Source organism: Gopherus flavomarginatus, chromosome 2 (genome assembly GCF_025201925.1).
Source record: "Gopherus flavomarginatus isolate rGopFla2 chromosome 2, rGopFla2.mat.asm, whole genome shotgun sequence".
Lineage (NCBI taxonomy): Eukaryota > Metazoa > Chordata > Testudines > Testudinidae > Gopherus > Gopherus flavomarginatus.
The window spans coordinates 202,186,391-202,258,479 of record NC_066618.1 but is presented as its reverse complement, the minus strand read 5'-3'; the positions used below and the strand labels follow the sequence as shown (position 1 = coordinate 202,258,479).

The 72,089-nt window shown below is 41.4% G+C and overlaps 1 protein-coding gene across 1 annotated transcript; it reads right to left on the bottom strand.

Annotated features, from left to right (window-relative positions):
- Positions 1–63,380: 63,380 nt before the first annotated feature.
- LOC127044702 (protein-glutamine gamma-glutamyltransferase 5-like) lies at positions 63,381–70,565 on the bottom strand. Its single transcript, XM_050939773.1, has 9 exons — positions 70,472–70,565; positions 69,158–69,276; positions 67,961–68,089; positions 67,526–67,703; positions 66,412–66,544; positions 65,722–65,825; positions 65,367–65,609; positions 64,075–64,401; positions 63,381–63,487 (listed from the first exon to the last, which is right to left on the bottom strand). The coding sequence occupies exons 1-9, from the start codon at positions 70,548–70,550 to the stop codon at positions 63,381–63,383; spliced, it is 1,419 nt and encodes a 472-aa protein (XP_050795730.1). The 5' UTR covers positions 70,551–70,565.
- Between the last annotated feature and the right edge of the window lie 1,524 nt (positions 70,566–72,089).

Genomic DNA, 72,089 nt, shown 5'->3' with positions numbered 1-72,089 from the left:
TACTACTCAGATGAGAGGCTGGTTCCTTGATCTTTTTCACTCTGGCTGAAACTGAAAACTAAACAAAGGAAACTTCCCTCCTTCCTTTTGAAACATCTTGTTCCCCCATTGGTTCCTCTGATCAGGTGTCAGCTAAGCTAAGTGAACTTCTTAACCCTTTACAGGTAAAAGAGGCATTAACTCTAAACTATCTGTTTATGACAGTTGTAACCAGAGATCTAAAGTTGAACAGCATCTGCTTCATGTGTAACAATCCACTGTAAACAGAGAACTGCAGGATAGGTTTGATGAAGGTGTGGTTTCGGTTTAACATTGTACATTGTGGAATTTATGAAACAGTGAAATAATATTACATTTTTGTTTCCATGGCTGTACTGTTATGGTCTGCATATTAGTTTCTCTGCAAACAAGCTTAATAAGAATATCTTTATCAGCATACATTTCAGTTCAATTCCATCCTTTATCATCTGTGGTCTTTTGTACTCACTTGAAAAAATCAGGATTTCAAAGGAGTCAGATGCTGTATGATGTCACAGGTCTAGCATGATCTCTTGGGAATGATGGGCAGCAGTTTAATAACCATCTCTATTTTTCCCTCTTTTCAAGAAAATAAAGTTTTATTTTAACTCACCTTTAAAAAAAAAAGTTTGACTTTTTAAATGCTCCAAGAACATACTGAGTTTTAATTGTCCCCACAATCTCTACACCAATGGAACAGTAGAGATCATCTGACACAGCTAATAACTTTTACTTTAATAATTGCTAGACATAAAGGGCCAGATTTTCAAAAGACCTCAATACCACAATGAGGGACAGATTTTCAAAAGCACCCAACTTTTAGGCACTAACTGGCCAGAAATTGCATTTTGAGGTCTTATGGAAATCTGAGCATACATATTAGAGTTATAGCTGCTAGGTGTTAAAAATTGGGCTTCAAGGGCCAAAATCTGCCAATATGAGGTAAACGTGAAACAATAAATAGCCTTGTATTATTCAAGCAGTACAAGATAAGGGAGTTTCAGAATTGTTGCTCTAGCCAAGCTGTGTGAAAGGCAATGTGAAAACACCTTCTGCTCTCCCAATCCCAGAGTCACTAAGCACCATAACAGAGAAACCTGCAGACTGCTCTGTTTAATGCTTGGCTGCCCACACATACCAGATACCAGTCAGATACAGGGGCACCTCTTTTCTTCTGTAAAAGCAATGAGGGTTCAGAGGGGAATGATGTAGGAGCCACTGCATAAACCCTATAACATCCGAGGATTCACACTGGGATAAGTGCAAAGCAGACAAGAGACATCAGACTCAGACTCTTTTACAAGTGGCATGGAATTATTTTCAGTACTTTATCAAACAGAGAATGTATGAAAATTGGACGGAGGGGAATATGGTAGAAATTAAAGAAAAGAGTTGATCAAACATGAGATAAACCAGCTTCTGTGATAATCTAGAGCAGGGATCGGCAACCTTTGGCATGCAGCTAACCAGGGTAAGCCCTCTGGTGGGCCGGGCTGGTTTGTTTACCTGCCACATCCACAGGTTCGACCGATCACGGCTCCCACTAGCAGCAGTTCACCGCTCCAGACCAATGTGGGCGGTGGGAAGCGGTGGCTACTTCCCGCCATGCTTACCCGGGTGAGCTGCGTGCAAAGTTTGCCAATCTCTGATCTAGAACTACATTCTAAAGACTCTTACACTAGTCTATGTTGTGTTGTAATCTCTAAATGACCTTCTAATAAAAGACGCCTTCCATTCCCTGGCCCATTCTGTAGATGAACACTTAAATAAGCACTATATTCATTCAGATTCAAAATGACATATTTGTACTTTAAGTGTGCCATTGGTAACATACATTCCCCCCATTTTTTCTTCCAAGATAAACTATTTCACAGCCGGATTTATTAAACTGAAAATAAAGGGACTAATTCTATATTGCTCACCTTGGTGTAAATTGAGAGTAATTCCACTAAAGCTAGTGAAGTTGCAGTAGTATAAAATTGGTGTGAGTGGGTGGAGAATCTGGCGTACTTCCCAGTTTCTCCTTCATACATACTGGTATTTAAAAAAAATTCCAACTTCATTTCATAAACAAAATACTTGATTTGGAATATAGTGTAATACAACTGTTTTGAAAATTATTTTAATAAATTTGATAAGAGCACATGTAACGTACTGCTAAGTCTGTGTTATAAATTGTAAGGGAACACTAAACTGTATTATACTCTTCAGCCACTAGCTGCCGCTGAATGTAAAATACCTTATTTAAGATAAACTCAGCTATACTTTGCAGAACATTAAAGGATTTTATGGTGAATAAATCTGGTGTGCATAAGCAAGCTCTGTAGCCAGTCCATATCTGGTACAGGAGTACATGAAATGGTGTCAGGAGTAAACTAAGAATAGAAACAGAAGAAACAGAAATAAAGGTTGCAGACAGAAGGAACAAAACAACAAAAGTTGCTGGATCTCATCAACATTCTACTCTTCAATGCTCCAGATAACGTCAGCTTTGACAAACCTTCCCAATAGACAGACTGGAAGAAGTATTTTGCAGGATTTTGAATTGCAAACAAAGTCCACGAAGAAACTGTAGTTATAAAGGTATCTTCTTTCATTTAACTATGAGGAAGCAGGCAGAGCATATGTTTAAATCCACTGACTTTTCTGAAGAGTAACAATGCTGACTCTGAAAGGTTTATATATCTCAGAGAAATATGGCTTATGAAAAGGCATGTTTTTACTGGAGAATTCAAGAGCCAGGGGAAATGCTGAATATTTTATAAGAACTCTGCATAATTTGGCTGAAAATTGTGATTTGGGGAATTCAAAACATGAAAATATCAGAGACAGGGTGGTTATTGGGATAACAGAGAAAAACCTTCCACAGCAGCTACGATTGAAATGAAAATTAACTCTACCCACAGCTACTCAAATAATAAAGCAGTCTGAAATGGTGAAACCGGAGAACATAGAAAACTAGAAAAACTTGAAACTAGCTTAGAAACTAAACAATACTTGAGCATTACTATTAACACCACCTGAGGCGAGGAGAGAGAATTCTCAAGCTAAGAGGGTCTAATTCCCGCCTACATGCACAAGGCGTGGAGCGAGCCATATCCCAAGGGATGATGCATGTGCTGCCCTGCACGCAGTATAGTAAATGCATGAAATATGGACATGTTTCAGCTATTTGCTGCACCAAAGCAGTCAGGGAGTTGACTTGTATTACAATCAAGAGCCATTGTGTCTGGGAACTAATCACTTGTGATGACACAAAACCTGCCTGTAGAGTGAAACTGAATATTCAAGGCGACTATTGACTTTAAAATTGATTCAGGACATGATATCACAGTCATCTCAAAAGGGGCTTACCATTACTTTCAACCCCTTCCAGAGCTGAAGTCACCTGACTAGAGTTCAACACAGAAAAAACTTTTAAAGACAGAAGCTATGCTTTCAGAGTGTATGTGATCAAAGGACCACAGACCAACTGCCTTCTCAGCCACAGCATGGCAGTAATGATTATGCTAATGGAAAGGGTGGAAGAACTCAATGGAATATTTGGTGATATCAGACTTTTGGAATGAGATCTAGTACAAATAACTTTCAGACAATGCTGAAACATATAATGTACATAGACCTTGCAGGATTTCTATCCCATTACTTCATAAAGTGGAAACTGACTTAAAGAGAATGGAATGGATTGACATAATCAAAAAAAAATCTGAGCCAACAGCATGGTGTGCCCCAATGGGACCAGTGATAAACAAATATGGAAAAATATGAATCTGTGTGGATCTTGAAAGACTTAATGAAAGAGCTGTGAGAGAAAAGTACATTCTCCCAACACTGAGTGACTTCCTCCCCAAAGTGCAAGGAGCTACAGTATTCTCCAAGCTGGATGCCTTGAGCAGATCCTTGAGCAAATCCCTTTAGCCAAATGAAGTGATAAAATGACTACAGTTCTCACTCCCTTTAGGAGATTTTTCTTTTGCAGATTACCTTTTGGGATTAACCAGTGCATCTGAAATTTTCCAAAGAGAGATGACAGAATTCTTAATGAACACAAATGGAGTTGTAGTTCTCCTGGCCGACATTCTGATATATGGATTTTTGATGGTAGAACGCATCAAAATCCTCAAAGCTCCTAAGCCTAATCAGTGAATCTGGACTGAAGCGAAACAAGGAAAAATGAATTTTCTGCCTCCCCCAAATTGAGTTTTGGGGACAGACAATACACAAAAATGGAATCAGTCCTAGCCCTGAGAAAATAAAAACATTTCAAGAATTGAATGCACCAGCTAATGTACTAGAACAGAGACATATACTAGAAATGGTATCCCTCGGTTGATACCTAGAAGACCTTTCTACAGTATCAAAACCACTGAGTGAATGCCAACACATCTTGGTTATGGGGACAAAAATCAATACATTGACTTCAAACAGGTAAAAGAAATGAGATCTCAGCCGCTTCAGTTCTCAAGTACTATGATGTGAACGAAACCACAACCATCAGTGCAGATTCAAGCAGCTATGGCCTAGGTGTATTGTTGCAACAACATGTCTCTGAGTAGAAGCTAGTTGCATTTTGCTCTTGCACACTAACAGAAGCAGAAAAATTACATGCACAGATGGAAAAGGAGTGCCTGGCAAGTGTGTGGACATGTGAGAACTTTTACAGATACGTTCATAGATTGGATTCATTTATACTGATAACAGGCCATAAACCACTTATTACCCCAGTGGAAAATGCCTGGATCAAGCACTACTGAGATGCCAACATCTGGGGCTACAGTTAATGTTATTTAATGCAATTGTTAAGTATATTCCTGGAAAGAATCTGGTAGTAGTAGACACTCTGTCACAGAGCCCTGCATTGCACTCAACTATTTATGAGATCAAAGATGACGTAAAGATGTACCTGAATGCTGTGCACACATTCAGACCAGTGTCAGAAAAGACACTACTCCAGCTGCAAAAAAGCAACCTCAACAGACACACAACTTCAGGAAGTTCTAAATTATATTAGGAGCAGCTGGCCAAAGTATCTAAAGGATACTAAGGAAGTGACAAGAAACTACTCTGTGGTGCACAGACAATAGAGTCAAATGGACTCATGATTAAAGGGAATTCCATCATAATTCCAAATGAAATGAGAGGAGACATCCTAAACCTCATCCATGAAAGATATCAAGGATTAACTAAATGCTGTGAAAGGGCATTTGTTTTGGGGATTAGATCTTGTGAATTCTTTGACATTTTGCTTGAGAAAATCATCTCAAGGATGCTCTCTCTAGCAGGAGGTGTAAGCCCATGAACTCTAGTAAGCAAGTATGAATAGGAGAAAGGAAATAGCTGGGAACTCAGATTATAATTCTGCTTTGTATTCTCATGCAGGCATAGTGGCAACTGAATAACATTACTGCCACATGACCACATTCCTGAGTATGTTTGGCTGAATGTATCTGGATTGAATACCAAAGACAATATGCTGGGGAGCCAAATACTGGGCCTCTAACTTGCAAGGTGAACCACAAATGTAACAGTTCACTCTCTCATTTCTATCTCCTGTTCAGATGGGCAACAGGAGAGGTTTTAAAAATTAAACCTATTCAATACCTGTTAATTTCGTATTTTCTGTTTAATTATCTATAAAAAACATAGCCCACTTAAAGCTGTAACTGTTACATAATTTTTAAAAAAAAAAATGCAATCCCTGTTTCATATGTTATTCCATGGCAGACTCCCTCTGCTGCCAACTTCTGATAGTTTGCATTTTAAATCTCATTGAGCTTCACTAGAAAGAAGTAGTTAGGTTTTTCATTAAAACTAGCATCTGTAGTGCAGTTAAATATTTAAATCTGCTGCTTGTCTGATCTCATTTATTAAAGATGCAAGAGACAATCTTTAACCTTTGAAAGGTATCTTATGTTGGATGAAACAAAGAATTCCAGAGAGCTCATTTAAACCTGTGATGCTCAGCCACTGCACGTTGCTAATAATTTCCAGCAGTTAGATCACATGAAAGCCATAGTGTATCCATACCAATTGTTTATCACCAACAAATTTCAGCCTCATTGAAAAGGGAAGGAATGTTTCAGTTTTTCATTTTGAAATGTATTTTACGTCATATTTATAAAATAATACTTAAAAAATCAAAATTGGAATGAAACATTTTGATTTTAACTAAACAAATGTTTTGATTGACCCAAAGAAGTGTTTTATTAAATTTGTTCAGTGGAAAAATTAAAAAAAATTTGGTTTTATTTCAGTTCATAATGAATATCAATTTTGAAATGTTGGAATTCCGAATTACCAGCAGCTCTGCTTATTACAGCTGTGGGCAGAGGGAGTAGGAACTTTAATGACTATGTGACAGGATATACCAGAGCTTCATGGATTTCTGCTGGAGGCCTCACTGCTCTTCTGTGCCCACTCCAGGAAACAGTTTTCTCTAAGGAAAAGAGCAGAGAGTATTAGACCTTCAGGCTTGCCTAGAGAGCCATCACAGGAGCAGCCATTTTTTTTGAAACCATTGATATCTGGTCAGGGGCGGCTCTAGACATTTTGCCACCCCAAGCATGGCAGCATGCCACGGGGGGCGCTCTGCCGGTCGCCGGTCCTGCAGCTCCAGTGGACCTCCCGCAGGCATGCCGGAGCCACGGGACCAGCGGACCCTCCGCAGGCATGCTGCCGAAGGCACCCTGCCTGCTGCCCTCCCAGCGACCGGCAGACCGCCCCCAGTGGCATGCTGCCCCAAGCATGTGCTTGGCGTGCTGGGGCCTGGAGCCACCCCTGTATCTGGTCCTCCAGCAGCTAGAAGGGCCGGGGACAAGCAACAGCCAATCAAGGCCCAGCAGGCCAAAATAAAAGGAGTTGCCTGCTGTTAGTGAAAGCAGTAAAGGCTGGAGCCAACAGAGTGAAGAGGGAAGCTCACTAGTTTACTGCCAGAGGAACCAGACCAGACCAGGCCAGGGCTCATTTCACACCACAATCAGTGGCAGGAGAATCTCTCTCAGAAATTTGAGATATTATTTTGTTTATAATTACCCCTGAAGGGTAAGGAACTACTTCTATTTTGAGTTTGTTATATCCCAGAATGAGTTTTGAAATGTCTGACTACAGGAAACCCACAGATGCAAACTAACAGCCTGCTGATAGCCAAAGAGAATAGCAGGATTGCATCTGGAGGGCAAGGGGGTCCTCAAGAGGGGAGTGCAACCCACCATATTCACACACACAGTGATCAAACTTATCTTGCAAGCAAGCAAAAACAAATGACAAAAAATTCCTGTTTCTCCAACTTTGCCACCTTCACTGTTTTCTAACAGAGGGGAAAATAACAATAAAAGCCATCAAAAGCAAGCCAGATAGTCATTGATGTTACTGAACTTTTAAGGCATTGTTCCCCAAGAGAATTAAGGACCCAGTTCTCTAAAGTGCCAAGCACTTTGTGAGAGGTCTTAAGCATATTCAGCTCTCATGGATTTGGGAACTGAGGACATCCACCAGAAGAGACTCAGCACCATGTAGGATTGGACCTTTTGTCATAGAACTTGCATGGATATTAATGTGAATCATCTGGCTAAATCCTTCTTGCAGAAAATTGAAGAATCTGATTAGATTTAAAGTAAAGTGTTATTCAGCTACTGTATCATAACCCTGGGTGAGTGGAAGGCACAGGGGATGAGAAAGGCGATACAGAAAAGTTCACGTCTAGTTCATAGGTTAAATCTAGTCCAAGTTGATATTGAGAATGGTATTACCATCTGACAGCTGTTCAGGGGCTAGCTGAAATTAATGTAATTTCCATCAAATAGGTGTCAATTAACAAATACCAGCACCACATTTGGGTTCTAATTCAGCAACGTATTTAACCATGGGCTAAATCCGATCCTTGTTCAGAGAAAAAACTTAAGCACATGATTCAAGATACCCATGAGCTTAAGTATTTTGCTGAATAGGGAAGGAATGCTGAATCAAGGCCTTATTGCTAATCAACAGCTGTCTCAGCGCAGAGGTCAAGGACTGAATGGCATCAGAACTGGATTCACCACTTGAAGTAGTTTCTCCAGGCCAATGACTATTTTTGAGAATGAACTACCATTTCACACAATGAGAGGTCCCTGCAGGGGTTGAGGCTGAACCACATTAGCAGCACACTGTGGAGAATATTGTACTGATAGAGTAGGCCAAGTTCCCAGATAAGCTGATACTAATGAAACAAAGTATTTCTAGGTAAAAATTGGTAAGCCTGTTTTCTTTCGTAATTTGAACAGGCTGACTCTGAAAATGATGTTTACCAAGCTGAATTTTGAACTTAGAATCATAGAAGGGACCTAGATAAGGCATCTTGTCCAACCCCCTGCATTCAGGCAGGACTAAAGTTATATAGGCCATCACTGATAAGTGTTTATAAATCTGTTTTTAAAAGCCTCCAGTGTCTGAGATTCCACAACCTTCTTAGGTAATTTATTCTAACTCTTAACTACCCTTATGATTAGGAAGTTTTTCCTAGTGTCAAACTTTGCAGCAATTTAAGCTTATTACTACGCTGTCCTCGGGTGCTTAAGGAAAAGAATTTATCATCCTCCTCTTTAAAACAACCTTTTACGTACTTGAAGACTAGTATCGTGTCCTGCCTCAGTCTCCGCTTAAATTTTTTTAACTTAAAGGCAAGTTTAAAAAAAGAAAAAAAAGAAAATGGCTACCATTTGTAACTTTAAAAAATAAATAGAAAGTAAAGGAGAGGTTCTAAGTATGGAAAATATTATTAATTTGGAATACTGTGCTATCAGCAAATGCAGGGAAAGACCTCTGTTGAAGATCAAAATCTCTGCTTCTTCTGGTCATGTGATGATATGCACTTGAATTTTGTTTTTTTTTGTTTTTTCAGTAAGGATAACATTTCAGATTAATTAAACAAATTACTTTGGGGGGAGAGGTTATATGTGAAGGATGCATTGCTACACATTACACAAAGTATCACACACAACATAGTACGATATAGTTTATTTCCATAAATTCCCCTCTTTCAAAAATATACATTAGCTAATTATTAGCCCTAACCTAAAGCTGACTTTTGCTTACAGCGTAAGTGAGTTGAGTATTGATTTGGATACTAATGCCACGGCATAAGCTACATACTGGTCAATATTTATTATCTATTCAGTATTCATGCAGAAGTTAGTTATATTTGTTGTTTGCGTCAGGTATTCTATAGACAAAACATGGAGGCAGTCTAGAACCTAAAAGCATTTCTCAACAATATCTTATAAACAACTCCTTATTTGCAAACAAGTGAAAAAATACACTGGTTTTGCTTCTAGTGAACAGGGATTAGGTATAACACAAGAAGTAACCAGTGCAAGACAGAAACTCAGGGATTTCCAAAATAAAGATGCAATTGATTGAAGAGGTCTTAGAATTCTATCACTACTTTGGCAGAAAAACTATTATGCCATGTGCATAGATAGAAGGTAAAATTAGCAGCCTTCATAAATTCATTGAAGCTACTTTTTCACCCAGTAAGGGTGATCTGGAAACTCAATATTGTCTTGTAATCACCAAAACCTTGACAGTGCTTTAGAGTAAGGTCCCCACAGTGAAGTGGAGTCTTTGCATTTTCTGCCAGGATGAAAGTTCCAAAGAAAAACTTTATTTTGTAACAACATTCAAAATGAACAAAGAAATACTTGAAGCAGGAGAGTATAAACATGAGTCATATATGTGTAGCTGGTGTACGTGACTCTGAAAAGGGAAATACCACCTAACTGCTAGAAACATTTCTTGAGAAAAAAACAAAAAAAACTAAGCATGAAACCACTCATAGTGGTACTGACTTGGCAATGGTCTGGCCTAGAAATGAGTTAAAACATTGTGCTGAAAAAGGCTGTGTTTTGGAACTTATATGGGTATTAATTTGTTACTGTTTTCTCTGAAATGAAGCTGGTGGAACGGTCCTGCACTCATTTGTAAGGCATATGGCAACCTTCAAAGAAAAATGTATTCTGCATCTTGATGGTACTTACAAGTTCATTGTCTTACATGATCAATCTGCATCAGAGAGACAAACATTATTAGTGCCTGTCAAATTCCATCACCCACCTTTCTCTAAATTATTAGACAGTGCAGAAGAAAATTTATCAATCATTCTAATTTACAAGACAGAGTTGGAAGATGTATTTCTGTCAGTGGTACATGTAGCACTGAAATTATGCTTTATCATCCTGGATATGATGGGCTAAATGTCAATGAGGAAGAGGCACTAGCCTGTGTGTCAAAGAGTATACATGTTTTTACAACTCCTCCTGGGTACCCAGTCTGTTCTTTAAGTAGGGGAACTTGAAGAAGGTGATGAGGAAGATGAAGAGGACACAGAAGATAATGCTGTAGAAGTATCTGAAGAGAAGAAAGAGTAATCAAATAAACAGTCCAGAGTGTTAAGTATTGCACAGATTTCATCTACAGTGTAGGTGGAAATAAGAAGTGGAGACCCAAACATGTTGAGCTTGGAAGCACCTTCACCAGCCCAGAAGATCAAAAACTTGTCCAGATGTTTGACAATGCTGGGCACAGTATCAGCTACAAGGACGTACTTCAAGTTGACACAGCACTGGCCAAAGTACACTGAAGACAATGAATGAGGATGGAACTGTGAACCCATCAAACTTGGTTAAAATTTACCCATTTCACTGCAGATAACATTGATATAAATTAGTGTACACTTGATGGGCAAAACACTTTTTATGCCACACACTATGCCTGGCAGAGTGAACCCATATGAGATCTGATACTGCAGGGCCTTGAACCACCAAGTCATGCTATACTGAATATTGAATACATGAATATTCCAGATGCAATTATCATCTTTCCTGCTAATACCACAGACCGTACAACAGAACCAAAATTCAGTGAACATGTCCTGGCAGAATGCTTTCATTCATGGTCTCTCAAACAGGGGTCACCGCTTGTGTAGAGAAAGCCCCTGGCAGGCCGGACTGGTGTGCTTACCTGCCCCATCTGCAGGTCCGGCCAATAGCGGCTCCCACTGGCTGCGGATCGCTGCTCCAGGCCATTGAGAGCTGCTGGAAGCAGCGCCTCTGGGTAAACACACCGGCCCGGTCCGCCAGGGGCTTTCCCTACACAAACGGTGACCCCTGTTTGAGAAACTCTGCTTTAATGGATAAATAAAATGATTGTCAGCTTTGAAAGCACAAGCACAGGACATGGCGTTTTTCCTCAAATGCCAACTGGAAAATCCAAAATCTGGTGGGACAAGTTTTAATGAAAAGCACAGTAACAATAATTCTACATTAACTCCATACAGCTACATGACAATCATTTAGTCCCCTGTTGGTGAAGTTGACACACCAAATGCTGTCGTGGAAAGATTTGCACAAGTCACTCACATCTTCAGCAGAAAAATGTAGTCTTGACTGCAGATCAAGCACTTTCCCCTGGTCTGATGAAGCTTAAATGGACTGTACTAGCATATAAAGATATCCTGATTGCATGCTTAAAAGGTCTGCACATAACAATGAACTTACTAAAAGTGCTGGGGCATCATAAACAGGATTCTGGATTGACATGTGTGTGCACTGAAAGAGGAATTTTAAGTAGACAAATGCTAGAGCATGTGATTGCTGGTAAAACTTACACAAAAGACACTAATGTCTACAAGATCACTCTACAGGTAATGTGGCAACTGCCATTACCAGAACTCCTGAGCTATCTACAGCAACATGACAAATTCAAAGAAAAGCTCTTGAATTTTTGCAAAATTTTATGCTGCAGACGATTACAATAGCCTAGTGTCTATTCTTTCATATCCAAACTTTCATGACCAGATTGCATCATTTTTGCTGAGCAACATGAACAGCCATCTAAATTTCCAGTACTGGTGGCAGTACAAGTTATGGTGTATAGTGTCCTACTCTTCACCAGAGGTCAACAGTTTGGAATTTGGGAGCTCATCTGTATCCCTTCAAAAGAATGCTTCCATTCTTTCACTGATCTGATTACAGAAATTATGCTTGATGGGAACCTGCTCTCTCTGGAGGTACTTGAAGAGTTCCATAGATGCAACTGGGTATTGAAGAGGTCCAACTAGAGATTCAGTCAGGTAGATCCAGACCACACCCAAAAGCAACTGAATGCCACTGGCGAAAGAGGAGGAGGAATCATAAGTATCACAAGAATGGCCTCAGCAGATGAGCTCTGTCATGCAACTGACGTGTCCAGTTTGCAGTTCAGACTAGAAAAATGTCTAATCTTGGGCCTGATGACCAAATGACTTGCAATGAATCCACATCAGAATGAAAGGAGTGTGATCATATTGATGAAAATGAAGTAATAATGACACTTCACAGATTCAAATTATTTACTTTTGAGCCAACCTCCAACACACGGCAAAACATTGCAATGAAGGATTTGGCAACAAAAGTGATTGAGGAAGATCTGCTGAATGTGGAAATATTTGGACAAGAGTAACTGAATACCTTTGTTAAGGAAAGGCTCATGTCACTTGAGGAATAAAGTGCCCATACCAAATTCCATGATCCATTAAAAAGGCAAGGGCTCTGACATTTTCCACCCTCTAGTTTTCTTTTCCTTTCCAGCAACATAAAGGAAAGATAGTCATAATAAAGGCTGATCATCTCATACTACAGCATATCATTACTACCTATAATTAAGGAAGGATTGTGGATCTGCACAAAATAATGCATCATGAGCTAATGCCAGTTCTATATGCTCTTGCTGAGCTAAACAGGTGTCTCAGAGTTGGAAATAAGTCTTATGATAGATGTTTTAACCAGAGACATGCCTTGTGTTCCTGAGATAATGCTTGATAGTACGTCCTCTCTGGTGACTGATGGCCAAGCACATGTAATAGCACTGGGAAAACTTCTTGCACATACAACCTTTGGTGACCTTGAAAACACTTTTGTTGAGTCAGTCCTTCATTCTGGCCAGCATTTCAGCTGGACTGATGTAACCTTTGGCCTGGTCTACACTACGCGTTTAAACCGAATTTAGCAGCGTTAAACTGATTTAACCCTGCACCTGTCCACACAACGAGGCCCTTTATATCGATATAAAGGGCTCTTTAAACCAGTTTCTGTACTCCTCCCCGATGAGAGGAGTAGCTCTGAAATCAGTATTGCCATGTTGGATTAGGGTTAGTATGGCTGCAAATCGACGGTATTGGCCTCTGGGCGGTATCCCACAGTGCACCATTGTGACCACTCTGGAAAGCAATCTGAACTTGGATGCACTGACCAAGTAGACAGGAAAAGCCCAACAAACTTTTGAATTTCATTTCCTGTTTGCCCAGCGTGGAGCTCTGATCAGCATGGGTGGCGATGCAGTCCCAAATCCAAAAAGAGCTCCAGCATGGACCATACAGGAGATACTGGACCTGATCGCTATATGGGGAGACAAATCTGTTCTATCAGAGCTCCATTACAGAAGACGAAATGACAAAGCATTTGAAAAAATCTCCAGACTATGATAGACAGAGGCCACAGCAGGGACTCAACATAGTGCTGCGTGACAAGTGTAACGGAAAGCCAAAGAATCAAATGGACGCTCATGGAGGGAGGGAGGACTCCAGCTATCCCACAGTCCCCGCAGTCTCCGAAAAGCATTTGCATTCTTGGCTGAGCTCTCAATGCCTGTAGGGTCAAACACATTGTCCGGGGTGGTTCAGGGTATATCTCGTCAATTTACCCTCCCGCCCCCGTCTCCCCCATGAAAGATAAGGGAAAAAATTGTTTCTTGACTTTTTTCAATGTCACCATATGTCTACTGCATGCTGCTGGTAGACACGGTGCCGCGGCACTGAACAGCAGCATCCTCTCCCCTCCCTTCCCCGGTGGCAGAAAGTACAGTACAAAATGACTGATAGCTATCCTCATCATCCTGTGAGTGCTCCTGGCTGGCCTTAGTGAGGTCGGCCAGGGGCGCCTGGGTAAAAATAGGAATGATTCCTGGTCATTCCCGGCAGATGGTACAGAATGGCTGGTAACCGTCTTCATCATAGCAACTGGGGGCTGAGCTCCATCAGCCCCGCCCCTTCATGTCTAAAGAAAAGATTCTCTACTGCCTGGACTAGCATAGCAGCGGGAGGCTGGGCTCCTTTCCCTCGCCACCGTTTAATGTCCTGCCTGGACTATCGTAGCAGCTGGAGGCTGCCTCCCACTCATTTAAACTACTAAAAAGGCAGTGTTTCTTATTCCTGCATTCTTTATTACTTTATCACACAAATGGGGGGACACTGCAATGGTAGCCCAAGAGGGTTGGGTGAGGAGGGAAGCAATGGGTGGGGTTGTTGCAGGGACACCCCCTAGAATGGCATGCAGCTCATCATTTCTGCGGGATCTGACATGGAGCCGCTGTGCTCTCTGGTACATTGGTTCTCTAGTACACTTGCCCCATATTCTAGGCAGGACTGACTCTATTTTTAGATAAAACATAAAGGAGAGAATGACCCGAGGAGTCATTCTCATTTTTGTCTTTGCTCCCCCGGCCGACCTCAGCGAAGGCCACCCAGGAGCACCCATGACAGCAGCAGACGGTACAGAACGATTGATAGCTGTCATCTCATCACCAATTACAATGGCATGGCAGATGGTGCAATTGGGATGGTAACCGTCTCTGCTACCTTGCAAAGGCAAATGAATGCTGCTGTGTAGCACTACAGTACCGCCTCTGTCAGCAGCGTCCAATACACATACGGTGACAGTGACAAAAGACAAAACGGGCTCCATGGTTGCCATGCTATGGCGTTTGCCAGGGCAATCCATGGAGAAAGGGCATGAAATGATTGTCTGCCGTTGCTTTCATGGAGGAAGGAATGAGTGATGACATTTACCCAGAATCACCCACGACACTGTTTTTGCATCATCATGCATTGGGATCTAAACCCAGAATTCCAATGGGTGGGGGAGACTGCAGGAACTATGGGATAGCTACGGGATAGCTACCCACAGTGCAACGCTCCAGAAATTGACGCTAGCCTCGGTACATGGACGCACACCGCTGAATTATTGTGCTTTGTGTGGCCATGTGCACTCGACTTTATACTATCTGTTTTACAAAACTGGTTTATGTAAAATCTGAATAATCCTGTAGTGTAGACGTACCCTTTGACAGGTGCAGACAGATTCCATTAAAGGAATGACATGGCAGGCACGCTACAAAGCTTCTAGGCCAATTTGGAAAATCATTGAGAACAGATCTGTTCCACTTCCCAAAATCTGGCCAGACTTCTTGGCCCAAATAAAAGACTGGCTTGCTTCTTCTCTGAAGAACTCCTAGCCAATGCTCTACAAAACAATGGTCATATCTGGAGAATTAAAGGAAGACACTATGGCTAGCTCTTCAAACTCAATTCTAGATACAAGCAAGTTGCAAGCTGACCGTGAAGAGGCAGACACCAGGACTGTAATGCACTGCATGCATACAGATGCTGAGTGTGTTGTCAACACAAGACACTGATTTTCTGTTTCTGTTTTTGGCGAGCTATGACAAAATGCCCTGCAGCAAGTTGTGGATGAAAGCTGGAACATCAAACACATCCCAAATATGTTCCTATATATACTATTTGAGAGAATTTTTGTTTGTATTTCTTCAAGCAGACATAGAAACAATACTCTCCTTCCATGCGCTGACAGGTTATGGTACTATTTCCTATATTGCTGGGAATAGCAAGAGAGCTGCTTGGACAATATTCATAGAGAAATGTGAACTCTTAAACTTGCGGAAGCATAATGTACAGAATGAAACCATCATTTCAGCAGAAAAGTTCATCTGCAATATGTATAATTTCCCTGAGGAGGAGAGCTGCCACAAGGCACAAGTGATATTGTTCTCCAAGGGTCTCTCATCGGAGGCACTGCTCCCAACAAGTAATGCATTGGGCTATCACAGCCAAAGAGATCACTTTCAAGCATGGTATTGAGATAAGCAAACTGCAACAATCCCGCACTACCCTCTAAAGAGAATATGGTTTAGACCAAACACAATGATGAACTGGTACCCAAATTGTTGTCATTGGAGCCAAGCCCCAACAGCTGTGTAGAGATTGACACATACACAGGTAACAAAGAAAGCATATCACAATGCTGTAGCTGCAGAAATGCCACATTGGTCGTGCACTGGAGCCTGTAAATGCAAGGAGTGTATCAGCACCTGTAGGAACCATTAAATTGTACTTGTCTGAACAATGTACAGCACATGTAATAACTGTTTTTTCTAGAACCAAAAAATGTAGACACGTACTAACTTTAAAATTTTAAACTCCAGTTTAGAAAGTTAAATATTCAAAATTCAGCTTGGTAAATTCCACCTCCCCCCCGCTCTCCTTCCCCCCATCCCCGATTCAGCACATTCAACTTGTGAAAGATAACTTGTTTGCCTACTTTTCCTCAAAAATGACTCTTACATCCTATTTTGTAGAAAATGTGCCCAGTTTACCTGCTCTGAGAGGAAATAGAAGACTTCAGTCTCCTGTTATGTCACTGTGTACTATATAGAGCTCAAAGGGCTTTCCCGCCCACTGTGCTGATGGCTTCAGAAATCTAAACCTGCCTTCTGACTGGCCCCCTCAATATGGAAAGTCCCATTTAGTCAACATGTCCAGTAATATTTTCCAATATAAGGGATTGTACCAAACGTTAGTGCTTGGTCACTTTCTGTGTGAAGCTTCTGTCACGAACTCCACAAATATTGCCTCTCCCTTAATGAGTGAAAAACATAAAACAGCCTGGTACATTTTTTGGATCTGTTTGACAATACATTAATTCCATGTCTGATACTATCAAGCAAAAATTATGCCAAGAATTCACTGACATCTGTTGCCACAACAGAACCAGTGGCATCATCTGCTCAATAACAGAAAGGACAGCAAATGAGCAGTAAAAAAAAGACTTTTAAAATCTGTTAGTCCAGCTATGGATTTTCCAGTATCTGTACATTCCTGATGTAAATAAGGCATCTATGTTAGATATTTACAATACTGTTGCCCAATATAAATACCATGTACCATGAGCTGGGGCAAGGAAATAAAGGTCAGGATCTTATACACATTTCTGTATTCTTAGGAATTCAGGAATAGTATGAATTAAAGAACATGCTTAACTTTTAAGTGTGTGCTTAGATGCTTTCCTGATTTGGGAAATTTCCTTAGAAGATAAAGTCTTCAGGGTAGGATCTGCCTTTTATTATGTGTTTGTACGTTGTCTAGCACAATGGGACCCAACATGTCGGGGGCCTTTGAGTGGAACTGGAATTTAAACAATGTGCCTGATGCAAATATAGAATGATGCAAATACGGAATGCCCTTTGCAAAACCCTTTATTTCACCTCTGTGTGCTTCAGTTTCCTATTCTGTAAAATAGGGGAGATGCTATACTTATCCTTCCACAGTTAGGGTGGAATTTGCTTAGGTAATGTTTGTCAAGATCTGAGAAAGAGTATAGTGCCATGCAGTGTGTAGTAAATGCTAAGTATCATATTCATGGAATGTTAAGTACTAAAAATGAACCCCTGTCCAGCCACAGAGGTGGCGTAGCTTTATAAATCACAATGACTTCAATGGAGAGATGTCAATTTGTAACAGCTGAGAAACTAGTTACATATGCTTTAACGTTTTGTGCTTCTACAAGCAAACTTGGCTTCTAGCTAAAGCAGTTAAACACTTCAGCATAACCAAAATTAATGACATGCTTTACATAATCCATGGCATGTGTATATTAGCAATGGAGATATTAAAATATAAGTAGATCAGAGCTAAAGTTTGTGAAATGTAAAATGTGAAATACTGTCCTTGCCTAAAAGGATTACATGTAAGTGTAACGGAATAATTATTTAACTTATCTTACCTCATCCCTTTCAGACTTTTTTCATGCTCCAGTTTTGTAATTGTAATATTTTGTTCTGTAATGTACATAAGGCTTATATTAATCAATGGAGTAAACTCTCCTTAATTTAAAGGAAAGTTTACTCCATTGACTACTATATGTGGGAATGCTACAGAACACTTCCTCACACAATTATAACTAAACTACATCTAACAAAGTACATTTTGAGAGGCAGTCTCCTTTGTTGTTGTTTTTTTTGGGGGGGGGTCTGTTCTCTTACAAGCTATTTTCCAAAATTCACAATGCACAATGGGTGTCTCACGCATTAGTGTGAATTAATGAGATTCTACTTGTATATAAAGTTTATCTGATTCTTAAATCATTCACAACCCACTCTATTCTCACAAAAGAATGTTTATACTCCCTCAGGACATGGGGGAAGCTTCAAAGGAAGCAGCAGCAGCAAATACAAGACAGACAGACAAACACACACAGAGGACATAGTAGCCGAGCTCTCTCCTAGTTATTATTGAATTTATTGCTGAAGTAATTATTTCTGTCCTGAAAAACTGCATAAATCTTAATTATAACAGCTGCTAAAATACTCAGGTTAATGAACATTTTACTGAGCCCTTTCGTATCGTTCACTTTACAAAACAAACAAACCCCAGTTAATAAGGCTCTTGTTGTACAGCAGTCTCTCTTCTAACTTCATACTGGGGTGAGAGTGTAAGAAAGATATTCAGAAACTGAGAAAGTCCCTTGAGTTGCCCTGTGTTATGTTATGTTTAAAAAAAAAACACGGAAGTGACTGTCTTTTAATAAATGGTTTACATTATAGGATTTTTGCACATTGTTGGGAGGGGAAAGCTAGTGTTGCAATTAAGGTGAAAACCAGGAGAAGAATGTTTTCAATTACAAAGATATTATTTAGAACCAGTTAAAAGCAAATACTCAAGAGTATTTCAAACTCATATGAACGGGAAGTTGTTTTGTCCATTTCATTTGGAAGTGATCCCTTCCTCACAGCAATCAAAATTGAAGGGAGTGCCTTATTTTGGCAGGCTGCTCCCTCTCCTAAAGGAAAACTCAGTATGAGATAAATAGAGGTGGACAGATTGCCTGTTGGCATAGAAACCCTTCAGGTGGGCTTAGAAGAAGGTAAATTCTGTAAACATTAGCTGTTCTCTATGCCCCCGTACAATGAATTGTAGGTCATGCCCCAAACCCCACAGATCCTCCTGGAAGAATAAGAGCATCCTCTGGACCAGCTCTGTGTCTCCAGAACTATGTACTCTCACTCCAGCCCACTTTCTGGCAGCACAGAATCTCTCTACTTGGAAAGATCTCTCAGATGACATTGGAGTTTCATTTTTATGAACTGATTAGCTGGATGCCAGGGAAGGGACTGAGATTCTTGCTGATGTTACAGCTGGGGACCCGCAAGAGCCAGACCAGAGAGTTCTACAAAAAAGAGCAGATGAAAAACAGAAATGGTTGGGAAACAAGCTGGAGAAAAATCTGGGTGGGGAGAGACTAATGAAATCACTTAGGATCTTTGCAGGTAAAAGAGACATTAGTGGTAAAGAGGAGATAAGAAAAGAATCAAGCAAGCAGGGGTAAAGTCATGGGGCTTTAAAGTGAAAAGAATGAACTATGTTTTAATTACTGTTCAAACCCAGGGCGAAAAGACCCATTTCACTTTGAATTTCTCTGCTGAGAGAAATTTAGGGTCTGATTCCATTTTATACCAGTTTTATTCCCATTGGTATCTCCTGTGTGGTGGTTATTCCATAAGTGTCCATTACAAAGTTTCTTGAACCTTCCTTTTTAACCTCTAACACCAGCCAGCTAGATGGATCACTGGTCTGATCCAGTACAGAAATTCCTATGTCCTTGATTGTAAACTCTTTAGGATAGAGCCCATGTCTTTGTGTGCACTTTGTTCAGCATTTGGCACACTAGGACTCTAATCCCAATTGAGGCTTCTTGGTATTAATGAAATATAAATATAACATGCAGAATAAGAACAGAATCAGGTCTTTACTGTTTATATGTCTTGTGAAGCTTTTTAACATCCTCAGTCCCAAAGTTATGCCAACAAATTCCATCCAATCAATTGTAAGTGAAGGGATGCCATCCAGGTGGATGGAGACATACTGTCAGCAAATGGAAATTTCTGTTAGACCCACTGGTATCAATGCTGTCAGCACTAAGCTGTAGTGGGGGCTCAGCCAAGCTAAGATGACAAGCTAATGCTTAGCTGGCTCAGGAATAAAATATAGTTTACAACTTAGCATGATTTTTTTTTCCTCAGAGTTGACAGGTAAGTGGTTCTTTTTAGATATATATATAAAAAAGCAATTGCTTTTCAGGCAAAACTTTGTATATAAACACATTTATGTGCTTAGGAAAACTAAAAGGAAGTATAAGTCTTATAGCAGTGATCCAGGGGATTTTAGGAGTCAAACATGAAAGAGCTTTGCTGAACTCTTATTTTCAGTAAGTCTCTATGTTTGCTTTAGCTTCTTAGAGGAAACTTCAGAGTTCTTTATTATTTCTTCTGTGATAGCATCTCAGAACTCCAGTCATGGCCCAGGGCCCTGTTGTGCTAGACACTGTACAACCACAAAACAAGAAGACATTCCCTCCCCCAAAGAACTTACAACTTAATTAAAAAGTGCCAAATCCCCAAGTCTTTTCTCAGAGAAAGCTCCCAGTGAACTCACTATCTAGTCAATGGGAGCTCAGTTCATATAAGGATTTACTCTGTTATTCAGCAGTCAGACCTTAGAAGGTTCAGCAATGCATTTTGTATGTATATGTATGTTTATCCAAACTTATTTATAAATCTCATCATATCAGACTCGCTTAGGAGATTTCCAACACCTCTCAGTTCTAGATAGCTGAGAGCTATCACAAGAATAGTTTCTCTTACTGTATTTCTGAACTTCCTCTCCCCTTGGCTAAAACCCTTTAAATGCAGAAGTGCACAGCTTAAAACGAAAAAGAAAAGCCAGCTAACAGTTGAGAATCTCTGCAGCCTTTTTCGTTCTGTCTGGTTCAAACAGTGGGAGATGGTTTGGGTCTCTGTATTTTTTAATCCAATTTTTTTCCCCAATCTCTCATGTATGGCTGCTATTTGTCTTATTTTTAAGCTATTTTCTTCATGTAAACTTGTAAAGTAGTCAGATTCATAAGTAATACAGACGGCCCCGAGGTTATGCAAACTCGATTTACGCAAATCCGAACTTATGGAAAAAGTTCTGTAAGCTAGAAATAGGAAGGAGTTTTTTGTTTGTTTGTTTTGGAGGTGTTGTGTGTGTGTAATGATTGGGAATACGTTTCTAACTTACGCAAAATTACACAAGGTATTCGGGAATCGAATGCTTACGTACGTCAGGGAGCGTCTGTATAGTTTAATAGTATTTGAGTTTCTGTCAAGCAGTCTGCATCCATTGTTGGCAGCTTCATCTGTTGCCAAACTGTTCAGTGAGATCTCCAGGTTGATTTTTAACTAACAGGTGTTTTTTTAATACAGAATTTATTTTAAAGGTTGTTCTACTGTCAATTGTTATGGTACCAGCAACGACAATTTCTATTCCTAAAACATCTTTATCCTGGCACTTAATGAGTTATATCTGTCCGTAATTGGAAAATGTATTACCAACGGGTGAAAATCTCCCCTAAGCAAATGTAGCACAACTGGAGAAGGAAGTTTTCCTACCAGAGTCACAACCACAAGAAAGTGAAAATTTCAGGATTAGCATGCTAATTACAGCATCCCTCTGCTTACAAAAACAACCTGCCCTAATAAGGGCATAAAAACTAAGTATGCGAGCAATTTGCATGTGGGGCGGGAATATGAATCCAGAATTACTGGAGGGACCTGAATCTTCTTCCAGTTTCACGTCTGTTTACTGTTCCTTTTAAGACTGACTAGGGAGAATGTGAGAAAATTAACTCAGCCTTATAAGCAGTGAAGCTATCAAACTAAGTAAAGTTTTTCTGTATGAAACTGAAAAGCTGATAATAGCTTCAGTCTATGTTCCCATGCATTTCTTAAGCCAATATTTTGCTTATAGTTATTTTGTCAGTAAAAAAACACCACCACCACCAAACTTCTGTAAGACAATTACAGTAAATGTTTACACTAACCAGTTCTCAGAATATGTGTCTGCTGATAGAATGGTAAGAAAACTGCTTCTATTCAGCATAGTAATCATCTGTCTACAGCAATGGCAGCCAGAATACGTGAAATGCTTAATCTTTCCTTGTACAGCAGAACAACAGGAGCCAGCAAGAGATCCCCATGGTACAAGGCATTGTGCAAAGTGTCTGCAGTCATAGCTTTTTACACAGAGGCTTCTGAATTAAAAACAACACCTCTCCCTTCTAAATTTCCTGTTATGTGGGAGTGTCAGAAGAGAAGCCAGTGTCACTTATCTGGTGGAGAAGAGGCAGGTTGATAAAAGGGGAATATGGTGATTTTTGTTGAGGAACTGTGATGGTTGACAGTGGCAGTTTCAGTATTCCTTATGACCTTGAATTAAGTGTTATGAGTTTCACAGTTTTGAATGAACTATGTTATGTTTTAATAGGTGTAAGACACCTGTAATATCTCTAAATAGCATTGTGTTGCTGAGAGAATCAAAGGGTTCAATGCATTTTCACACTAATATAAAGAGAGCATATTTGTCTGACAGTGTGGGGGGGAAGAGGGAAAAGATCCGGGTATTTTCATATCTGTACCCCTCTTTTAAAGTTGTCATACCTCGGCTTTGCTTTTCCTTGCATTCCTTTCTTCACAATGGAGTCTCCTCCCCCCCGGTAATGATCTTTCTTTCTGCAAGAGGAATATTGTCTGTAATTGTGACATCTTGCTCAGGGCACCTAGAAGTGTGAGCCAGTGTGTCGCTTCTCTGCCTCAGCAAGGGAGAGTTTTACTGGCAATTAGACAGTATGTGAGCTCCCTGCCATTTCGGACTGTCTGCCTCCTCAGCAATTTCCTCATGACTCAGAGTCTGTTACCTGAAAGGCAAGGTTTAATCAGTGAACCCCAGTTCCTCAGACACATCTCCCTGCATTGTTCAGTCCCTCTCAACTGGACACACAGAAATTATTACATTTGCTATCTCCAAAAAGACAAAGCACACATTAGATAAAGACTCACACTTCACTTCAATATACAGGACTGAGACGGTTTTGTAATAAAACAAGAATAAGTTATTAAAGAATAGAGATTAAAGTGAAGAGCAAAAGGGACAGGTGTGAATAACATACACTTTCTAGTGATTACAACTTAATCTTAGCAGGTTACAATCTTTGCCTAAGCAGTTTTCTTACTCAGATCAAGTTATCTGCATCTCCAGCCCACCAAAATCAAACGGTGTTGTTCCCTAACTGATGGATTACCAAAATGCCTTTTTCTTCCTTTAATTTTACCCGAAGTCCATTATCTGTGCCACAAGAGCCAGGAAGTCATGGGTTGCAGATTCTGTTCCCTAGTGTGATATCTAAACTGTCTTCTCTGCAGTTTGTTAGTTCGATAGCTGTGTTTACTTTATAATTTCATTGTCTTTTGCCTGTAACTAAGCTGGTCAGGTAAATACACATTCCTTTGCCTAGAGCAGACTGGGATTATAAACTGCCCCCCTCCTCCAAAACACATTTAAAAAATGTATTTCCAGTATACATACATGTCTCTTTGTACACAACCTTTATATACATTATGATTTTAAGGACCAGCATGGCACCAGTTTACATGTGATACCTTACATGACACCTTTTAGATATATATTATGACAATAGTGTGTTGGGGGGTATCAGGCCTGATGAGATAAAGGGTGGGCCCTCTGCCAGTTGGCACTGTGGGACTCCCAGTGTCACATCTTCTTTCTTACAATGCTTCAGGAGCATCAGGCATTGGCTGAACCATAGGCAGTAGCTCAGAACCTTCTTTCCTGTCTGGGGGGCAATCACAAACTTTAAATATCCATAAATTCCTGATATAGTGTTAAGATGTACATTTCACAATGATACTAATCACCAGTTTATCACCGGCTTTCATAAAAGGCCTTACACAATGCACTTCATACACAATTATACTTCAAAACTCAAAAGGCAATAAAATGTTTAAGTACATCAGAAGCAGAAGAAATCAGAAGAAATAGTGAAATGAGAAAGACAGCCGAAAATAAAACAATCATTCTTCCTATACTAATGGGGAAAAGATTGCCTGTAAAATGATGATGATGCTTAGAGCCTTTTTGCTGCAAACTTTAAAATAAAACCTGGTAAGCATTAGGGTATTCATATCAAATTGAGGCCTGGAACTGGGAGAAAATATGAAGAAGTAATTGAGGCTAGGAACAGCTGGTGAGAGGAGGAGACGGAAACTGACAGCCGCATGCGAGAGAGAGAGAGAGAGAGAGATCAGAAAACACCAAAAAATACATCAGTGCAACCATCTTTGACATGAAACTCTTGTTAATTTCACAGAGCTCTCTTCATTTTACAGTACCCTACTATTCTGCGCTCCCTTTTGATTGCTATCAGAGTTTATACCTCAGGGAATAATGCCACATTGTTTTTCACTTTGTGAGTAATCACCTCTCTTTTTAAGTTGACGTCAGTTGAGGGCTCAAGCCCTTCATACCAAAAAGCTCATGCTGCCTTGGTCTATAAATAAGACTTATACCTCAGTGCTTCGTCAGCTTTCTCACCTGATGCTGCATGAGAACAGCCTCATGGAAGCCTTGCTCCTCCCCTGTACTGATGCCTTCTATATGCATCAACATCTACGCGTGGCTCCACTTGTTTTACCATGTTCCTTAGGGGATGGAACAGGTCTTCTGGCATAAAAAACTCATTTGAACCAGGCTTGGTCTCCTGCTGTTTGGAGGTGAGTTCCATGATGGACTCCCACAGGAAGCTACCTACTGGCAGCATAGACTGCTTATGTTTCACCAGTCTAGCAGGAGAACAGAGACCCTACTAGCTAAAATAAAGGCACTTTATAGCATGAAATGGCAAACACATATAAATATGGGTATTTGTATGGAACACAGCCACTCCTCAAACGCTTGTGTGAACAAAGGCATGTGTTCATAAATAGTGAATACAAAGGGGAATGGTGAAAACATGCCATGTGAAAGCAGGCAACCTTATTAGATTAAGTAAGAATTGATGCAATGAAAAAATGGTTCTAGATGATAGAATACTTAAATAATATAGTCTAGCTGTGGGAATTAAGGCATTGAACATCAAGCTTTATTACCATGGCTACCAAAAATACCCATTTTCATTCAGGAATAATTCCAAAGCAAGAAGTCTCTTGTACAAACAGTCTGTATACAGAGCACAGTTAAATACAGAATTAAGCCCTGCAGTCCTTCAACATAATTTCACCCACTGGTTTCAACAAGGAATTTTGCCTGAATGAGGCTTAAAAATTGCAGAGTTTTGCCTGTTGTGTTAGGGTGCTTGGAGGGCAAGGTGTCCTATTAGCTAGGGCACTTGATGTCCAGCCTCCTGCTCCCTGACCAGGTGGCAGAGGTGCCTGTGTCCTGATCTTAGGCTGGGAATTTTCTGGCCTCCACTTTTACTGGGTGTCAGCCCTTAAGGAGTGTAATAGGGGGACCTGGGCTCTCACTCTCTCCATTGGTTCCCAGCCCAGGGCCCTGCATGAAGCAACACTGCCCCGGGCTACTTCCTACCTTTGTCCCTTCAGTTTTGGTGTTGCCATTAGAGTCCAAACAGGCTGTAGTCTCTCACTTGGAGTGGTGAACCTTTTGCGGCATCCTACCATGGTCTCAAGTGCCTCTGGGCAGAAGTGGATGTAAAGTTGGAGGGGGCCTACTCCCACAATGTCCTTATAGTCAAAGAGTAAAGTTCACTCAGTGCGAAGTGCTCCCCAGTCTCCTTAACAGTCTCTCTATCTCTCTGTGTCAGGGATGCAGTGCTTCCACCATTGGCCATCCTGGCTGTCAGCTTGTAGCAAAGCTCTCATTATATAGAGGGAGGCAGAACTGCCTTTTCACCAGCCAGCCCCCAACTGAGCCAGGTTCTCTCCTTTTCTCCCGACCCTCCAGGCCAGACATTGGCTGCAGGTATGGCAGGGCAGGGCTAGCTGGGTCCACAGGCTCTTTTTAACCATTTTCCTGCTGTGTGAAGTTTCTCTGTTCCATCACACCCATATACAGTAAATGTGTAATGCTGTATTCTATATCTACCATGGTATCACGTAAAGCCCACAGTAATTAAGATTGATGCTGAAAACCAAATCCCCACAGTTAGAATATATTATTTTAGTATTCTATCTATAGCCATTTCTTTTCTTTTTTTTTTTTTCCAGTGCATCCTCTTTCCTACTTAGTCTGATAAGATTTCCTTCTTTGCAAACTGAATCTCATGTATATCTGTGTTGGGGGGAGGGAAATAGTGTGACATGCATGATTCCTTTAAAACAGGAAGCTTATTTCTTTCCTCTCATAAATAAATAAGGATCACAGGTGTTGCCTTGAAGGATTAGGACACCTTCATTAAACTATACCTGACATAGATAGCTTCCAGGATGGTGATGACATCCCACCTCAACATTTAAGCATCTGATTCCTCTGAACCGGTTACTGAAGTAATGAATCACTGGAGGATTTGGCTGAGAAATATTTGAGAAATACATGTCCAAACTACTGACAATTATTTATAAACTTACTAAATAATTGAAGAGAAGAAGCTAATATAATGCCCACAGGAGCACAGCAGTTAGACTGAAAAAATTGCCTTTACTGGAAATTTTATTTCACTGAAACCTTTTTACTTGAAGGAAAAGTTGCTGAGGTGTTCGGCAAATACTAGATCTGAAAAACAAACATCAACCAAAAACCCCTGATCATGTATGTTGTGCCTTGAAAGCAAAGTAGTCTGTATACTTCTTGTTCTCCTATCCAAGGAGAAAAACAAATCCCTGACCAGTGACCTAAGAGACAGGAAAACCTAAGAAAACCTAAGAGACAGGACAGCCACTAAGGTGCATTGACAGTTAAGTTTCTTTCATGAGGGAAAGAGACCCAGCCATAAACTGTGGAAGGAATAGAGTTGACCCCTCCCCTAAACCAGTCACTATTAATAAGCCTGGGTGAATTAGCAGGGGTTCTTTGCAAACAATGCTGATGAGTTTCCCTAGCAGCAGGCATGTGATCTAATCCTTCATGAGGGAAGGAACTATACAGAAACCATAAGGAAAGAACAAAAGGGGAATGAATATTTGACCTGAGCATAACACTGAGATTTTCTTTTCTTTTCATGGACTTGTCTGAAGCAAGTTGCTCCTTGTTGCATTTATTGTGGACTGCATATGAGGGAATCTTGTTGTTTTAATGTCTGACCCTTAAACTGAAGGGCCTGGATAGGTGCTATACAGTAAATTCTCCTGGGAATGTAGAGATGCCACAATTCCTACACATTCTTGATGAAGTCCTTTGTTTCCTGAAAAACCTTCCTGCTGTGGCAGAAACAAAAGACAGGAGAGAGCACTCACAGGCTGCAACTACTGAGGAGTGGAAAGTTTTGTTACCTCATTCTGTATGTAGTTCCTGTTCAGAATGTCAGAGAAAAACTCAGTTCTCGCTTTTTGTTTGGGTGCAGCAAAATCAAATACTTTATTCTAACTCCAGCAATTGCAATAGAGGGAGAGAGTGCCCTAGGACACTGGGTCACCCCAGTCCCGGACAGGTCTCTCAACACGTAAACAATTACAGCAAGCATTTATACTTTTGTTACAGACAACAACAAGCAATAATACAGACAATAATGAGCAAAAGCTGCATTTTGTTTATACGTAGGCTATCCTGCTATCTTATTTTTCTCACTTCTGGGAGCCAATCTATGTATTTGATTATCAGTGCAAGGTCGTGATAACTTCTCACATAGTTCTTTCCTACTCGCCTCACACTATCCTTGCTTCTACAAGTCTCACGTCATTAGGGTTACAGCTGGCCTAACTCTTGCTAACAGACTGACATGCATTAAGATCCCCTACAAATCCTTGTCAATTCTTTCCCTACTTCCACACTCCCCCCTTTTGTACTTCTAGTACAACAGATATTCTCAAATCTCTATTTGCATTAAGCCATGGATTTCTGATTCTACATCAGATGTTTCAACCTTAGGGATTTTCACTGGATGTAATGACAATACATGATTAGCATGGACATGAAAGGTATTACTATTATTATGTCTTTTACAACAATAACATAATCCTAAACTAACTAACAACAATGCAAGCAATAATATCCCCATAGCAATTATATGATGAGGTTGTTGTACAGTTTTGGTTACAAAGAATAATATATCATACTTAATACACAAAGTAGACACTTTATAAGCTGTAGGAAAGGCATTCTTTTCAGCTTGATATATATCCTGAAGCATGTGAATTTGCCCTTGCAATTCAGAGATTCTTTGAACCTCTGGTAACAATGAAAGCAAATTTTGAATTCGATCAGGTACTAAGCAGGTCCAATTAAACTAAGGGCTACTTGCAAAATTCTATCTGCAGGTCAATAAATAATATGTTTGCCTGCAGTGATGATGAGATTAAAATGTATATCTTGCAATGTGGTGGTTTTAACATACATACAGCTACCATTAGCTTGAAAAGTAAGTGTCCTGTCAGGATAGTTCCTTGTCCTCTACCCTCCCAGCAAACACCATCATAAACAGTGACAACTTCCCCTGGCTTCAGTTTATATATACGCTGAAGCTGCAGGGATTCTAACAGCCAAATGTCCATTGACTCCCTATTCCTATACAAAATATCAGGTGTTATTCTAGGGGCACTGACTATAAATCAGTTAGGTATACCAGGTGGTCTAATTTCCCAGATGTCTCGGTGAATAATCCAGTTCCATATGCATCCTTCCCATGGACCCGTCAGGATTCGGTATGTGGGAGCGCACACACACCCAACCGGTCCAAATGTTTGGAAGGAGCACTGTGAATGTCCACACTTCCACTCAGAAAGTGTCCAGTATGTTTCCATGACCACAGATCAGATGGTACTCCTGATGTGTCTGTAAGGGCAGGGGGCCAAGTCTGGTGCTCAAGATCACTCTGAATGGCCATCAGCTGGTCATTCAGGAAATTCTGAATTTCTAAACATACTAGATCCCACTGCAATGCCTTCCCAACCTCAATGATAGTCAATACTATTTCTGTTAGTAACTTCTGGGTCATAGAACTAAGGGTGGAAATAACATGTAACTCACCAACTCTAGCCTGTACTTGGGTTAGCTGAGCTCCAGAGTGGATTAACCTTTCATGTCCTTGCTCCCAAAAACTGTTTGTAGGCAAATTTTAACAACAATTTTTAATTAAAAGATTTGGCCAATGAAGTTTCTTTTTTTTTTTTTACTTAGGCAAATGTGTTAGACTTTAGTGTATCACATTTTCCTGATTTATCCAAACACTTTGTATTCCAAGTTGAATAAAACAAGTATCTGCATTCCAATCCAACCCCTCTGCCTGATTTCAAACCAGACCATCCCATGAAAACACTAAACACAACAATTCTGGCCAGGAGACAGATACCACAAGACAGAACATAGAACACAAAGCATAATTTCTATTGTGCCAGTAGATGCATGATATGTTGAATGCTGTTCAGCTGGCACCAGTTCTCTCTGATTATCTGAAAGACAAAAAACAGAGGTCTACCCCTTCTGGGCAGTCAATCATTACTTAAATATACAAATACCCTTGTTGATTTCAGGCAAAACAGAGGAATTACCCCATTTTTTTTTGTATTTGTTTCATAGGCAGCCCATGTTTCAGTGGCTTCTACCTTATCAGTTAGATAATTTGCATTAATACAGATGCTTTCTGGCTTGCTTCTGGATCCAAAGCTATTCACAGCTTAAAGTTTCTTACCTTAAAAGGGACATAATTAACTTTACCAGAATTTTGATGGCTTTTTACTACTAACTCCTGCTTTCAAACACTGAAAGAAAAGCACTTCTTATAGTGCCCCTTAGATCCTAATAGGATTTCAATTACATAGCACTGTATACATTTCTTTAGCTAATTCAACTACATTGTTCATAGCCAAATGATTGCAATCTAATAATTTCTTTGCCTGAATTTATTTACAAACATTTCAAAGACACCAAGAACTTTCCTCTTTAGCATTTTACAAAGTTCAACTGCTGTTCCCTCCAGCAACTACAGAGTTAACTTCTCACTCTTCCTTAAATCACTGGCTTGTCTCCCAACAGCCACTTTTATCAACTCAAATCACCATTTCAAGATATTGTCCTGGGTATTTGAAATCCCCATGCTTACACTTACTTACTCCTTCCTTCCACTACACCCTCAGAATTTCCAACCTGTTTTCCAATCTCTCTGTCTGTTGCCTGCCCACCTAAGCCCGATCCTGCTTTTCTTGCTGAACCGTCCCTTCCATGAGCACCAACTTGTTCCATTACCAGTTTAGCTAGGAGGGTGGGCTTCTCAACTAGCCCCCACCCTTCCTGGTCTCTTCCCTTAAACATTCTTACTCACAAGACTACCCGAGTCCTCCCTTGTGAGGCTTGCCACCTGGGCAGAAACGCATGGCCCACTGGCGTTTAACTATTCAGTTTCCTCTTGTGGCAAACACACTGCTGTTATGGTGTATGCTGAGCACAAATGGTTATATTTTGAAAAGTCCCTGAAGGACCAGTACTTGCTTAGCCAGGGCTTCCTTTTCTACCTGGAAGTCCTGTCTCAAGGCCTGCAACTTGCCCTGGGCGTAGGTTTGAGTTGCTGCCTGGTTCATGATCTATGCTCTTAATTGCTCAATTCTAGTTATCAAGTACACATCTCTTCCCTTTTCTCCAACTTCTCTATTGCCCAGTCCTGCTACAACTGGGGTAGATCCACTTGCCACCCTTCCCGGTCAACCAGGGTGGAGAGAGGAATGCTAAACCCCTCTCCAGTTCTCAGACTTACTGCGGCTGAGAGTGGGCACTCCTTTAATCATGCAATCCTCAACATATAACATCAACAGTACCAAGCAAAGCAAACATAAAATAACAAGGGTAAAACAAATAGATGGTGCAAATTCTGCAGGGCTCTCTCCTTCTCAATTGCTCACCAAACTATGACAAATTTCTGTTACCAATCTATCCCTCGTGTCAGGTGATCAGGCTGACATTGCAGGACGTTGGGGAAGATAAAGAAAACACACCATATGACTGAATTCTAAAGCTTCATTAATAAAATAATAAAACAACAATGGAGAGTGTTGGGAACGCTCCCACATCACTCAGGAAAAACATTAATGCCCCAAGCCCTAAGCCATTTTCATACTCACACATGTCCAGACTGGCCACGTCTGTGTATAACGTTCAGAGAAGGGAGAAAGGTGGACAGGAGATTATCCTGTATACAGCTTGTCCAGAATTTCCAACATGCTTTCACTCTTGGGAGGGCTGTTCTTTTACACCTGGAATCTCCTGCGGCGTCTCTTTCAGAGAATCCAGTCCAGGTCGACTGCCTGTGGCTTCTTCGATGTTACCAAGCCACACCGGCTCCGGGGTCACAAAGGCACTCTGTTGGATCTCACTGGACAGTTAAGCTTTGCAAATGTAATCTCAGTTCTGTAACTTGTATTGCCTTTGGTTTACCTCTGTCTATATTTTTTTTTCAGAGCCAGCTGGGGCCGAAAGCAGTTTTTCTCTGTACTTAGCATAGTCTGCGTTAATTCTTGACCTTGAACGCAGAGCAACTCTCTCTTTATCTCTGGGCCAAGCTGAATTTCAAATTAACCGATTCCTTTCCTCAATAGACAAATTACTCACACTGTCAGAGGCTTTTTGGTGATTAAAAGCTCCTCTTAGATGTATGATCTTATCTAGATTGAAGGTACCTTCTAGTGGGCATTGTTTAGATGGATTTTCACACGTGTAAATATTCCAATTCTCTAAATACCTGCAGGTTGTTGGACCATAATGTACGTACATGAAATAAGATGGGGTACCCTTAGGGGGTGAGCTGGAATGCTTAGACTGTCCCCTACCCATTTTCCAATCACACACACACAAGGGGGATGCCCTGTCCGCGCTAGCGGCACATAAACTAACGATCTCTCCCTGCAGGGTACTCACACAGGAGAGGCTAACGAGGATGGCCACAACCCTCCTACATCTCCCTTCAGCAAAGAGTGTTGGCTAGTCTCAGGGAGACGGTGCCGCTTACTCTGATTGCATCCAGTGAAATGATCAGACTCTCAGTAGCCCACATGGAAAGGAAAGGGGGAGGGAAGATGGGTTCACACGCTCCTAGACCCAGGTAGCTTCCTCACCTGACGATGCCAGGCCAAGTCAGCCCACCGTGGGTCAAATCTTCTAAAGATCCACTAGTTACCGGGCTTGCATTAGAGTAGTCCCGGTCACGAGCTTTCGCTTCACAGGGTACTCTGGGCATCTTCCGGTAACAGTCACTCACACTAGTGTACACACACACACACACCAAGGCCTTTATTTCCAAATACCACGATGCATCTGTACCTTACGTCTGGACCCAATACCATGAGGCGGTATAACAACCCATCTTGAGGCGGTAAAAACCCCTCAGCACCGGTGCTTACCTAATGCATTTCACTATGCATTACCTGATGCATTTACCTATGCATTACCTTGTTGGCCAACCCAGCAGTTTCCCAGTACTGCTATAAACTAACCTTATTGGAGCCTTTCCCCAATACCACTTTGCATCTGATCTTGCTGCACAGTCAATAAGTTCAGATGACGTGAGCCCAACAGAGACAGAAGGCCCCACGGACAGTCCTCCGATGACACCCCAATAGAGATTTCAAAAGGTCTCATACCTCTCTTGTGGCGCCATGGGGTTCGAAGGGGAACGATCCGTAGCAGCTGCCTGTGTCTCAGTAGGTGTTGCCATCCAGGACGAGCCCCCAAATTGTCAGAGAAAAACTCAGTTCTCGCTTTTTGTTTGGGTGCAGCAAAATCAAATACTTTATTCTAACTCCAGCAATTGCAATAGAGGGAGAGAGTGCCCTAGGACACTGGGTCACCCCAGTCCCGGACAGGTATCTCAACACGTAAACAATTACAGCAAGCATTTATACCTTTGTTACAGACAATAACAAGCAATAATACAGACAATAATGAGCAACAGCTGCATTTTGTTTATACATAGGCTATCCTGCTATCTTATTTTTCTCACTTCTGTGAGCCAATCTATGTATTTGATTATCAGTGCAAGGTCGTGATAACTTCTCACATAGTACTTTCCTACTCGCCTCACACTATCCTTGCTTCTACAAGTCTCACATCATTAGGGTTACAGCTGGCCTAACTCTTGCTAACAGACTGACATGCATTAAGATCCCCTACAAATCCTTGTCAATTCTTTCCCTACTTCCACAAGAATAAAGGATTTACCCTGAAACTGGTCTGTTTATCAGTAAGAGTAATATACTACAGGATATACTTTTAGTTCACAATAAAACAATATAGGTGTTTAAACTTTTGTTCAGCCCACTACTGCTACTTAAATCTGTTCATTATAGCACCACTGACATTGTACTGAGAATAAAAGCACTATTTAAAGTACTCAGGTCCCTGGAACTGACACAGTCATCCACTTAACCCTCCAGGATTGTCCTGGAGTCTCCAGGAATTACAATTAACCTTTAATTAGAAGATTGTGTTGTGATGAAATCTTCAGGAATATGTCCAACTAAAATTGGCAACCTACATCCACTGCATAAAAACAACATAAAATATAAGCCTGGGAACAGGGATATTGCTTTCTGGAACCAGTATGATTCACAAATTCCTATGTCAATTCTCTGCTCAGACCCAGAGTTCTTTTTTGAGGCTTTGCTTTGAAAAAGTCTGAGATATTTGTCTATCATTGATTCATAGGGCTTAAATACATGGTACCGGCTCTAAAATGTGTATGAGTTATTGCTGACAAGCAACACACCTCTCACACATTCCTTGATCAACTAGATGAGGAGCTTACCTCTAAGGTTGATTTCAAACTGAAAATGCTGTAATAGTACCACTCATCTTTCAGCAAATTGCTGTAATTTTAAAAGGTCAGTTGCTTATTCTTTTTTGTTTAATAACAGACTTTTTAACAGCAGCACTTCTGCATGCCCTGCCCTCTGCCATAAGTTGCCCAAAACATACACAGCACCTTCTGCGAGGCAAGCAAATCTTTCTGAGCTGTGTTGCACACACAGAACTACTCATTGTTCACATGCACTCCTCCACCTGCCGGACACATTTCTTCATTCTCAGGGCCCCTGCTCCAGCCATAGCACAATTTTTCTATATCGAGATACTTTCCCCCTATAACTCTCGCCTCTACCTTAAGTCCAATTGGTTGGTCAGACATAATGCAGGAAGCAGGTTGTCAAGTTTCCCTACCTCTCTGTCAGTCTGGCAAAGGACTTCATTCTCCCTTCTCTAGTTGGAGCATGATTAGTAAAGTCAATTGAGAACCTTCAATAGATAAAAACAGAACAGGTAGGGAGAAGGAGGGGAGAGGGGAGCAACTGAATAGTAATATTAACTAACCTCCAATTTTTCCAACACTTGTGAGCACATTCTGTTTATGTTTATTACCCAGAAACTTAACTACAAAACTGAGACTATGTAAAACATGCCACAAGTTTAGCAGCATAACCTGTAAGTGCTTTTACTATGTTTCTACTGTTATCACTGGATTTGTGTAATCTCTATAATTTGTTTCACATTTCAAAGTATTTTGAAGAAAAAGAATAAAACTCCTTTTTATTTGACACTGAAGTTCTTGCAGACTGAAAACTGTATGAGCCTTGCCGAAGTCTTGTAGATGTCATGGTACCATTCTCAGCAAGGCCTTGCAAGTGCTTTCAATGGATAACAACAAACAACAATCATCAAGATTCTGATTCTTGTTCTTATGCCAGTGGGGAAATTAATAACTCTCCTCTCAGCCTTTCAGAGTGGCTGCATAGCGGAGATTTATAATGCCTGGTATATTTTTGAAATTTCAACAAAAGAGGACTGACAGAAAGTGGGGGACTCATCACTTTCAAAAGAGCAGGTTCCTTAAAGGTGTATTAAGTTAAAAAAAATTTAGGCACACAAAATCACTAGTCAGTTTTGCAAATCTAGGCCTTGGGATTATGATGCATTAATTACACATTTACCTTACTTGCTATCTATCTAGCTATTGGTCTATTTTAATGTTTTGTACTGAGACTCTTCGCCATAGTATCTGAGATCCTTCCATGTATATGTATTAATAGAAATAGCAAAGTCCCCACGAACTTCATGAAGTCTCTTACCTTTATAGGGTAAAAACTCAGTTTAGGGTAGGATTTATATTTTAGATTTATTTATTTTTCTGTGTTTATATTAGGTTGATTTGTTTTAGATTTTGCCCCCATGCAGGTGGAATATTTTAATTGCTTCTCTCAATCTGGCTATGCTCTCTTAATCTGTTCCATAAATCACATAAATAGCAAAATGTATTTTTTTTTAATTTTGTTGCCTGACTGCCTACCTCCAAGCTATGCTGCATTTATAATTTAGCCAAGCTATGTTTAGATATAAACAATGTTGTATCATGGGTATCTGCCATGGAGACTTACTGTAAATACCCAGCAGTAAGGTAAACTTCCTTCCAAGTGAGTTACTAATAGTGTGTGTATTAAAATGTTAATATTTTCTGATTGTATTTTATTCCCTCAAAGTTTGAATCTAACTTCTGTCCTGTGCAGTCATGTCTGTTGGAACCTGTTTTACTCTGAAACTATCATGGCTAAACCAAACATGAACAGAGCAAATAACTGTCAGATGTTTCACTTCCTCACACAGGAATATCCAGATGCCAATCTATGGAAGATAGGCTACTAGAAGTAGCATCTGGCATCTTGGCGAGCTCAGCCAGCAGATGGCTTTATAGTTGCTTCTTGATCTGTTACTTTTACTGTTGCATTCCATTTTTCTGTTGATTTAGCCTTCATTCTGGGAGATTGTAACTATTATCCCTATAACAATTGGTTCTATGCAAACCTTTACTCAAAGAAGAAGACAAGGCTGGTTTCTGTGGCCCTACTGTATTGGAATTAGAATTACCATACCCAGACACCATGTATCAAATTTATGCATAGACATCAAATTCTGAATCAGACGTGAAATCAGAAGTCATGCTGAAATTAGTCTTCTGTGTAAGGTACATGTGTTTCTTCTTGTCAGTATTCCAGACTATATTATAGGTATATATACGTGAGTAGAACATAGGCAACATTCAAATGGGAGGAAAGGATTTTAAAAAGTTTTCAGTGTTATTACAATCTATGGTAACAAAATGAAGAGTGTCTTCCTTATTCTTTTTTTTTAATTATTATTATTATTACTACAGTCATTAAGATCCCAGAGTACTTTGAAGATGTAAAGCGCTATCTCCGTGTGTTCTGTATTGTTAATATTATGTAGAGCAGGGATCAGCAACCTTTGGCACGTGGCCCAACAGGGAAATCCGCTTGTGGGCCGGGGCGGTTTGTTTACCTGCAGCATCCACAGGTTCGTCTGATCGCGGTTCACCGCTGCAGGCCAATGGGGGCTGCGGGAAGCGGCAGGGTCCAAGGGACATGCTGGCTGATGCTTCCCACGGTCCCCATTGGCCGGGATCAGTGAACTGCCACCAGTAGGAGCTACAATTGGCCAAATCTGCAGAAGCTGCAGATAAACCATCTCGGCCCACCAGCAGATTTCCCTGATGGGCCACGTGCCAAAGGTTGCCGATCTCTGATGTAGAGGTTGGCCTACATCATGGTCCAGTTTTTGCCAATCACTCTGAACATGAGAAAAATATGGATATTGATCAGGATCTGACACTTTAAAGCTCAGTTCTACCTCCTAATGAGCCCAAATCAGACCTCCAAAACTGAACAACCCTAAACTTAGGGGAAGTTTATGAGGCAGATCCTCAGCTGGTGCAAACTGTCATAGCTCCATTGATTTCAAGTACAGCTGGGAATCTGCCTCAATAGCTGGATCCTTATCCACATTTTGCGGTTTGGGGGCATCTTTAACACTGACCAAAAAGTCAAAATGCTTTGCATTTGAAAAATGAGGTGAGAGTGCTGATGGCTGATACATTTTAAATTGATTCATCAAAAATCATTTCAGTCCGTCAACATCCATCACCTACTATTTTTTTTTTTGGGGGGGGGATGCATCCTCTTTTATGCTGTGTTATTTCAGAGCCCTGAAAGAGAAATGCTGTAGCTCTCCATAAATAGAAAAGACAGTTGCATTCATTTTGTCTTCAGGGGAGTGTCATTTTAGGGGACAGAAGAAAGTACTAGTGAGGAGGACAGAGATGTTTAATAAAAATATTTCATTCCTACTAAAAATACTGACTATATTCACACATTTTTCTTGAAGTCTAGAAATACTCTTAACAGCAACTCTTCATAGTATCTAATAAAATGCACTCAACTTACCCACAATATTGATTTTTGTCAGACACCTGATGTGAGGGATCATAGGCCTCAAATCCTGGGCCCATGGGCAGGTCACAACTGCCACCCAGCAGGTCACCTGAGAAACTAGGAAGGACTAGTGAGCAGAGGGCTCCACCCCCAAAAGTCCCAACTGGGGGAAACAGTAAGTAGCAACAAGAAATAGTCTTAGCAACTTGAGGAATCCTTGCCTGGCTGCCCCTACGGACCCCTGCTGCTTACCTGACTCTTGTGACCTGCATCCTGCCTGCTCCTAGCTCCAGCTTCCCCATGTGCTCCTGGTCCCTGGCATTCCAGACTTCCATCTACTCTCACTTTCTGCTGTCCTACCTCACTCCAGGCTTCTGCTCCTCTGCCCTACCCCGATGCTGTCTCTGGCTCTGACCTCTGGCCTGGCACCCAATGTTGTCTCCAGCTCTACCTTTGGCTTAGAACCTGACATTGTCCCAGGCTCTGATCCCTGGCTTGGCTCTTGATTCCAGCTCTGACCTTCACCTTGGTATCTGACACTGCGTTTGGTTTTGACCCTCTGCTCTGACCACTAGGGGTCTGCTCCAATCACAGCCCAGTCATTGCACTCATTTATGAAGAGATAGCAGGTATATTATCCTTTATAATATAGTCCATATATAGAAGCAATACTGAATCTTTAGTTTTAAGATCAGCTCCTCTCTGGCTAAGATAATGGTAGTTAAATATGCCTGGAAGGCAAAGAGATGTGAGGAATTGCAGTGACAACTCAGTACCCAACCCCAGATAATGATCCTCTTGTAAATTCAAGATCAAAGATGTTGCAATATACTCTAAGATGGGACTAAATGAGTATGTTTCTCCCACCACCTACTTGTTTCAGCATGTTTTTGTTTTTTCAGATTAAAATTATGGAGGGTCAATCTTCCACCTCATTCAGACACAGACCTGGGATGGAGTAGATATGGATGGCAATAGGAATCCACTTGTAGCTCCATGATCTGAAACCATCCAGCTCTGGTGCAAGTTAGAACTGCAGAAAAGCAGCTCTGACTTTTGGTAGAGAGGACCCGGTGTAGCAAAGCTCTGCTCCACCATATCCGTCCCTGTCCTGCTTCTAGAAGGTCCCCTCTTTTCCATTATGCCAGGAGAGGGGGCAGCTGATATAGGAAGTAGCTGTGCCACCTTCTCCAGCTTTCCACCAGCAGAGAGCTCCCTGCTCAGGGGGAATTCTGTGCTAGGCATCTCTCAGTGGCCACTTTGCACTATTTCCATGAGCTAAAGTAGCCTCAGTAAGCTAGAAAATCTGCCCTAGAACTTTTAAAATTATAGAGTCATTGGAGCAGGATTCTGGGTCTCCCACATCTCAGTGCTCTAACCAACAGGCTGTAGAGTCATTCTCATGCTTATACTCCCTCTCGCTCTCTGGTTCCATGATTCTTTCATTGTTTATCCAAGGTGGAACAGCTTCACTAGGAAAGACTGAGAAAGCTTCACAACAATAAATCCCATTGGTCAACAGTTAGGGCACTTAGCTGAGTAATGGCAGAATGCTGTTCAGATCCCTTCTCCTCATCAGACAAGGGGTACTCCCATTCTTTCCCAAATCCCAGCTGAGTACCCTACCCTCTGGTCTGAAACTTTTGAGGCAGATCACCACATTCCAGGTTGTATTGTTATAGTATCAGACATGTTTCTATGTTGCTGAATGTATTCTATTTCCCCCCAGATCTGAGCTGTAGCTCTGGCCTTTCATGCAAAGAACTGTTATCGTCTGCTGGATCTTCACAATATGTTGTATGCAGTGTAGGTCCCATGACATTAGAGAGACACGGTGGGTGAGATAATGCCTTTTATTGAACCAACTTCTGTTCACTCTCTCAACAGAAGTTGGTCCAATAAAGGATATTACCTCATCCACCTTGTCTCTGGATCTTCACCATGTGATAACACAGTGACTACTTCAAAATATCTTTTCACATGTTAATTGTGTTGCTATGGTCTCTGACAGTTTATTCGTGATTCTTCACCTCCTTGTTCCAAAGTAATTGGTGCAGTGCTCACATCAATATTGCCATAACCTTTGCAGTGACCAAACTAGTGACAGCCAAAGATGGCCAGGAGCTAGTGGTAGCCATGCAGATAGGGTGTAAACTTCACTAGGAATTGGCCAATGTTCCCAAGCTGAATGAGGAGCCAGAGAGAAAACGGTTAGTCATGTCTATAAATTAGGGGCCTGATTCAAAGGGATTAATGGTGGACAGAGTTGTCCCTAGCGACCCTGGGCAGCATGGGGCCAGCATCCCAGAGCACCTGGACTTCCGAGAGCTAAGTAGATCAAAGCAAGCATATCTATCACACTGAGGAGATTTAAACTTCAAGACTCCCTATAAATAATGGAAAGGGAGGTGGATATTTTTTGCTGTTTTTAAAATTAAATAAGCAGCTAGTACTGTTTTAAAAATTATTATGAAGAACAAGTTTAAGCTTTGTTGTAACGTGCGTTGCTTGCCTGGACTACTCAAGACCTGAATGCTTGTGTAGGAGGAACTCTTTGAGTTGGCTTCTTAAATACCTTCATGCTGTTTCACATCTGATACTCCTTGATGAAACATAGGAGCCTTGTCTTATAACAGGCTTATTCAAAGTGATACAAGCTACGAAAGTGAGATCTTGGAAGAGTGGTGCTGTTTTCATAATGTAATAAAAATATTGTAATGATAAATAATAATTAATAATAAATAGTGTGTAATAAGCATGTCATAAAAACAAATTTAATATTTCCAAGATCACTGCTTTTATAACTTATACTCAGGTAAAGGAGAAAATCCCTTGAAATATTTATTTTTAGGAGGGGGTTCGTGAGACCTGACATTTTAGTGAAAAGGGTTCACATGTTGTTAAAGTTTGGGAACCACTGGCCTAAAGGGAAGTTGCACTTAATCCCATTGTATTTTCAGGGTCTGGGGCCTTTTCAGGAAAGTAACATATAAGTGAGAATAAAACTGAACAAACATATTCAGCAGACACATACTTAGGCTAAATGTCATATGCAATGCAAAGCTTCTAAAACAGAGCATGGCAGTGGCTAACAATCTACGGCCGGTGATATTTGCAGGCATGGAAAGAGCATCCAGCTGTGTTAGGAGAGGCTGATATATTGGAGGAGGAAGGTGGGATTGGGGAAGACAACTCATCCAGGAAGTATTAGGAGAATGTTGCGGAGAACTTCCTAGTGCAAGTGCTGGAGGAACCAACTAGGGGCCGTGCTCTTCTTGACCTACAGCTCACAAACTGGGAAGAATTGGTAGGGGAAGTGGAAGTGGGTGGCAACCTGGGCAGCAGTGACCATGAGAAAGAAAGGAGAGCAGCAAAATACGGACCCTGGACTTCAGAAAAGCAGACTTTGACTCCCTCAGGGAACTGATGGGCAGGATCCCCTCGGAGACTAATATGAGGGGAAAAGGAGTTCAGGAGAGCTGGCTACATTTTAAAGAAGCCTTATTGAGGGCACAGGAACAAACCATCTTGATGTGCAGAAAGAATAACAAATATGGCAGGTGACCAGCTTGGTTTAACAGAGAAATCTTTGGTGAGTTTAAACACAAAAAGGAAACTTACAGGAAGTGGAAACTTGGACAGATGACTAGGGAGGAGTATAAATATATTGCTCAAGCATGCAGAGGTGTAATCAGGAAAGTACAATTAAAGTTGCAGCTAGTAAGAGATGTGAAGGGTAACAAGAAGGGTTTCTACAGGTATGTTAGAAACAAGGTGGTCATGGAAAGTGTGGTACCCTTATTGAATGGAGGAGGCAACCTAGTAACAGATGACATGGAAAAAGCTGAAGTACTCAATGCTTTTTTTGCCTCAATCTTCACAGACAAGGTCAGCTTCCAGACTGCTGCACTGGTTAGCACAGTATGGGGAGGAGGTGAGAAGCCCTCAGTGGTGAAAAAACAGATTAAGGACTACTTAGAAAATTTGGACATGCACAAGTCCTTGGACCTGATCTAATGCATTCAAGGGTGCTGAGTTGGCTGGTGTGATTGTAGAGCCATTGTCCATTATCTTTGAAAACTCTTACTGATCAGGGGAGGTCCCGGATGATTGATAAAAGGCCAATATAGTGCCCATCTTTAAAAAAGGGAAGGAGAATCTGGGGAGCAAAAGACCAGTCAGCCTCACCTCAGTCCCTGGAAAATCATGGAGCAGGTCCCTCAAGGAATCCATTTTGAAGCACTTGGAAGAGAGGAAGGTGATCAGGAACATTTAACATGGATTCGTGCCTGACCAAACCGATTGCCTTCTATGAAATAACTGGTTCTGTGGATATGGGGAAAGCAGTGGACGTGATGTATCTTGTCTTTAGCAAAGCTTTTGGTACGGTCTCCCGCAGTATTCTTGCCAGCAAGTTAAAAAAGTGTGGATTGGATGAATGGACTATAAGGTGGATAGAAAGCTGACTAGATTGTCAGGCTCACTGGGAAGTGATCAATGGCTCCATGTCTAGTTGTCAGCTGTTATCAAGCAGACTGCCCCAGGGTCTGTCCTGTGGGCTGGTTTTGTTCGACATTTTAATTAATGATCTGGATGATGGGATGGATTGCACCCTCAGCAAATTCACGGATGACACTAAGATGAGGGGGAGAGGTAGATACGCTGGAGGATAGGGATAGGGATAGGGTCCAGAGTGACCTAGACAAATTGGAGGATTGGACTAAAAGAAATCTGATGAAGTTCAACAAGGACAAGTGCAGAGTCCTGCACTTAGGATGGAAGAATCCCATGCACTACTACAGGCTGGGCACCAACTGGCTAAGCAGCAGTTCTGCAGAAAAGGACCTGGGGATTACAGTGGACAAGAAGCTGGATATGAGTTAACAGTGTGCCCTTATTGCCAAGAAGGCTAATGGCATATTGGGCTGCATTAATAGGAGCATTGCCAGAAGATCAAGGGAAGTGATTATTCCCCTCTATTCGGCACTGGTGAGGCCACATCTGGAGTATTGAGTCCAGTTTTGGTCCCCCTCACTACATAAAGGATGTGAACAAATTGGAGAGAGTCCAACAGAAGGCAACGAAAATGATCAGGGCACATGATTATGAGGAGAGGCTGAGAGAACTGGCTGAGAGGAAAAAAGGGGGATTTGATAGCAGCCTTCAACTATCTGAAGGAGGGGTTCCAAAGAAGATGAAGCTAGGCTGATCTCAGTGATGACAGAACAAGAAGCAATGGTCTCAAGTGGGGGAGGTCTAGGTTAGATATTAGGAAAAACTATTTCACGAGGAGGGTGGTGAAGCACTGGAATGGGTTACCTAGGGAGGTGGTGGAATCTCCATCCTTAGATGTTTTTAAGGCCCAGCTTGACAAAGCCCTGGCTGGGATGATTTAGTTGGCGTTGGTCCTGCTTTGAGCAGGGGGCTGGACCAGATGACCTCCTGAGGTCTTTTCCAACCCTAATCTTCTATGATTCTATGAGTGGGAGTGAGAAGGAATTAGGTATTTGACATTTCTGTGTAAGTACGAAGATACAAGGATAGAGAAAAGTTATTCATATTCAGTGTGAGACAGTGGGGAAAAGGGGAGAGATTTACCCTCTCTGGGCCTGGTCCAAAGCCCCTTAAAGACCATGGAAAGAATCCAAATGGCTTCAATGAACTTTGATCAGGTCCTGTGAGGGATGATTGGTAATGAGTGGGTATAATCTGTCTCCATGGCTATGATCTTAACTTTGCAATCATCCCACTCCTAGTTATGCAAGTGCACATAAATATTAAAGGCCTGGCCTCTCCGTCCTACCTTTTTAGTGTTATGATTGTTGCAGTTGTGAGGACAGTTCACATAAAGATCTCTCACCTCAAGAGGTGCAGGAAGAGAGAGAAATTACTTCAATGAGTAAAGATAAGATTATGAGGTTGTGGCATTTAACAGCTGCTACCAAGACTCCTTGGGGCCCAGAAGGAAATGTACGCTGGAGCATATTGTGTTGGATGAATATTTGCTGAAACCTGTAGTTTTGGGTCCACCAAAACTATTCACAAATTTGGGTCAAATTCAGGGAATAGTTTTGGCTGGGAATTGTGTTTTTAAGTCAAAATGTTTTGTTTTGACATTATCAAAAATAAAATGTTTCGATGTTTCATTTTGAAATGACATTGTTTTGCAATTTTACTACATTTATTAACAAAAAACAACAACAAAAACCCCTAAAAACAAAACAAAAAAGTTTGCTCAACCTGAAATAATAATTATTGTTTGCTTTTTCATGCTAGCAAGAAAACGCCCCCCAAATCCATGTAAGGTTGACAAAAAATGATCCTTTTCCCCCTGATTTTTCAGTTCAGCCACCAGACTCTAACGAATCCATTATTTGCTCAGCTCCAATTCTGGCTATTCCTACCTGGTATATTGGTTCCTTGCAGACACTATCAGCTGATGTAGGTTACAGCAGTTACCAGAAGCAGCAAAGAATCCTGTGGCACCTTATAGACTAACAGATGTTTTGGAGCATGAGCTTTCGTGGGTGAATACCCACTTCCTCAGATGCATGTAATGGAAATATCCAGGGGCAGGTATATATATGTGTGCTAGCAAGCAAGCTAGAGATAACGAGGTCAGTTCAATCAGGGAGGATGAGGCCCTGTTCTAGCAGTTGAGGTGTGAAAACCAAGAGAGGAGAAACTGGTTCTGTAATTGGCAAGCCATTCACAGTCTTTGTTCAATCCTGATCTGATGGTGTCCAATTTGCAGATGAACTGAAGCTCAGCAGTTTCTCTTTGAAGTCTGGTCCTGAAGTTTTTTTGCTGCAGGATGGCCACCTTAAGGTCTGCTATAGTGTGGCCAGGGAGGCTGAAGTGCTCTCCTACAGGTTTTTGTATATTGCCATTCCTAATGTCTGATTTGTGTCCATTTATCCTTTTCCGTAGAGACTGTCCAGTTTGGCCGATGTACATAGCATAACTGGCCACACTATAGCAGACCTTAAGGTGGCCATCCTGCAGCAAAAAAACTTCAGGACCAGACTTCAAAGAGAAACTGCTGAGCTTCAGTTCATCTGCAAATTTGACACCATCAGATCAGGATTGAACAAAGACTGTGAATGGCTTGCCAATTACAGAACCAGTTTCTCCTCTCTTGGTTTTCACACCTCAACTGCTAGAACAGGGCCTCATCCTCCCTGGTTGAACTGACCTCGTTATCTCTAGCTTGCTTGCTAGCACACATATATATACCTGCCCCTGGATATTTCCATTACATGCATCTGAGGAAGTGGGTATTCACTCACGAAAGCTCATGCTCCAAAACATCTGTTAGTCTATAAGGTGCTACAGGATTCTTTGCTGCTTTTACAGATCCAGACTAACACGGCTACCCTCTGATAGCAGTCACCAGGCTGTTCTAAACTATGCTGGGGGTGAGGCAGATCTGCCTGAAAAATCAGGAAGGTATCACAGATTTCCTGAAGGCATCTACTTTTGCTATTAAACATCCAGAAAAGAGGGAAATTTTACAATTTGATGAGTGAATAGTCTCATGAAGTGACAGTGAGCTCTATGTCTTTATGTTTGTCCTCTACCCTGATCTCGGGCATCACAACTCAATGGGAGCATCACTACCAAAGACTCCCCATGGACATAGTTGCCACCAGGACCTAGAAGATACATTAGCATTGTAAACTAAGCTCTGTGAGGCTAGAAGGTGAATGTGTGTCCTTCATAGCTCCACCCTGCTCATTCCTTGCCCCAGCCCACCCCTGTTTTCCCTAAACCCTAGACCTAACAGAATGTTCTCCAAAAGTATCCAGAGTAAGGATGAAGGGGAAATGGGCTGTGAGATCACCTGGTTCCTCTCCTTTCTCAGAGGGAGATTCAGAGACAGATTTGAGGAGGGAGGTTGGGAAAATCCATAATTCGGAGGTGTATATTGCCATACTGCAATTTAAGGGCACTTGTCATTTACACACCCAGACAAACCTCTTTGATCTCAGCCAGTAAAGTTGTATAAACTTATGTAAATGTCAGATTTACACACATCTTTATTAACAAGTAAACTGACAGATTTAATTTGGTCTGTTTGTTTCATTAAACTACTTTAGAATCTTGGTTTATGCATGTTTAGATTAAACTGATTTATGAATGTCATAAGTTAGATATGTACAAATCACATGCAAATCATGTACAATTTAGTATAGAAACTTAATTTTTCATGCACTGCAAGAACCAAGCTAATTCCAGAACTCCCAGCTGGATCCTAGATCCCCTCCAGCTACCTTGTTAGCAGCCTTCTTGTTGATTCAGTCCCTCCATCTGCATAAGAAGTCTCCAGTCCCTCTCTCTCATTACTAAACATCAGGTATTCAAAGAAAACACCTATTGCTCATTAGGTGGAAACATGGAACATTCTGTATGAATTCTGTGCTTTAAATACATCGTTTATATTGTTATTTTCTTCCCCTTCCTGCCGTAGCTGTCTTGTCATCTCTTCTCCATTCTTCCCTGGAGCTTTGGGTTTCATTGCTCTCATATCACCCCACTCCATGCTTCTCTAATCACTTTGGCTCCAAGGAGCTTACCTCACTCCCACCGTTGCATTAGGTTTAACGACTGTTATGCTGCTCCTTGTCCACAATCTCAGTGTACTGGGATTAATCACTATTTTTCAGCCCCCTCTCAATCCATCCCCTGTTGCTCTTTATAATTCTGATTTTTTAATGAAAAAGTTAATTTCAAATATAAGGTATATTATCTGCCAGATTCTCTCTGTACACCTGTGCCTGTGTAAAGGGGCCTTATAGTGGGTTTAAATCAGAGGTTCTCAACCTTTTCCTTTCTGAGGACCACTCCCCAACATATTAAAATATCTATGTCCCATCTGTGCCACAACAACTAGTTTTCTGCATATAAAAGCCAGGGCCGGCGTTACCAAGTAGCAAGCAGGGCAATACACCCCTATATCATAGGACCCCGCAAAGTTAAGTTGCTCAGACTTTGGCTTCAGCCCCAAGTGGCAGGGCGCAGGGCCCTGGGTTTCAGCCTCATGCAGCGGGGCTTTGGCTCTCTGCCCTGGGCCCCAGCAAGTCTTGGCCCTGCTTAGAGGACCCCCAGAAACCTGCTCCCACCAGACTCCTGGTTGAGAACCACTGATTTAAATTATACCTAAACACACTTTTAGGTCCATCTGAATTGTTTTAACATAGTGTCTGTGAGAATGAGGCCCTATGCTTTTCTTATGACAAAATATATACAAAATAATGCACAAAAATATATACAAAAAGAAATGCAAGCCTGAAAAATATACATTGTGCCTTGTACAGTAACTCCTCACTTAAAGTCGTCCTGGTTAACGTTGTTTTGTTATTAGGTTGCTGATCAATTAGGGAACATACTCGTTTAAAGTTGTGCAATGCTCCCTTCTAATGTCATTTGGCAGCTACCTGCTTTATCCACTGCTTGCAGGAAGAGCAGGCCATTGCAGCTAGCTGGTGGGCGCTTGTAACCAGGATGGACCAGCAGCCCCCCTATCAGCTCCTCACTCCACTAAGTTCCCTGTGCTGCAGCCGCCCATCAGGCTAGCAATCGGCAGTTCAGCTGTCCCTTCCCCCACTGCCATGTGCTCCTCCTGTCCTCTGCCTTGGAGCTGCTCCCAGAGACTCCTGCTTGCTGTGCGGGGGTGGGGCATAATGTCAGAATGTCCCCTCCTTCCCTGTTCCTGCACTCCGCTTACCCTTTCTCCATATAAAGCAGGGAGGGGACATGGATGGAGAGAAACAGAGAAAGCTGGGGCAGCAGCAGCTGTCTCAACTTCCTGATCCACTTAAAAAGATAATGCACTTAAGAGCAGGCAGGGCAGGCTCTAGCAATTTCACCGCCCCAAGCACGGCGGCAAGCCACGGGGGGCGCTCTGCCGCTTGCTGGTCCCACGGCTCCAGTGGACCTCCCGCAGGCGTGTCTGCGGACGGTCAGCTGGTCCTGCGGCTCCAGTGGAGCTGCTGCAGGTGTTTCTGCGGAGGGTCCAATGGTCCCGCGGTTCTGGTGGAGCTGCCGCAGGCGTGTCTGTGGGAGGTCCACCGGAGCCGCGGGACCAGCGGACCGTCCACAGCCATGCCTGCGGCAGCTCCACCGGAGCCACCTGCTGCCCTCCCAGCCACCAGCAGAGCGCCCCCTGTGGTGTGCCGCCCCAAGCATGCGCTTGGCACGCTGTGGCCTGGAGCCGGCCCTGAGAGCAGGTCAGCTTACTTAAAGGGGCAGTGTGCATCTCTCTCTCCCACACACAAGGTGTGTGTCTGTCTGTCTGCTATGCTGTCTCCCCTCCTTCATGTTCATGCTGCCTTGTGTATGAGGCTACATTAACAACAATGTGTTAACCCTTGAGGACTCAGCTGAGTGCTAGTTCATCATTTAGCAGCAAGGCATTCCCTGGGAAATCTCTCTCCCTCTTCCACCCTCTAACTTCACCACCTCAACCAAGCTTCACAATCATCATAGCTGTGAACAGTATTAAACTGCTTGTTTAAAACGTATCCTGTGTGTATATCTATATAATACATAGTTTTTTTGTCTGGTGAAAAATTTCCCTGGAACCTACTCCCTCCCATTTACATTAATTCTTATAGGGAAATTGGATTTGTTTAACATCATTTTGCTTAAAGTCGCATTTTTCAGGAACATAAGTACAACATTAGCCGAGGAGTTAGTGTATTCAGGCAGCAATGTGCATAGATTTTGCTCATATTTTTGACAGATTTTTGACTTTTTTCCCTACCTTGCTCTCTCTCCCACCTTCCCATCTTCCGCTTCTAATTCTGTCACATCACCAAATTTTCCAAGATTCACCTTTCATTTGCAGTGCATAGCAGCTCAAAAGTGGATTTGCAACAGGTTCAAGCTGTTTTGCCAGTGAGGATAATGATCTCCACCCAGGTTTGTTTGATGTCTTCTGAGTCAGCCAAACCTTCTCCTCGTCATAGTATTTATACTTCAAAATAAAAGGCTCTCCAAACGTATCCTGTCCATAAAATGGTAGAGTAAGACTTCACCCTAAACACTGATGCTCAGAAAGAAGTCAGAGAGAGTAATTTTAACCTCAAACATACCTGGGAGAGTCTTCATACTGGCAAATATCTGATTATTTCACAGGACATTTTGACCTAATGTGTTTCTTGACTGACTTCTGTAAAAATGGAATGATGGCTGTACTAAAATATAGATCAGATGGTTTTATAGGTTAGCAGCAATCACAGTGTTAAGAGTCTTATGGTCCTGAAATATTGTACTTATTTCAGATTCTTTCAATTAGCCAGTGACCAGAGTAAGGAATTAACCTGATAAAAACCCCAGAAGTTAGCTGTTCATCTGATTCATGCAGTGTTCCCAAGCTGTGAGTGCAGGCACAGAGCTTCCTCATGTGGTGTTCCTTAATAGAATGTGGGTTCATAGTATCCAATATGCAGTATTCTAAGTTGGAGAGGGAGTACATTTGCAGCATTCCATCATGGTATGCAGACAGAGAATGGTTCATGCATTGCTCTCCAGTGGAAAGCAGGCAAAAAGAAAAGTACAGCTAATGTGGGCAATGTAACAGCAAGTGGGCATAAAGTTGCTCATATATTCAGAGGGGAGTATCATGGCTAGAGTATGGCCCAATATGGTATTCTCCAATGGAATGTAGGTAGGTACATGCAGTATTCCTCAGTAGTGCATGGCCAATGCACGACTCATGCAGTAATGTGTAAGTCACAAAGCATGGTCCACAGGGCATTCTCACCATGAAGACAATGGGCACAATATGTGGCCTGTGCAAACAGTCCTCAGTGAAAGGTTCACAAGTACAGAGCCTGGCCAAGGTATACACCCTCTTGGGGAGCTGATAGGCATTCAGCATTCCCCAGGTGCTCATTTCCCAGTGGAGGACCAGAGAATGGTCTATTATTTAGAAATGCATGAAATTTTTTCACCATATGTTTCATTCTATGTGTCATTTCCAAGCTAATCACATGACTATTCATTATTTACAGTGCATGCTGGTCACCTTAATCAGACAGTGGTTTTTTTTTTCTTTCTGATTGGATAAGTGAAACTTTTATGAGGGAAAAGAAAGATATTCCAAGATGGCTTTGCAAATGTGTCTGAGGCAAATCCCTACCTCTGTGAATAATCATAAAACTTTTTCTCCCTACAAATGTTCCAGTAAACAAAAAAATTACCTGTATGAATTTTTACAGAAAAAATGGCTTGTGAATACTATCAAAGTGACTTCACACTTACTATCCAAATAAATATTCACCAATACTTCCCTCTGCCCGCACACCAGTAGTCCCATACATCTTGTCACAGTAGAGAATGAATTTGGGTTATGCCAACTATTTACCTGTACATTGCAAATCTGAGCATTTCTCAGGCAGATTATTTGCTGTTGCTATATATTTTTCACAATAAAACAAGCAAATGACTAATTATATGCTCACATACCCAATAAAAAGTTTCTCTAGTACACCCTTGAAGGAGAGTAGAGCTTTCTCTTTGTGATTTAGGTAGCAAAATTCCATAATATCCCAAACTATTCAACTGACAGCTAAGAAAGTGGATCTGTCCAAATGGAATGATTAAGGTGGTTTTACAATGGTAAACACACTTATTAAATTTCTCCACAGCACAGAGTAGGACACTATGGAATTTAAGAACTTTTTAAACAGGGAAAGTTTAAAGTTCTGTGGCAAAGGTTAAAGCTCTAACTCTGAATGAAGAGGAATTTTATTAAAGTTTCAGCTACAACAGGACAGCTGAAAAGTGAAATTTAAGTTAGTCTATTGAGCATTTTATCACTCATGTATACACTAATTTACATCTACATATTTATAGAAATATACATGCACAAACATAAATTTGCTGATAATGACAGCTACAGTTAAGGTTGCATTAAAAATTTCCATCCTAACCTCTGTTTTCACATACTCATACTGTAGGTTTCTGCAAAAATCACAGGACCTGATTCTGATAACCAGATTTAAGCTGAGTAATTTGTTAGTCTCTACAATTATTCCCTTTAACTTCAGTGGGACTATATATGGATTAAGGGTCTCCATATATAAATAAAAGTATCAGAATCTGGCCCAAAGTCTGAGGATATCACGATAAAGTGATAAAAAGAAGTTGATCATGTGGGTTACAGAACACACAATCACAGTGAAATACAATTGTGAAATATATATCTTAGGTTTAAAAATGTAAGTCAAACAAGGCAGCTGGAAATCTATAAAGTCTTTATATGGGGAAAAGTTAATTAAAGATGTTGGTAGGTAACTCAGCTTCTATTTTCAGCATAAGAAACAGAGAGAGAGACAAGTATCCAAATCTCTGTCATATGAGTTAGTCATTTTTCCTATGTCTAATTCTTTCCAGATTTTTATATGCCATCTGTCCAGTGCATCAGAACTATCCTTTCTCCAATAAGCAGCAATTGTGACCCAAGCCAGTAATAAAGAAGTAATAGCCTCTTCTGAAAAAAGCTAAAATTCTGATTGCCACCAAATAATAAAGCCATTGTGGGAGACAATACAAAATGTTAACTGAAGATCAGGTTACTCTGCCTTTCAACCAGAAGCCAAAATTTTTTTATTTTTAGACAGTTGTACCATCATAAAACCAGATTGCACACAATCTCTTACAATGTAAACTGTTTTCAGAGAAACATTTACTATATATATAGGTTACTCTGGATTAGGTTAGTGCCAATATTATATGAATGAGTCTATGGTTAACTGCAAATGAAATTTATTTTATATAGCAATATATCAAGGATCCAACTTATTATAAACTATGAATGCTGATGTCTCTGCCAGCCCTCCATGAAATCCCAATTTTCAAGGGCTTTGGTCAGCAATTATTTGTGCCCATAAACCTTTTTCATTTTTATTTTGGAAGAAAACTCTGGCTCAGAAAGACATTGGATTAAAAACTTGTTATGTTGCATGATATGTAACTAAAGCAAAAGATACTGAAATGTAGATAATTAATATCCTACTTTGCATATGCTTTTTCAAGCTTTAACATCTTACTATTATGGATAAGCATCTGCTTCCTACCACATTTAGTCCAATTGCTTAAAAAAAGAAATCAGAGACTTCATCATACCCTAATAAACTGAAGGGGCGTTTTGCCATAGACTTCAGTGGGAGCAGGATTGAGCCCTAAATTAGGCAGTGGGGAACAGGCTGTATCATGAAAGCCATCCAACATGACTAAACATGTTAGCAATTTGTTCCTTACAGTTCCAAGCATGAAATGTATTGACAGGGAAATATTTTTTTTAATATCACATTGAGAAGCAAATAGTAGAAATTTTAGATCTTTATTAAAGATTGTTCCTTTCCCCCTTGTTTGATTTTTATGTTGTTCCCACATAAACAATAAACTAATAGAATATATGTGCAAGACCAAATATTCAGTTAATGAAAAAGGTTCCACTGAAGAGAAGAACATATACGTTATATAAAATGAATGGAATTTCCTATGATCTTAATATGGAGAAAGATTCTTGAGAAATGTAGCCATGTTTTCAGATCTCTATTGTATAAATCACATTTAAGGTTAGACATTGTTTTCAATGGCTAAAACTTCCAGATTATTTTAAGTTACCTGTCAAGTGAAGGTGCCTTGCTTTTTGCCCTTCCACCCAATCTACACTGACAGTAATGGTCTTATGTTGTGCAGTTGGGAGCTTAATGACTCACAGTGTTTTATAATAGACTGAAACTGCTCAAAGCAAAGAATCAAGGAGTATATAAAGGCCTGGGTAATCTCTCCACCCTATAATCTTTATGCATACACTTTCTTTATTACAGGCTCCAAGATGCCCAGTGAAAGCTGCTGTAGTAACTTTGGTGATATTTACATATTAAAAGCTTCCAGCTAATTATATTCTACCTGTTCCACCTGCATAATAAGAGGACTGAGACAGAAAAAAAAAGGCCTCTAAAGAAAATTAGAAGCTGTGCAAAACATTAAAGAGAGGACCAGATCAAGCTATGCTCAGCAGAGAATCAAGATTGGAACAGCAGTGGCTGGTGCAGGTAAGGGATAAGAAGCTTTGTTAGAACTGTGTCAAGTTCCAGAACCAGCTTCAGATAATGAGTAAGATGTATTAGCAAAAGCTAAATATACTGTAGGTCCCTGAATATACTGTGGGGGAATCTTCATCGGTATACAGAATATCAACATTTCACTATCCATAACAGATTTAGAGACACTGTATGGAATTTTGGACTCACTTCTCTAAAGCCTGATGACTTGGAATTCAGACAAAAAGAAACAATGAAAAGTGACTGGAACACTAAATAACCTCATAAATGAGGAAAGGAAAGAAAAAAAGAGATTCCAAATAGGATGAAGTAATTTAACATCACTAAGATAGTTAAATACTTTCCCACATATCATGATGAGAAATAGTTTCTAAATATTATTTCATGATATTAATTTAAGTGCGTGACTAATTCAAATTTTTTTGAATGGATACACATTATTCAGATTGATTATAGATGATGGGCCCTTTAGGCATAGCTAAAACAGACAGGCACCTATTAATGGCTAGTTCACTTATCAGAGATCCTAAAGACATCCAAACCCAATTTATATAATATTATGGAGGAAGTATCTGACTCTGCAGATTTTATGTACAAAAGCCTCAAGAACCCGAATGCAGTAGATCTGCCCCAATTCTGCTATATGGTGGGAGGAAGCAAATGTGCAGATTATTATACATGGGAAGCATCTCACACATAATAATTCCACTGAGTTGTCATCAGTTCTCAGGAGTGCAAAGCAGGGAGAGCTGGTGTGTGGTTGGGAAGTTAGTGAGGTGTGGCCAGTTCGTTCATGGACTCTATGGATCCAGTGGTTACAAAGTCCAAATGGAGATCAGAGTGGATTGTGGTTGCTACAATACCCAACTGGCTGTCGCAGTAGCCCCGACCTAGCTGCGCATGTGCACCATGCCCAGTTTTAGGCTTGGGTGGGGATTATTCATCAGCCATGCACAAAACTTTCACTCTGGCTTTATGCAAAAGATCTGCATGTTACCCTATATGCAAATATTTATTTGTACTATGACAATCTAGTTTGCTGGCAGTTAAAAAGTCTTAGCACTTAACACTGTCATTCAGGATACACTTACAAAAATATGTCAGTAGATATGGAATGAATTCCTCATAGCTAAAATAGTGGAAGAAATCAGTAAAGTGAAAAGGACCTGAAACACATGTCTACACTAGAACCTATTATCTAGTTAAAGTATTTTTCTCAAAGCAGGAGTGTCAATATAGTGTTGTTTATTTGGACTCTGTAAAATAACTACAAATGCAATTAGAATTAAAATAGTTATCTAGGTAAAGTGGTGTTGAATTATATGAAGAATAATATACAATAAATAACACAGAATTAAGCACAGTAAAAAAACAGAAATGCAAATAGTATTTTGCAATCTAAATATTTTCTGCATCTTTTCCTAGGGTCAGTGTATTTTCATTTAATTTGTTATACTCTTTTGTTTTATAGTATGTGATCCAGAATATTTTTAACCACAGTAAATAAAACATACAGTGTTTCGGTAATTTAATCTTCCCACCTAACACAACATATTGCATTTTATTTGACTAACTAATACTCAGTAAAATATTGGTTCATCAAATTACAAAATTAAATATTTTTTCTGGGTAATAGAATATATAAAAATATATGATATTTCACTCGGACACATTGCTTTATATGGCGTAACACTTATAAGTGTCATAGGAAGTCCAAAGCCCAAAGCATTTAATTTGTGAAACAGTCAATCTGCTGTTAGATTTTTATATTGCCTCTCTTTCCTTAAAAAAAATGGCTTAATTCACAAATGTGCTGTGTGCAGTTAAACATAGTTAAGAACTGAATCAGAAGTATCAGACATAATAGTTCATTCTCTCTACTGTAAAATAAATTGCAGCCCTATTTTAATTTTATACCTGGGGAAGCTCAGATATTACTATTTGTTCTGACAAGCAATGTAAGAATATATAGCAAAAATTTGTTAACTAAAAATTGCATGGGAAAACTATCTTTATTTCCCACCTTCACATACCCCCAGAAACAAATAAATATGCTTAAACTTGAAAAAAAAAATGAAAAAGCATCCGAGTTGCAGTTGAGTGGAAACAAACTCCTGAGCAACTAAAAAACTTATTTGTACATGACTGATTTTCTTTGTCTGATTTCTGACAAAGAAAACATTTGTCATGCTCAGGTGACCCTTATGCCTCTAGACTGGAGTCCTTATACCCATGATGGTTGTCTCACAGAAGACACTAATGTTAATTTTGTAAATAGATGTTCCACAAAATGCAGTAGAGCTGACTGCAAAAAAAAAAAAAAAAAAATCAAAATTGGAAACTTTTTTTCTTCTAAATTTTGACCAAAAAAAGAGATGTGTGAAATATTGTGGGTTTTTTGAACCAGCTCTCACCTGGCATGTCACCAAGACAGAAGATATCCGATCAACACAGCAGGGGACTTTAGGCAGAAATATGATTGAAAGATAATTCAAATTCTGGACTTTTCCCTGCACATGGTGCAGGGCTGACTCTAGGTTTTTTGATGCCTCAAGCAAAAAAAATGTTGGCTGCCCCTCGCCCCAGCCCTGGGCTCCCCTCACCAGTGCTGACTCCGCCTGCTCCCTCCTCACCTCCAGCCTTTCTGGTGCTCGCAGGGTTGGGGTAAGCAATGGGGCTCCCGGGCCATGCCTGAGCCCAGGATCCCTCCAGCCCAGGGTTCCTGCCTCCAGGACCGGCCAGGACCCGGGGGACTGCCCCAGCAAGGGGCTGAGGAGCCAGGGCAGGGTAGCCTCAAAGGGAGTGGAGCTCCGGAGACTGGGATGTGGGCTGCGCACGGCAGCACCCCGCCCTCTATAGCCCTGCTGCTGCTGCTGCTTCTGGCCACCCTGCTGCAGTCCCTGGGCGGCTCGAGCTGCTTTGCCCAGCCCTGGCTGCGGCGCTGTGGGGGTTGCCACCCTGCAAGCGGCTCCATGTGCCCTGTGGGGCAGCTCCCAGTCTGAGTGTCCCCCACTCAGAGCCTCCCCAGCCCAGCCACAAGGTGCAGCACTGCTCCTCCATGGTGTGAACCGCAGCGGCCACAGGGTGCCCCCTGCACACGACGCGCAGCTGCTGCCAGGGCCGGCTCTAGGCTTTTGCCACCGGAAGCAAAAAAAAAAAAAAGGATGGCCACCCTTGAAAATGTGTCGCCCCAAGCACGTGCTTGGTTTGCTGGTGCCTAGAGCTGGCCCTGACGTGGCAGTCCATACTTAGAACCCAGGGAAATTCTTATTTATATATAGATAGAGATATGTAGATAGAGATAGAGGAATTTTGTTTTATTTTATCCCCCCTGGAGTTTCCTGCCTGAAGAAGTGGGAGACCATGAGGGCAGGGAGTGGAAAGCAAGCTTGCCCTGTGTTCAACCACCTCCAGCCACTCATAGAGGGTTGAATGTGGGCTGGGACAGGCTCCTCGCTGTGTGCATTGCAACTTGGAGTATGTGGGGGGGGGTCGCAGTTCTAGTCACTCAAATTTGGCCCAGCCACCCCTCCATCATCATTATGATGGAGGCGTGGCCAAGCAAAATCTGAGTGGCATTGTACCAGAGATTTTTGTTTTGTTTTATTTCATAGTATAGATTGGTTCTTATCTTATTTTTAAATACTTCGCATTTGCAAAAAACACTCTGGTCTTTACCCGTACTGGATGAAGCTCTGCCTGAGTGGTTACATCTCCTTCATGACCAGGAGACTCTCATCCCCATTAGCTGCAGATTCTGTCTCTCACTCTTATTGGGGGCTATGTGGCAGAGGCAATCTAGGCTTCTTCTCTATGATTCAAGCCATGGAGAATCTTAAAAAGTCCTAGCTGTCCTCCAGGGTTCTAACCATACAGATCCTGCCTAGAACATAGTCCCCAACATGGTCCCAGCCACAGAACCTGTGGTAGAGTGTGATGGATGGAGTGGCACTACATAGGTAGTTACTCTGGTTGTGTCTCAGTGGCAATACGTGGGTTGGGGAACCACACTTTAGGAGGGTTTCTATGATCGGGAAGTGCAAATTCGAGGGATGCATATGAGGAAATTTGAGATGGAGAGCCAACCAGAGAGAGGGAGGTGTGGTGAAGGGGAAGCCAAGGGGGAATATTTGGGAAGAATTATTGATACAAATGAAGTGATGCAAATTAAATTATGAAAACGAGGGCATTGTCTTATTTGCATAAATGCTCCAAACTTCTGAGCCTGCCTTCTCAGCAGGCACAAAATCAAAACTCTAGTGCAACAGAAACACAGCAGTTAACAGTGTTAGCCAGCTGGCTACTAACTAGTTACAAGTGTCTGTATTATATTAGATTTCCTTACAACTCATTTCAGGTGGGGTTGCATAGTTTCTGACTGGGTAAAGCCTGGAATAAAATATTCTGTAATTAAATTGTGATGAAAAATAATGTTTCTAAATATCCTAATGGACAGCGAGGATTGAGGTGGGCAATGCTTAATAAGAAACATCTGTTCAGCAGGTGACTGTTCAAATCTGAATAACCATGGTGGTTGCAGAGGGTAAGTATATTCATAAATATACTTGTGTGAATTGGAGAGTTTTACATACCCTAATATGACTACATGAGTGGAGGCATGCAAAGTTGATTGTGTTTAACAAGCAGCTTTTCTAGATCTCAAAGCTTACTGTTTTACCACTACCTAACAGTTCAATGTTTCTCTTTTTTCTTACATATTAATTGTCACTGTGTTGAAACCTTTTAAAAACATAATTAGAACATTAAAATAAACAGCTTTTTTAATTGTATCACTTTACCTTTATTGGTATGGACATCAAGGAAAGAGCAACTTTGTTTCCTAAAGAGATTTCACTTCATGGTACTTATCCCTCATTTGAAGTCCAAATCATCTGTTCACAGGATCATAACTGGTTGTTATGGAAGTTATGTCAGATAATGATGTAGCTGTCACATGTTTTTAATTTACTTCCTTAAGAATTGCTCCACCTTAAGTACACAGTGCTGATATCCTTTAAATCCCTCTTCCTGTTTATCAGCCAGGCTTTGTTCCAGTAGCGATGTGTTCCATTGATCCTGGCACTTGAAGACCATGGAAGCAGAAAAGAATTAGTGTAGTGGCTGAGTGGAGAGATTAACTGTGAAGATAGGATTTAGTTTAATTGCCCATGTACGAATCTGTCCATTTTATACTGAGGCCAGATTGGGTAATTCAGGGATGGTGGGGGCTGGAGCCTCCAGTGATGGGAAATTAGAATTTTTTATTCGGGAGACATGAGTTCAAATTGAGAGAGAAGATTAGAGGAAGAAATGGAATAGAGAAGGATTGTGGCAGGTGCTATGAGGGATAAAAAAAAAAAAGAATCCACAGTCAAAAGTCTCTGCGGAGTTTTTCCTCCCCCCCCCACCCCCCCCCCCGTGAAAAGCTCTGAAAAGAAAGACAATTACTAGTTGTTGGTTTTTAACTTGTATTTTTATAGTCTGCCATGCAAGAAAGTTCTAGTAAAAAAGCTAATGGAGACAATGAAAACTGCATCGGAGACAGTGAATCATGCCTAACACAATACAATATCCAGGCAATGATCTTTTTTTTCCTGGCAAACACAAAATAACCTTTTCCACTCAGTACCATATCCCTGACATTGAAATACTTTACCCTGTTCATACATAGGGGTTGATGGTACCACTTCTCAGATTCCCCTAGTATGACTGAAATCTCATCAGGACACATGGCAAGGTGGGCTGCATAGCATAATATTGCAACTAATGGGTGCTCTAGCATTTGTGGCATCAGCAAAATTGTTTGAGCCCAAATCCCTAGCAAATATTCCATGCTGTACCATCAAGGAGGAAAAGACGGAAGGTGGGAGGTGTCTCGGCTAATTCAATGATTTGCTAAGAGGAAAATAAATAGAGATGCCACAGTAGACCTCAGAGGAGTTTTCATCCTAATAATGATAAGCCTTAGATTTCCAAAAGTTGTGAGAGGAGATCCGTGCTGAAATGAGAGATTCAGGTAGCAATGCTATACGATTTCCTCAATTTTCGGTGGCTCTGTTTTCTTTCCCCAATTCAAACACTGTGTCAGAAATGTCTTAGCAATAATTCTTTACTCTGTACTCATGAAATCCATGAAGTGGACCTAGAACTGGGCATTTTCCCATAGGTCTGAACATCCAAAATATATACGAAAAGGACTATACCAGAATATACTGTACAACAACCATGTGGTCACTTGCAAAGACCAAAGCAGTTAAGGTTGCTCACTAAATTTTGCAGCCTCTATAATTGGACTCACTGGATTTTTGACACTGGGAATGGAATATGGCCAGGCCTACAAATCCAAATATATCCCTAGAGTAACTCTTTTAACCTGAGTTTATTTGAAGCTAAGGCAAATTTGCCAGAGAGGGTTTGGGTGTGACCTCCACAATTCTAATTGCCTCATGGCAGCATTTAAAGCTGACCTGTGACATACTGATATCAGCAGCTAAGGTTCCAATGCCTCTTAAGCAAGACTTAAAAGAGGTGGCAGTCTCTGTTACTGATATACTACCAGAGTTACATCTGCTTAAATAATCTTGAGGTTGATACGGAGATGGAGAAAGAGATTGAAATCTGGTGTGAGCAGTGAAGCTCAGCAGGACTCACAACTAGGTGAGCAGTGCATACTGCTGAGAAATCAGTGGGAGAGAGGATGTCATTTATAAAGTCATTAGGCTGAGAAAGCAACCTGATTGGCTGATGAGCTGTGTGATTTTGAGATCCAGCAGTCCTGACTGGGAGCATACTCATTTGTCATAAAGAAAGTACCATGTTCCAGGTGGTTCAAACACAGTATCAAATGCGCTTCTCTGTTGCTGGGTGAACGCTGCGTCCTGGCACTCCTCAGAAGTGTGTATCAATGGCCAGAACCACAAATCCTGTTCTTTATTATCTTGTCTATTCCTCTCACTCTAAGAGTACAATTACCACTTCAAAATATCTTCCTGCATAACTTCATTTAGTTGCTTCAATCTTTACTTGTCTATTTTTGATGATATGTATTTGCATTCAGAACAGCTTAGCGCTCCCTTGTCAGAGCCCAGGCAGAACGGGGCAGAGTGTTATATTTAGAGCGGGGTGCTGAGTGGGACAGAGTGTCATATGTAGGGTGGGGGGCAGGGCGAGAGAGTGTGCCATAGGTAGATGTAGTGGCAGGGTGGGAGAGGGGGCCATATGTAGAGTAAGCATCAGAGCGGCCCAGAGAGCCATAGGCAGAGAGGGGACCAGAGCGGGACAGAGTGCCATATGCAGACTGAGGTTCAGTATGAGGCAGAGTACCATATGCAGAGCGCAATGTGGAGCTCCGTGCCGAGTAGGATGCAGGGACCCATGTGGAATTCCACACAGAATGGGAGGCCAAGCCCCTTGCCAAGCGGGGCACCGTGTTGCATGAAGGGCCCCACTTGGAGCCACACACAGAGCGGGCCGTTGGGACACTCACAGAGCGGGCCGCGGGGCGTGACACTGGGGCACACATCGAGCGGGCCGCAAAGCGAGACACTGGTGCACACGCAGAGTGGGCCACTGGCGGACTCACAGATTGGGATGCAAAGCGAGACACTGGGGCACACACAGAGCCAGACACAGATTGAGACACTGGGCCACACGTGAGGTGGGACACTGGAGCGGGCATAGAGCCACACGCAGCTTCGGTCATTGGGACACTCGTGGAGTAGGACGATGGAGTGGGCCCAGAGCTACACCCAGCTGAAGGTAATTGGAGACTCATGGCGTAAGATGGTGGAGCAGGCAGAGAGCCACCCATAGCTGGAGGCATCTGGAGACTCACAGCGTAGGATGGGGGAGTGGGCATAGAGCCACACATGCCTTGAACCACAGGGGCACACACAGGGTAGGATGCTTGAGTGGGCATAGAGCCACACATGCCTTGAACCACTGGGGCACACATGGGGTAGGATGCTTGAGTGGGCATAGAGCCACACATGCCTTGAACCACTGGGGCAGACATGAGGTGGGATGCTGGAGCGGACTTGGGATCACTCATAGAGAAAGAGACTGGGACTCCCAAGAGGCGGGACACATTGTCACACACAGAGCGGGACACACTGTCACTCATGGAGTAGGGGGCACTGGCAGCTGCAGCACGGTACACAGACTCACACATTGGGTGGCCGACAGGGAGGCACACATAATCATATACGAGGGGGCCACCAGAGTTACTCGCAGAGTTGCACACAGGGATGCACACATAGTCACACGCAGACTGGGGGTCGGAGTTGCACACGACCTGTGGGGAGGAGCCACACACGACCTGTGGGGAGGAGCCACACACGGCTTGGGGGGAGGAGCCACACACGGCTTGGGGGGAGGAGCCGCACACAACCTGTGGGGAGGAGCCGCACACAACCTGTGGGGAGGAGCCGCACACGGCTTGGGGGGCAGAGCTTTCCACAACAGCATTGGCATATCCTTTGCAGTAGCCAAACTTGTGGCATCTGAAGTTGGCCAGGAGCCGGTGACAACCTTCCCTGTAAGGTGTAAACTCCACTATGGTTCGTGCCAGGTGATTAGCAGCCAGTGTTCCCAAACTGAATGAATAGATAGAAAGGAAAGTGTTCTTTGTCACATACATAACTTATACTTATGCAGCAGTAGACACTGGTAGCAAAGATAGCATATTCCATCCTAACTTCACTTTAGGTCTTATATATGTGGTCTGTCTGACTACTTCAAGTTCATTGAGCTTTATTAGATGAGTTGTACATACTTAAATGAAAATGCACCTCAGTCGTTTTCTTTCAAGACTAAATAGTCCCAAACTTTGTCAATTTTTCCTCACAACCAGAAATACCAACAGATACTAACCAGTTGCTAAACTCCTTTTGGGGTAGGATGGCAAATACAGCAGGTACTAGGTGCCACCCTTCCCCAGGGGAGAATCTATGGGCTTATAAGGTGCCCTGGTGACTGACACTGCCTTTTTCCAATTTTGAATGAATTGTAGGTTAAAGAAAAGAACATTGGTCATAGTGACTGTTTAGCAATGTATATTTAGGGAGAGCCTCTTCACGGATTCAAAGGGATTCTTGTACTCTCCCCACTAATAGAGGCTCTGCCTAACATATGGGTACCTAATTAGCATTTGTCTCAAAGGAAAAAATGTGTTTCCTCCAATGGACAGTAGCTCTTAATTATTTTTCAATTATTACTTTAAAAAATGAAAGAATATGCACTTTCTCCTAGCACTAAATGCTCTATCATTTGCAAGAGAAACTAGACTCTCAATGCAGTCTCACAGCAAATGCATGGACAGGTGAAGAGATGAAGTCCTATTCAACAGTTGAACAACTGAAATCTTCCAATATCATATTCAACCCATGAAATCTGTTTAAATATTTGTTGAACTTACTCAATAGTCGTTGGCTCTTTGAACAGTCCACAACCTTCCAGGTTCAGTACACAGTTCCTCAGGTTCTCCTGGAGGGGATTGCTGAAGGAGATCTCTGCAGTGCACGTAGCATGCACCGTCGGTTTACCTAGGAGCTGATGAAAGACGCAGGAACTCTCTTATGAATCAGGTCCCATACGAGGAGAGCTAGAAAGATTAGGGCTGCTCAGCTTAGAAAAGGGACAAGTTGGGGGTTTGTGATAGAGGATTATAAAATCATGAATGGTGTGGAAAATGTGAATAGAGAAGTGTAATTTACTCTGATAACACAAAAACCAGAGGTCACCCAATGAAATTAACAGGCAGCAGGATTAAGAGAAATAAGAAGTACTTTTTCACACAACATACAATTATCCTGTGGAACTCATTGCCATAAGATGTTGTGAGGTCCAAAAGTATAACTGGGTTAAAAAAAAACAACCTAGATCAGTTCATGGACTATAGGACCATTAATGGCTATTAACCAATATGGTCATGGATGCAACCTCATGCTTGGGGCAACCCTAAACCTCTGACTACCAGAAGCTGGAAGGGGGAAACAAGAGTGGTTCTCTCCAGAATTGCCCTGTAATGTATCCTCTGGTACTGGCCATTGTCAGAGACAGGATACTGGGATAGATGGATCATTGGTCTGATCCAGAATGGCTGTTCTTACATTCTTGCATCCCTAAAAAAGATAGCATTTAGACTAGATTAGGATTTTAATAAAGCTGAAATATAAATAAGGAAATAAATGGAGATTTAAAAAGGGAGAGTTATTCGCCTAAAAATCCCTTCCTGATTTAAAGTTGGCAGACATCTCTCCTATGAGATGGGGTCAATTGTTATTAGATTCAAAATCAAATTCTCTATTGGTAAAATGAAAAATAAAGAAAGTTCTGTTGCTTCCGAATTTTTCAGCACTGCAACCAGGCACAGTGATCTAGGGATAGATCTGTGTGTGTGAGTGTGAGAAAGAGTTTCTTAGACCAATGAGTGTCCCATGTGTATGTGGTGCAACTAAGGAATGTGCTTTACCTTAATATCAACAGGAGGTTTGTTAATCACAATATCTCTGTTCACCATCAGGACTTCACCACCACATTCTGGCTCTGAGACAGCTACCACTCTCATAATGTTGTAGTCAGAGAGATGAGACCCATACTGGTCAAATGGTATGTGTAGTGGAATTGTTTTCACTGCAAAGAAAAATTATTTTAATCACTAATCTGTTTCTCTCATCTGATATTTCCTGGCATTTCCACCCTGTAATTTGACTGGCATTAAACAGTATGCGTTATACAGTAGCTTGTTGAATGTCATGGCATCCCTTTGTCTTTGAGTGCAGACATGACATCTGCTGGTTAAAGAAGATGCACTACTATCCTCAGCACAGTGGCCAGTTTCAAGGATCTTTAAGTATATCATTGCATTCACCAGGAAGTTCCTCCTTAATTAAAATTTCAAAGCAGAAGATTTTATTGTGCTGTGTTTCCTAATCCTCAGTGATATCCCAATCTCAAGAATTTAAATTTAGTAAAAATGAATCCAAACACTAAGGAGGCGATGGCTTGATATTCATATCGTATATGGAAAGAGCTTGTCGCCTCTAGAAAGTAAAATTATATTAATCACAAGCTAAGTGTTTGTGATATGACAGCTCTCCTGTCTTCTTTATTCCATGGCTTAACTAGTAGTGCTTGGAATGTTCAAGGCCTGGGATCCCATTTCCCTTGAGAGATATTATAATCTCCTCTAGTCAAAGATATACATAAATATCCTCAAACCTTTGGCTGATATCACAGCTTTTAGAGAACTGTAGCTAAGATAATTCAGTGTACTTAACATAAAACTGTTCCTTAGTTAAAAACCAGACCAGAAGATTTAACGGTAATGAACTTCTGAATGCTCACCAATATCCCTAACCTTTGGAATTTAGCTCTGGTAGAAATTAATCCAGCAGGGCCTACGAGCCACCCAGAGGCATACAAGCAGTGAATTTGCTGATCTTTGGAGGATCAGAACAAAAGCAATCCAACTGTCAATATTAAAGGATAGAGATCCCCAGTATTTTAATCTTCTGGGGCTGTTAAAAGGCCTCTGACTAATCCTAATCACAAGTATTGACCTATCTGCTGAGGATAGTGTTGACTTTGGATCAATAGGAGTGAATTAGATAGCTCCAATGTTTCTTACCTTCTCTTGGACCCAGAATGACATTCATATTGTCCTTCCAGAACTGATCCAATGGACATCCATTGCATGTCATCACTTGAGCACACAAGTTGAAATTCAGGTTCTTGGGCTCCTTTCGTAAGTTTTCAAGCACCCATTGCAGACAGACATCTTGGCCATATACAGGGCAATTAGCCATCTTAAGCCTCATAGCAATACCAGCATCACTCAGGAATGGGCTTCGGAGAGATGCTAACTCTCTGTCTATATCTGAATTGGGAGCATTACAGTATCCAGAATGAATTTTTCTATAAGCTCTGTAAAATGCTTCTTTGTCTTTCATAGAACCTGTTGAAGAAGATATGGGACATTTAACCTGTTGGAGATGCAAGAGAGCATAACAACTCCCTCAGTCCCAAAAATGATTAAATTCCTTCTTCTTTTCTCCTCTCCTTAGAGCTTAATCTGGTACAGTTAAGTGCCGAACATAAAGAAAATGCACCTCCTCTCCAATACATGGCAGTTCAAGGAGACAGGAATGCTGAAAGAAAATCACTTGGAAAACATGCTTAGTTGCAGTTTGTTACCTTTTTATACATGTAGAGTAAATAAATAAAAAAACAGGCATTCAACATAAGTCTCAGAACAGCATTACAAGGACCAGAATGTATACAATAGACCACATTACATATATCTGTCTAAACACTAGAGACATCCATATGAAGACACTCTCGCAAATGTCCAGCTTCTTAACTTTGCTCCTGTTGTCCCTCAGACATAGTCAGCCAGGGGTTTCATTTTTCCAATTAGCTCCAACCCATTCCTGTAAGTGTTGTGCTGTATAATCCTTTAACTACTGTTGAATGGTGAATGTATCCCAGTAACAACTGACAAAAAAAAATGAATATGAGGGTATATTGGATATGTCAGGTGGCTAACTGATGAGCATGTGTGTTGACATTGCTGTACACTAGGTGAGAATGAAGAGGTTAACTCTTGCTTAAAGAATGATTTAGGGCCTTTCAGAGGTCCTAAAAAACCCAATCCTGGTCTCTATTACCCAGCTAAGGAACAGGCAGGGCCAGAATACATATGAAAATAGTGGGAGTGAATGACTTTAAGCACAATCTTTTAAAAAAATTAATTATATTTAGAAGCCTTTGGAATAAGCTTACTTTCCAACAACTAGGTCAGTCTGGAGAAGTTTTACTTAAAACTGGGAACTTTCACAATGAACAGAATGTGTTTGTTTATATTTCTTATGATCAGCATTTCAAATTCCTGTGAATCAAGGTAAAGTCTTTGGTCCATACCTAATTCATACTTGTAAGCTCTGGTGATATCCTCCCGTAGGTCACTACCAATGCACTTGGTGCTGATGTATTGCCCACAAGGCCATGTGTCATAGTGTAGTTTTGTCTTTGAGACAGAGCCTTGGGAAAGCCAGCCAACACAGCTTGCATTCAGCCGAGAGAACATATGATGGCCGTCATAGTCCAAGTCCAGATCTCCATCTTTGATGCTTCTGACCCAAGTAGGACCACAGCATATTGAACCTAACACAGATCAAGTCAACCATATTACTACATTATGTAACATAGGATGCCTACTATACAACCTGAAGAATAGGACAGTAATGACATTTACAGAAACATAGGGTTCATTTACCTCTACCAGTCTCCAGGGGTGTTGGATCCAGACACTGCCAATCACCACAACATTGATTTAGATCTCTGCGGGCCATCCAAGATTCATTCCAGCAGTGGTAGCTCCTGTAGCATGTAAAAGTTCAGAGACTTTGTAAAGAATTCTCTGGGGCCAGTCTTTGGTACAAGTCAAAATTCTGGATCAATCAGACTAGAACAGGGGTAGGGTGGGAATATGAAAGCTACCATTGATGTGTGAAATTGATCTAGCTGGGTGAATGCTGTATTGGGAGCAGATACTACAGTCACAGAGCTCTACACGAATGATAAGAAGCCTCAAGAAGTCAGCTATCAAAGAGCTGATTATCAACTAGGTGATCATGATGGAAGATGATGGCCCTGATCCCTGAAGGATTTGTTTCTCATGATCCAGTCAGTATTTTTGGAGCCACTCCAAGATAGATGGCCTCATTTGCAGGTAGTATTAAGTACTTATGAATTTGGTGAAAGTTTTATGAGCATCTGATTCTCGTGTAGATTCAGCAATCAAGCTAGTACCACTAGTGCATAATTATATCGTCTTGCAATGTGTCATTATGAAATAGAATTATTGCAACAGTCTTGCAACACTAAAGAAATGGTCCACGGTCAGGCTTATGTGAGTTCTTGTACATCAGTAATAGCATTCACTCATTGTTGATTTCACACTTACCAAAGACTGTCTTTGCCACGCAGTGTTTTGCCAGTACAATCAAAAAGTTCATTGACAACAAGGGCGTTCTCAGCACGTTGAGGAGAATAGAAGTTTGTGACAACACGGCTTGGGATTCCCAAACATCTCATCACTGTAAGGGAAAAAGTGCTCCAGAGTCCAGAAAACTTACTCAAAAGTCCCTATAAAGAATGCTTTCCTGGAATAAGTTAACCCATTCCTTTCCTTCTTATTTTTCAAGAAATTTCTCCTATAATTGACACATAACAAGTAAATAGTTTGAGCTAAAATCTCCAACAAAAAACACTAAATGCACATAACACTAATGGTGCAAAGTCAGCTTCAGTAGGGGACTTCATTTTGGTGCTGGAAAAGTAGCAAAGGGGGACACAGTAGTAGGAAATAGGATGTTAGGCTTTCTTCCTCGGTCCTTTAGTAGGCTCAGTAATAAGTGTCTGACTAACAAAACATCAAGAGTCCTCTATAATGTTAATTGCAAACAAAGCACAGATTCAATATCACTATGTTATAAAACATCCCCATCAACCAACTTGGAAACTGATTTACCTCAGTAATCAATCACTTATAACCCTGCCAATGGAATTTCTGTGTTGTCTAGCTCACTAAAATATCCTCTCTTTTCATAGGAAAGGATAGTAGTTTGCAGCTCATTGCTTTGGCTCCCAGATTTTAGGAAGAGATACAGACAAGCATTTTATTGCAATTGTCACTGCTTCATCTTCTGATTCATCATCCAAGCTTGTGCTAGAAGAATATACTACCACATACAGTACACTGTTCTTATTCTGCCTTTTATCACTGGAGGAAATGCTCAGCAAGTGCTGGAGCATATAGTAATGACTGGAGTCAGGGCCAGAAGGATGAGTACTGCTTTTCTTCCTGCTGTGACCAATGCTGAGACAAAGCTGGATCTCACTCTAGTCAGCAATTTTATAGTGAATTTATTTTGGTGGTAAAAAATAGATCCACTTTTTTTTCTAGTGATATGCAGATCAGGTGAGCTGCTTGCTATAGGCTTTTGGGGGAGGGTTATTTTCCTTGATATATCATTCCCCACCAACTTGTGGGGTGGGGGACAGGAAGGCTAGCTTACCTGTGCACATTACTGACGCAAGAGATGCAGAGTCTCCATATCTGACTGGTCTGCATCTGCCTTTATACCATTGCTGAAGGATGGGAACACTTCCATTCCATGACAGTGGTTTAGCCCCCTGCAAGTAATCATTGTTCTGTGGGAGCTTCATGATGCTGTTGCTGCTATGGCCACAGATCTGGAAAACAGACAAGAACAAATCTAAATACCTGATCACTTCTCTACATCCTAAGACTTTTCCAAGATACAAATTCTGCACTGAGCTATTAAAACTGTGGAAATTCTGATTTGCATGGTTAGTCAAATTCCTCCCTGTTTAGCTCCATATGTGGTATATGTGTGTGTGTGGTTCCTGTGTCTTTCACTCTTCTCCTACAACATAGCTCACTGCTGATGATGCATTCAGAGGTCATATGTGATTACCCATTCACTTACCATGTGGTTTACCACCATGCTGACATGCACAGGATCATTGCGCCAACTACTTTCTCGGTTAGAGTCATGATGGTAATTTGCACCCATATCCAGGAGTTTCAGGCAGATATCCAGAATGCCATCTTCAAACTATGTGCACAAGGAAAGAAGGCTGTTACAGACACTATGGAATGCTGGTTTTGATAAGTTTCCTTTTGTTCTCCTTTTATTGCTGTGATCTCTTCATGATGTGAGCAGAGCCCTTTTTTTTAAGGCCTGCACTGAGGGCTTTGCATTGTATCTCATATCTACTGGCAGAAAGGAAATGATTCCTGTTAGAACATGTCAGGGATACTCCTTGCTTGGCCAATGGAATCAATTCCATCTTTCATTCAGAGGCCTAATATGAAGTATGCCCCCCACTTCTTCCAGGGAAGTCTCTACAGCCTTCTCAACCCCCGTAGGGCCAAAGTGAAGTTAATTCACCATTCCCCAGGGTTGAGTGTCTATCCTGTAGTCCTCACTAGGGCTGGGTGGGAAGTGGTTTTCCCATCCTGTGAAAACTTTTGAGTTTTCAAAATGTTTCTTGTTCTGTAGCTGTTTTCTTTTGAATTTGTTTTGTGAAAATCAGAGAAAGAGACACCCACCCAGAGTAGCCAGATGGTTAGGGCTCACACCTGGGATGTGAAAGGTTCAAATTCTTGATCTGATGATGCAAAGCAGTGACTTTAACTTGGATCTCCCACATACTAGGTAAGTGTGCTAACCTTCAGGCCTTAGAATCATTTTCTCTCCCTGACCCAATGAATATTGATATAAAGTGGAACAAGTCCAGTAGGAGAGATTGACTGATTGACTGTATAGTCCAGCGGTTAGGGCACTTCCTGTGCTGGGAGGGAGACAGGTTCTGAATCAGGCAAAGTCTGGATCAGTGGAACGCCTGGCCCCTCACCACTGGGCTATCAGGTCTCTCTGCTCTAGTGGTTGCAAGGTGGATTTTTTTTTACCGTATGTTAAAGTATTGAGATTGGAGCATGGTCTGGAATGGCACAAGAAAAACTCATGAAATTCTGTAAAATACCAGATATTTATGTAAATCTTGGATTGCACCAGTGCAACAGAAAGCAAGATCAGTCTGGCTAGGCTCTGTCAATATCATCTTTTGAATTATTGTTGGGTTCCACAAGTTCTGAACAAGTCTCACAGTGTGACATTTACCTGTCCAAAGTGCCATGGTCTAGAAGTAATGTACTTGTGAACTCCCTGGTACAGCATTCCTTGTTCATTCAGGACATATTCTTTTCTGTGGGCTTCATTGTACATATACACTGGGTCATCTGGAAAAGAAGCAGAGACAGAACTATCACTCTAATTTCTGTACCACTCACTTTCTCTTTCCCTTCTCTCTTTACAAATCTGCTGCTTTTCCTGTCTTTTTAAACTTGAAGCTGAGCAACATATTAAAGTGTGTCATCTCCTTGGAAATGTTGTTAGAGTTTTGGATAAATTGTTTAATAACTCACTGTATATGTAGAAGCTTGATTTTTGTCAAATCATTTTTCCTTTAACTGGTCTCACCCAACTTTAAATACGTACAGCCTGAATTTCAGAGATCCTGAGAATCTCCAATTTCCATTGATATTGCAGTTACTAAGCACATCTGAAATTCAAACAGTGTGTGTTTAAATTTGGCACTTAAAAAACAAGGCATGCAAAATTACAGACTGTTTTTGAATATTTGGCAATTACTGACTCACTTAAGGTCATACAGGGTAGGTCTACACAGCCTGGCTGTGACAGGTCTGTGTCAGCTGACTCAGGCTCATGGGTTTCAGGCTGTGGGGTAAAAAATTGCTGTGTTGACATTTTGGGCTCAGTTGGACCCCAGGAGCTAGGACCCTCCCGCCCCCCATCATGGGGTCCCAGGGCTTGGGATCCAGTCAGAACCTGAAAGTCTATACAGCAATTTTACAGCCCTGCAAGGCCAAGCTCCATGAGCCCGAGCCAATTGACATGGGCTAGCCATAGATGTTTAATTGTTGTGTAGGTGTACCCACAGAGTCAGTAGTAACAGCCAGGAACATTACCCAAACCTACTGACTCCTGCCCTGTGCTCTATCCACAGGATAGCGGCCTCCCAGCTCAAACTTCAGAGCGGTATCATGAAGCGCTTTAATATTCTGATGGAAAGTGCCGTAGAAGTGGTGGGGGAAACATTATACTTTAAAACTAATGGCATTAAGTGATCAAATGAAAAAAATGAGCTCCTAATGTCTCTGGATTTTGGAGTCCTCAAAATCTAGATTGGGAGATCCCAGCACTTGCAGGAGAGAAAAAGAACATGCACAATTTGAACCTGAATTGCACATCTCAAGTCCATCTCGTCTGAGAATATTTTTAACTATCCCAAACATCCTCTCCCCTTGAGGCAACTGTTCCTTATAGTTTTGTTAATTTCATACTCCTTCTATAAGCAAAATAATAAATATCCCCAGCATTTCTCTAACCACAGATTTCCTATGGGCTTCTTACCAGCACACCAAGGATTAAAGAGGATGTAAAAGTCTCCTAGGCAGCGGTCATATGTGCGATTACAAGATGTGACGTGCATGTTGAGAATGTGGCGGCCAATACAGGCATTGGTCGGTGGAAACAGGGTGATGTTCATGCACTTTTTTTGATGTGGTTTGTAGCAAGCACTCCAGCAGCTGTGATCTATCCATTTGCCTAGAGAGAAGTTGCACTTCGTCCCATTTGACTCACAGGGTCTGAGGCCTTTTCAGAAAAGGAAAAATACAAGTCTGAATAAAAATGGACAAATCATACTCCACAGACACATACTTTGTCAAAATTACATTTGCAATGTAAAGCTTCTAAGATATAAGGTCTCTTATTTATGTGAATAATGCATAGCACGGTTGGGGAGAAATTAAAACTTTACATGAAATGCAAGGGGGCTTGGAGAAGGTATCTATCGGCATAGGTGGTGAATGAGGAAAGATTATTTATTAGCAGAGGACTGAGGGAAGACCACACATCTTCATGCAGTTTGGAAGTGATTACCTGTCTCCACAGTGAAGGAGATGGTGTCCCTGGAGTCATCCCATTCCCGGTTTTGGAAGTTCACATAAAAGTTGAAGGCCTGACCTCTCCTCACTATCTGTTTGTCAGTGCCAAAGAAATGAGTGTTATGGTTGTTGCAGTTGTGAGGACAATTCAGGTCTACATCTCCTGTTGCAATAGCTGCAGGAAAAGAGAGGAATAATCCCAATGAGAACAAAATATATCATTGAGGACTCATTATTTAACAGCTGTTGCCAAGGCTTCCTGCGGGAGGGGGAAAAGATGACAGACAAACATAGAGCATAGCAATTAATCAAAGCAATATATTTTCATTCTGAAGAACTAGTTAAAGAACAAGAAATATTTCAAATCTTCAAAAGGGTTGAGGAACTGGTCAGTAGAAGCAAATAGGGCATATGCCCATATGAAGTTAGTTTCCTTTGCAGCAGAGGTGAAAGTAAGCCAGTATGGGCCGGTACGGAGGACTGGTAAGAAAAGGAGACTGCCTGAGGGAGGGAGAAGCCTGCCCCCTGCATAAAAATAGTTTAAACTCAGCTGTTCCCTGAGCGGTTCAGCCTCCCAGGGTTAGGAGCGGTTTCTGGCATCCTTCTTAATTTCACTCACAATAGCAGGGGGGAGGGTGTGTTTGACCATGTCAGCGGCAGTCCTTTTCTGCTCCAGGGATGAGGGGATCTCTCCAATACTAATATACACAACAAATACAAGCATTTGGCTGCACAGCTTAAATCCAGAGCTAATAAAAGCAGGTGGAAGGGGAAAACTCACTGTCCCATTGGTTTCTCATCTCCTCCTTCCCCCTCCTCCAGCCAGGCTGCAGACACGGCTCTGCATTCCTCACCATCCCCACCCCCTCCTCAGCAGAGGTTCTCCTCTAGGTTCTAGCTTGCAGTAGGGAGACTGGCTGAGATGCCTGGTGCTGCTGCCTGCATAAGAACAATTTAAACTCAGCTGTTCCCTGCGCAGTTCAACCCCCAGCATTAGGACCCCGTTTCTGGCATCCTTGTTAATTTCATTCCCAGTTGTTGTTTGGGGGGGGGAGGGTGTGGGTGACCAGGGCAGGGGCAGT

What these genes read in the sequence shown, in the direction of transcription:
- LOC127044702 (XM_050939773.1), bottom strand. Translation starts at nt 70,550, where the DNA reads ATGCACGTCACATCTTGTAATCGCACATATGACCGCTGCCTAGGAGAC. An exon ending in CTTTAATCCTTGGTGTGCTG is followed by an intron (nt 69,277 to 70,471) that starts GTAAGAAGCCCA and finishes CTTCTTTTCCAG; the next exon opens with ATGACCCAGTGTATATGTAC. An exon ending in ACCCCTGGAGACTGGTAGAG is followed by an intron (nt 65,610 to 65,721) that starts GTAAATGAACCC and finishes GATCTGTGTTAG; the next exon opens with GTTCAATATGCTGTGGTCCT.